General features: G+C 40.1%; 1 protein-coding gene across 1 annotated transcript; it reads right to left on the reverse strand.

The window, feature by feature from the left end:
* Positions 1–19650: 19650 nt before the first annotated feature.
* On the reverse strand, positions 19651–44195 carry slc7a11 (solute carrier family 7 member 11). The gene is made up of 12 exons (XM_084718582.1): positions 43904–44195; positions 39632–39758; positions 34524–34639; positions 32809–32934; positions 29702–29801; positions 29181–29225; positions 28740–28863; positions 23130–23233; positions 22873–22969; positions 21571–21720; positions 21003–21180; positions 19651–19797 (listed from the first exon to the last, which is right to left on the reverse strand). Exons 1-12 carry the CDS (start codon positions 44166–44168, stop codon positions 19742–19744), a joined length of 1488 nt encoding a protein of 495 aa, XP_084574708.1. The 5' UTR covers positions 44169–44195; the 3' UTR covers positions 19651–19741.
* Positions 44196–72089: the final 27894 nt, after the last annotated feature.

Below are 72089 nucleotides of genomic sequence, written 5' to 3' on the forward strand. Positions count from 1 at the left end.
AGCCTCCAAATGATTAAGTATCGGCTACATTTGTGTGTGTGTGTGTGTGTGTGTGTGTGTGTGTGTGTGTGTGTGTGTGTGTGTGTGTGTGTGTGTGTGTGTGTGTGTGTGTGTGCGCGCGCGTGTGGACACAGTATATTCAAGTTGGATCTGTTTGGTGTTGGCTAGACTGTGTGTGCCTGTATGTGTGTGTTTCTTCTATCAGTATTTCCTTCCCCTCTGCTGCTCCCATGATGCAGCTGATAATAAAGATGGAGGTTACCAGGGTTAGTGCCATGCCCCCCTCCCACCGCCGTGATCTATTGGGCCCACCGCACCAAATGAGATAGTACTGTCCCCATGCCCTGTGTGTGTGTGTGTGTGTGTGTGTGTGTGTGTGTGTGTGTGTGTGCGCGCGCGCGCGCGTGTGTGTGTGTGTGTGTGTGTGTGTGTGTGTGTGTGTGTGTGTGTGTGTGTGTGTGTGTGTGAAGGCGGAGGTTATCCCTCGCTGCGCATGGCGGTGATTTGTTTGCATGTATTCCGTGTCAGGTTTGATGTATGTTATTATAGCAGGGCTCCTGCAGTCGACGAGGCCATTATGAAATAGAAGGCACACACACAGACACACACATATGCAGCAGATAAGCGAGATTCACAGTGACACACACACACACACACACACACACACACACACACACACACACACACACACACACACACACTTCATCCCTCCTGGCAATTCAAAGTTGACACAGCTGATAGGTTGTGCAGTAGGAAAACTAATATAAACTAATGTATTTGCAGTTCCTGGAGCAGCTCTGACCTGTGCTGCCTCCTTCTCTCTCTCTTCTAATCCCACTATGTCTCAGTGTCTCTCACTCTTTTCTATTGTGCTCTACCACTCTGTCAGTCTGGCCTGCCTTACCACTCCATAAGAGTGCTGGTGGCTTAGTCTTTTTGCACGTCTTTGTCTGTAAATCTGCATTCATTGATTTCTTTTGGTCGCCTGGGCAGCCTGTTAACAAACAGATGCTTTTTTACACATCCAGCAGACACAGAGCAACATGTTCAGTCATTCTGAGTCATGTTTGTGTCCACTTGATGAATCCAAGTCCACGTTTGACTCTCCCATAAGCTCTGTTTTGGTCTCCACCAGCTCCTGAGTGAAATATCTGGCTCTGTAGCAGCTAAATGCTCCACTATTTTCACCAGCTAGTCTCTAACTGTGTCTGTCAGCTGTTTGATAAATCAACTGTTCCCTAAATGCCCAGCACCAATGAGTTTTTAATAAAAAGTAAAATAAAACTATATGAAGAGCAGTAGAAGTTTTGGTCCATAAAACCAAAGCTGAGTTAAAAGATGTTAAAATGTTCTCTAAAGCTGACAGGAGCTGCAGAGAAGATGATAATTCTTTGTGGGTTCATGTGACCTCTGTCATGTTACAGATATTATTTTGATTCACTTAGTTTGAGGCCTCAGTTTGTATCAAACACTGACTGTACGTTAAGCTGGATGCTGCAGCTCCTCCTCCTCCCACTGTATGAAATGAGGCCAAAATATCTCGAATACGAGCACAGCCATCTTGTGCCCGAGAGTTAAGAGTTAATGCTCTTAATGGAGGATGGAAACACTTTTTTCCAATAAGTTCTGACATGACAAACATTAAACTCACATGACTGATCAGCTGTTTCCACTCAGAGAGGTCTTCAGGAATTTTCAGGACATATCTGTTTCTTCTTCTTCTTCTAAGTGGTTTATTGGAGGTTGGCAAACAGCCGGTTTTGTTTCCAATTTGTGACCTGTACTTCTTCGACTTGTAACGTAGCCTTTACTGCCAACTTCTGACAAAACTTTGTTTATTTCCTCCAAACCAGTTGATGGAAGGATCCCTTTTTTAAATTTTTTGTCCTTTTTACAGTTTGCTTACAAATTTTAATTACCAAAATTAATTTGTCCGCGATGTTAGCCCCATATATTGGTGTTTTCATAAAGCCCCACTGTACTGTAATTTTTTTTGTAATATTTATGTGAGAGACACTAAAAATACACTAGAAGATACTCAAAATGAGGAGAAAATTTCAGTTTGACTTGAATGTGGTTTTAATGGTTTTTTGTATGATTATTACTTGAATAAATGTGGCTGCTTCTAAGGTTCCACATGAGTCAAACACTTTCTGATCTGTGTTTTGTCAGTTTTATTCAGAGACGTTCTTTCTTTTGGAGTGTTTTCACACCGACTATGACTGTGCATAATATACGCATCAGTCTCTCATTGAGTGTGTGTGTGTGTGTGTGTGTGTGTGTGTGTGTGTGTGTGTGCTGAGGCAGAGCTCTGGGTGGCTCAGCGGGGATCTTCACCTCGCTTGAGGGTGGATGATCCTCGCAATCCAGCTCTTCCTCTGTGGATCAGACCCAAAGCTCCCACTCAAAGGACCAAATATCCTCTTGGCTCCTGCTTAGCCAAGTCCAGCGCAGCAAAAACGTCGCAACTGTACGGCCTCGGCCCCTCTGGGTGATCACGAGGGAGGATTCACAAGTTATCATAAAATTGTTAAATATTATCACTCGCCATCAAATCTTCCAAAAACCCTCTTGACCAGTGACTGATGACTGACAACACTGATCAGTGACAGTCTCTCTTGTAAAAGAGATTTTTAATCTGACTAAGACTTTTACCAGGTTAAATAAAGGTTTGTAGGATATACATGTGTATATAAAAAAAAAATTAAAGGACCTGTATGTAAGAATTGGCCACTTGATGAAGTTGGATGGAATGCTCAAGTAAAGTACAAGTACCTGAAATGAATGCAGTACTTTGTATGTAAGTTTTCTTAGTAACAATCTGCAAATGATTAAAACTCTGGACTAATGTAAGATGGAAATTAATGGCTCGACATTGACTGATGATTGATTGATTTACCAAATATTGAATTTAAAATCAATTAACTGACTAATTACCAGATAACAGAGCCAAAGCTTACTGTCATGTTTTAGTATTTTATAGATAAATATTCTTTTACATCGTCTAAAAGTTCAGCAATGTCAGAGCGCATAATTTCCTGGTAAAAAGGTGGTAATTACTAAGTAATATATTTGAAATTTCTTACAAATTACCCATAAATTTTACAGTTCATTATGTGATAATTAGCAAGTACTGCTGTCATGTAGTGTGTGGTAATCACCAAGTTACATATTTTAAATTTCTTTTTTTTTTTTTTAAATCTATTTACGATATGATATACTTTATTGTCCCCGTGGGGAAATTTGTCTTGGACTTGAACTGCTGCGCACAAACATGCCTTCACAGTTGCGCAAACACAAACAACATAATAAATTGCACGTAACCAACATTACTCATTACAAAATACTGCACATACATGACACATAACACATATTGCACATAATTCGTGGTAAAAACACCATGAAACTATTGCAACAGTTGTTTATTTATTTTTGCCAAAAGACCTGTGATGTCTCGCCAAAGCAAAGAAATTTTATTGTAAAGATCACGACATGAAATCATGGATCTACACCATCCACGTGAATGACGTATTCTGATTCAAAACATACATTTTTAGGCATGAAGAGAGAAGAGCATAACATGTTCATTCAGTTACAGTAAATGTAAGTTGTTACTTCCTCCGTTGTGACAGTTTTCTTGTTCCGACTACACTTCTCTGATGGTTCATCCGTATTTGTAACAGACTTGCAAACTTTTAAAGCCATGCATCATCATAAAGTGTGGAGTCAGTTGCCCTCAAGCTGACAGGCTCTTGAGAGTTCCCACTCAACATCCATCTTTTGATTGCACTTCAATAAAAAAAAAAGAATGTCAGAAAAGAAAAATTGTAGAGTGAAGTAATGTGGGGTGATGATTCTCAAATGTCATCCAGACGCCTCTTGACTTTCCCGCTTTTGTTTTTTATGTAAATCAGCAGTTGTGATGATATTCTTGTCCTCTGATGTTAGCAGGACATCTTGTCTTTAGCCTCGGGTAAGCGAAGACACGATGATGTATGGCCTCTTCCTGGTTCAGCCTCATCAACTCTCCCACTGCCTTGTGGGAATTGGTGTCCAAACAACACTTATCACTGTCATGTGTGAGTTATACTGTATGGATGAGTGATGTGCCGGAGACACACTTGTTTGTGTGTGATCTGTACTGTAAGGCATGACTGCAGCGTGTTGTAAGTCATTAGTTACAATAACAGATGGATGTAATGTACAGTGAGAGTATTATGGAGGCCTTCATTAATCACAAAAAGCAGATTAATGCCACTGTGCTGGTAGGCCTAATGAACAGTGGGTGGAGAGGCGTTCAAATCCTGAAACAACAAGATTCAGCCCGAGGAGCTCGAATGAATTAACAAAGGCAGCAAGAGAGAAGGATGCCAAAGAATCCTATCAGCCGCCCTCGCTCATTTCCCCCGAAAAACATCATTCAAGGAACGGCGGCCTCCTCCTATTCCTCAGCCAAAAAGTCTGAAACAATTACAAGCCCAGGATCAGAGGCAGAGCGTTCCTCGAAGCTGCTTTTTTTTTCCCAACTCGTCCCATTCTCAGCGCCGGCTTTGATTTTTGAACCAATTAAATTGAGACAAGAGCGAGAGCTTTCGCCGAGCGCCGTTCGGGGGGGAGGACGGCAGTCATTGGGCAAATATTGAAATCGGCGGATCACATCAAAACTTGATCAAACTCGTCTGATGTCTCGGCGGCCGCGCATTAGTCACCGGGGGAATCCAATCAGCCAAACAAAATGAGCCTGGTGTGTTTCGTCTCGAGTTGGATTGCCGCCGCGCAGCAGACTTGTTCTACAAGCGGCACCCACACAGTGAAAGTGATACAGAGTGAGAAAACATCTGCACATTGTTCATCGGAACACTGCAAATTCCCCACGCAATATGTTGAAAGCAGAGCGAGCCCTATTCCCTCCTGCTCGCTCGAATCATTGTCTCCCATTTCCGCCTGCTGTTGCCATGGCAATGCAAATTTACTTTTATGAGGACAGAAATATCAGACGATTTGATGAGTTTAGCTTTTAGAAGTTAAAGTGTGTGTTGTTGTTGTCTTCAGCTGTTTAAAGTCTTGTTGTCTCAGATGCAGTGTAATTGAATATTCCTCCTGCACAGTGAATGCTAATGAAGCCTCCACAGGGACAGTTGCTACATTACTGAGCGCAGTGTAACTGTGATTAAGGTCTAATTCAGGTTAATGTGTTCATCTCAACCTTTGGTAGCCTGTGATTGAGTCTCCCTGAATTAGACCTCCCCTCGTCCTCCCATAACAACTATGTAACTATGTAAGCAGATGCCTTTTTCATGTTTATGCAGAATTCAGAACTTTGGTGGCTTCATCTGTGTGATAAAGTGATGGCTTTTCATCATTCAGGCATAGGTGTCTTTTATGTTCATGGTCATTACAGCTTCATTCAAACATTCACAGGAAGAACAAAAAGGCTCACGACATCTGTAAAGTTGGGAGAATTACTTTAAAAATAGTGTAGTGCTTGGTCCATGTAGCTAAAGTTAGCTATTGATGGACTATGTAGCTAATGTTAGTGGTTGATCTGTGTAGCAGACAGTAGCAGTTGGTGGTCTGAGTTGCTAACATTAGCATTTGGATTGTGTAGCTAACATTAGCGACTGTGGTCTGTGTAGCAAATATTAGCAATTGGTTGTTTGTATGAGTAACATTAGCCTTTTTTTAAACCAGGAAAAGACACAGGGGTCCTTACACTTTTTTAACTTCACAAAAATCCAGAACACAACTGTAAAGGTCCAACATTTTCATTAAAACTGAACTTTAAAACAAAAAATATTACAATAGCACATTTTTCTACCATTGTTATCAGTGAGTATTGTTAGTTTTAGATTTTTAAAGACATTTTTTTTTATTTATCAAAAATGGGGTTTAATTTCACAAAAGTCTTATAGGTTATAATATAAAAACGTATGAATTACACCTATGAAGCCCATATGTATAAGGATGCGCAACATGCAGTTTTGAGTTTGTTTTAGCAAATATTTGAAAGTAAAATTATCTTAAAGTCTTACTGGTTTACCATTATATAGAGGGAAAAGTGGAAATTTGTTTTAGAAGGCTAGAGTACTTGGTCAAAAGGAAGGTGACACCAATACAGCTATAATATATAGCTAGTACAGTTTTAAATACATTTACATTCAAGAAAATTCCATATTTCATTATCATCTGAAAAAGCCTTGTCATTCTCGCCTGAAAAATAATAACCATACCTTATATATAGCAGCATTTATGATATAACAGTACATGCATATGTTATACTGCAGTGTCATGTGTTTATCTTTAAAATTATATTGATCATATATATATGAAAATGCCATTTTTGCTGTTTGACCTATCCTATATATATGTATGCATTTTGGTATCTCAGGCAAACAGGAATATTAGAACTCCATAGACTATCTATGCTAATTCTTTGGCATCTTCACATGTTTGTGTTGACATAAAATTCAATCATTAGTCTTTGTAAGTGTAAATGTGAAGTGACAGACTGCTCCTCTTCCATAGTCACAGCTTTAATATGAGAATAAACTGATCATTTGAAGCATGTTTGACATCATCAAACAAGCAGCGTGACTCATTCAGGAAGCTTCCATGTTGTTATAAACCAGGTCAGAGCAGTAACTGGGTTAACAGGGGAGTTGTGTGTGTATGGAAATCTGTAGTAGTGACTCAGAATGTTTGCCTGTTAGCCTGTTGGTCACTGTAGTAAATAAAGAGGATGTGGTGGAGCCTCTGGCACGGCTGTGTGATACTCTACCTGCAGGCTACAGTCCAGCTGGTCAACTTCACATGCTGAAGGGTCAAATTATTCTTCCTCTTTCTCTCTCTCTCTCTCTCTCCCTCTGTGTGTGTGTGTGTGTGTGTGTGTGTGTGTGTGTGTGTGTGTGTGTGTGTGTGTGTGTGTGTGTATGTGTGTGTTTACACCAAAACAGGATTGGGACTGCAGAGGCCCAGAGTGTTGCTGTATATGATGAGAAAAGTCATTTTTACTATCATGACAAGCTTTATTATAAGCACAGCACACTGCAGAACACCAGTCATTTACATCAGGATAATGCAGGAAGCTAATTATTTACATTTCTGCATATTTCACAAACACTGATGATACAAACCTGCAGTTCCTGACTTGAGCTGAAGTGAATTCACTGCCTCTGGTTAAAGGAGCAGATCAACATTTTGGGAAATGCATCTATTTGCTTTTGACATCAATCTAGGGTGCAGTTAGCTTAGCCTAGCATAAAGACTAGAAATAAGGAGAAACAGCGAGCACAGCTCTGTCCCAAATGAGAAAATACATCTACCAACTCCTCCAAAGCTTATTAATTATCACACAGTTTAGTTTGTTAAATCTGAAGAAAAACATCTTTCTGTAAATGACAATTTGTGACTTTGATATTATCAGGGAACTTCCAACTTGTAACTCACCATAAATAGTGGTATTATGTGGTATTATTGCTTTTACTTATCACTGCAGGTCACAGAATCTGATGAGTCACCAAACATGGTGTAACACCGTCACTAGTCCTACGACTTATTTTGCTGAGTCACCAGGTAACACGGTCGCTCATTAAACTGGAACACCAGTGGGTCTCGTTTCATTACGTGGTTGGTTTTATTTCCCCTGTAACTGACAATAATCTATGTTAAAATGTGATAATTAGCCTCAGCAAAATGATTCTGAACTGTAACATTAACATTGTAAGTTAATACAGAATTCACTGACGCTAACATTAGCTGACATGCTAACAAGCTGGCACACTTTTCATGGTTTCCAGGGTTGTATTTTGCACTTTTAGTTTATCTCCTTTCTCTCATTCTGTCATGTCCAATTTTTCCCCAATTACAGATTTCCTTTTCTTCCCAGAATGCCTTTGACTGCAAGAAATGAATTATAATCAACAAGGCAACAAATATGCCGCCTCTCAGTGATGATGTTCAATCCAGGCTAATCAATACACCACTTTCTTTTGATTATCATTATTCAAGCTTTGAGAAACACTCTGAGAAAAAGACATTTATGAAACTTTGAAAAGGTTCAGTCTCTTTGATTGCAGCGTGGACAGAAATGTTGCCTCTCTCTTTCCATCTCCATATCCGTCTTTTGATCCGTCTCTTTGTCCCCTCTTGTTCCTCTCCTCTGTCACTCGCATCCCATCTCGTCTGCATCAATGGAGCAACACTATGGCAACATCGAGTCCCATTGTGGGACGCGTACAGCCAATGGAGAGGCTGGTCACTTTTGCCAGGCAACAAGCAGCTACTGTGTATTTGAGAATGAAAACACCTGAAAGAGTGTGTGCAGCAGTTAACTGGCTGATGCTGAGTGGTGATATCCCACACCACCATCACAGTCTGTAACACGTTGATAACAACAGACAGCAGTTTGATCTGTAAAGGAATAATTAACTAATAATGATTGATAAGTGACTGTCAAAATGACATCTTATTTTATTCCAACATCAAATCATTAAATGTTCAAACCTCATCTTGCTGAAGACAATCAATGTGTGTAACTAGTTTGTTAGTTAAATTTGATATTATTAATGTTAAAATAACATGTTTATAATCTTATAAAATACATTTAACTTTTTCTCTCTCTGAGAAATTCTAGATTAATCTAAAATTTGAATCAGATCATGATGATGGTTATTATCCTACAGCAAAGTACTGCTGCGAATATATGCAATCATTATGTCTACTATACACGATAGCATGCATATTGATAAATATATAAATATACACTTTTACAAAGTGGCCACATGCACTGAATAGTGGAGATTATTGCTGTTTGCTGTTGCTGTGCATGGCTTCTGTCTTGAGAATGCTTAATATGCTGTTGCTGTTGCTTTTAGGCATCACCTCATTGGTTTTGAAATATCTCACCAAAGGCCTGCAGTTGGAAATTTAGCCAGCTGGCTAAAACTGGCACATGTACAGAGGTGTTGATTAATGTGTGCTGGAAATAAATGAAATGAAAATAAATGAAATGCTTCTAGATTTCCCACCAGCACTTTTTCACACAAATTTTGAATCTTTTTTTTTTCACTGTTTTAAAATCTGTCTCCTTTTTTTAAAAATGAAAGATGATATTAAATATTCTTAACATCAAAAACAAAACTAATAATCTACGTACAGTTCTTCCTGTTTGAAGACGAAAACAAACAAACATACCGACTTCTTGTGTGTTATTTTTAAGTGGATATTTTTGTAATTTCCAGTTTGTGTGTGTGTGTGTGTGTGTGTGTGTGTGTGTGTGTGTGTGTGTGTGTGTTTATCAAGTAGTAATGATGGTCGTCTCTCTGGAGCCGAGCTGTGGTCACTTTGAATTAGTGGCTTTGTCTCATCAGCCGTCCTCACTACCTACCTCCTGCATGGAGAATTGCTCGCTAGACCTGAGTCACACACACTCACACACACAACACAGTGCTGTTAGTTGCTGTGCGTACATGCACGTGTGTGTGTGTGTGTGTCAGTCAGCGCCTCTGACAGCTGCAGCCTCGGGCCTCTCAGCCTCATCTCCTGCACATTTACATGCAGAAACAAACAGCTTCCAAAGTTCCTCAGAACGAGCATCCATTCATCCGTCTCTGCTCTGAAGAAGGTAACAGCACACACACACACACACACACACACACACACACACACACACACACACACACACACACACACATGCACACACAGTCTTGTCACATCCATTTGGGCCATGAGTAACCCTGTGGGTAGACCTTTCTTACCTGGGGGGTTCTGCTACTTCCTGTTAATGGGACGACCCTGAATCCTCAAGGTCCACCACACACATGCATGCACGCACACACACACACATACATGCCCCATTAGTCATAGTTTGCCAGAGGAATCCCCCCCACCACCTTCCTCTCCCTGAGTTGAGTCACAGCTCCAGTATAGCAAAGTCACACACACACACACACACACTCATGAAAACAATCATTCTTTATAGTTTTGACCTCCTCACTAACCTTTGACTAACATTCTGTTAGAGGTGACCTTTGACCCCACCCTCAGGCATTCCTTGACAATGAATACACTCACCCTGAGCATTAGGTTAGCTCCAGGTTTCCTTCCTCCTTCTTTGCTGGTGGTTCCTTCCCATAGGAGGACACACACATATGCATTCTCACTCCAGAAAGTGGATTGCATACAGGAAAAAAAAAATCTTGTTCTGTACTGATAAAATCAGATACTGTGATGGTAGACTTCAAAATATTATGATGATGTATGAGGTGGGGGTAAAGGCTAATTTATGCCTCTGTTACATATAAAAATAAATACTTGCTCCCATCTTAGTGTCCTTTATGTTGGAGTCGATGTTAAGCAAGACATCCATAACAGGGCGCCGCTCTCTTTCAAAAGTTCCCACACAAGAAATAGAGTCAAAAGTTTCTTACAACAAACATGGTAATGCTTCAAGAGGCTGTAATAATGCACAAAAGCGGAGGCAGTGTTGTCGACAGCAACGGTCTGTGAGGTCATTAAACGCATTGTGACTAACTAACTGACAATGAACATTAACTGTAATACTTTAGGCATTTTTTTAGGTTGAATTATTGGCTGCACTGCCCCCACGACTGTTGCCGGTGATGCTCCGTCTCATCCGTATCCGTTAACTTTCAGAAAAGTTGAGTTTTATTTGCAACATGAACAAAAACACTTAAACCTCATGAATCTTTGTTATTTTACATTTTGTGTAAGTCAGTAAGAAGCCTCCTAAAAGAACAACAGTTGAGAGTGGCATACTCTTTGTCAACATACCACGCCTCTTTTTACTGGTATGTGACAATACAACAAATGCTGCCTGCAAGGGGATTATAACAGAGCGGTCACACAGTTCAAATTAATGGTGTGTCAAAGAAAAACAGTAAAGAAAACTCTATAAAACTGTAGAACTCCTCTCTTTCACTCTAATTCTCAGAGAAAATGAAGACATGGCCTCTGTGTCCTCAGTCCTGGCTGAAACAGCATGATAAAGAGTTTATTTTTATTGTCAAACTGTCAACCTGCCAAAAGCTACTTAAAGGTGCTATATGTGATATTTCCCCCAGAGGTCGCTGAAGAGCACCAGCATTTCCCTCCAAAACAAATGCACGCTTTGTTTTTTCAGTAAATTTGAGGATAAACGCCTCATCTGAACTCACACTGCTCGCAAAACTCTGATCAAACTGTCAAACTAGGCAGTGCTGATCAAATATGGATCGAGATTATGTTAGCACGTCGCCTATTTGTTACCAGGCGGCTGCCATTCTGGCACCCGCATCTAGAGGGGAGCAAGAGTGATAATTTTAACCCAAACTATCATGTTTCCTGAATGATAACCGGGTGTTTTCTGTCTATAAACCTACCCAGATCTTAAACAAAGTTTTGTCACATTAGAAAACATGATTAGTTTGTTTCGCGTGGGGTGTGACATCATTCCCTGCTCAGGAAACCATTACTCCACTGTGGCTTTACATTGCAAATAGTTGTCCTCTGAAATCTTATGAGGCTTCACCTTCAAAACTAAGTAAAATGGGAAAAAATTAATAAATAATAATAGATTAGATTATAATAATAATAATAAAGCAGTGAATACCTGAGCTAGTAAAGATTCCGTCTATTCTTTTCTTTACTGTGATGATGACAAAAGCAACCGACTGCGACCAAGACTTGGATGAAATGCTGTTGGAGAGACACGAGGAGAATAAGGACATAAGATAAAGATACAACATGAATATCTCTTTCGGTCTTTCTCTCCCTCTCTAGCTGTCTCTCTGTGTTATCATCCTTGAATTGAAAAGAATCCACCTCTTCAACATTTACTAACCTTGGTTTGCTGGAAGCATGAGAGCCATTTATGACCTGCTCTATTGAATCTTTAAAACATTCCTCTGTTGTCTGATGGAGCGAGGCTTCCTGCCAGCACCGCGACTGCTTCAAACATATTTATAAAAGTGCTGCAGGTCACAGTCTGACTTCCAGTGAGGAGCAAATTCTCATTGTTACAGCAGATGTGTTTTTCATTCTATTGCTAATTTGATAATTCATTTTTGCGAGGTTTCAGTGTGCAAAAGTCAATTTGTAGATGTAAGTGTAATTTTCTCATTCCTTTCTCCTCATTGTTACATTCAAATTAAAGCCTGGCTCCTCTAAATCATTTACTATAACTCAATAATATCTCCTCTCCGTGCGTTCGTGTGTTATTGGAGGTGTTTGAGTGAGTTTGTGGTGCTGTTTCTCATTGTTTAGTCCTTCCTGGGCTTTAAATAGTCATTTAAATAGGAAACGTCCAGCAGCGTTATGAAGCACTGCAGCAACCCCATGTGTCTGTCCACAGAACTGCAGCTCAACTGTGTGTGGACGTGTAGAGAACCTGTGTCTGAGAGACAGGAAGAGAAGAGAAGAGAAGAGAAGAGAAGAGAAGAGAAGAGAAGAGAAGAGAAGAGAAGAGTCCTCTGGTTGGTCTTTGCTTTCACACCGCAAATGAACCGGACTGAGAGGCATCTTCTCCACATAAAGCCTGCAGGTTCTATTGTATGCAAATGTTCTACACACAGTCCAATTTCATAGAACATACACATCAGATACAACATTTTTTTTTAGTCTAGCTGAGACTCCTCATTTTCTCACACTGCAGAAAATAGGCAACATTTGTTTTTCTAGCACTTTACAATATGGCATGCAAAAGTCAGTTACCAAGAATGATAATTAAAGGAGAAATCTGTAATATATTTCCTGTAACAAATCAGAATATGACCATGATGTGTCATCAGAGATCAAGGAAACATGTTAAGTTATTTCACTTGACATGAGCGCCGCAGCCTCGGTTTCCCCCTCTGAAATTTCCATTCCAGACCAAAATAACTGTTTTGTGCATCTGTTTCACATTAATCAGAGTTCAGATTAATGCCGAATGTTCACCCAGTGAGTAAGTGTCTGTTCATGAGTTGCAAGAAATCATTAATCATCTTGTAGAATGAGTAGGTGTTCATAACAGTTAAACTGAGCAAAATGTTAATGGAGTTTGGCTGCAGTGAGACATGCAGCCACTTAACTCACCGTACAGAGTGCATTATTTCAGAGCAGTGGGCTTTTGTTTTCAGGATAACAGGCTCAACTTTACATTGACAGACAATTGACAGTTATAAACAGCTGATCAGATTACAGCAGAGGACTCGTCACCGCTCCTTAATGTCAGTTTACGAGGTTGGGCGCATCCTGTGCTCCTGCAGCCTGCCTGTCTCTGCTGTGTCAGGGAGGGGAAGGAGTGGCAGGAAACAACTCGCTTATATTTAACAGGATTACAACCTACTTAATATACAGTCTGTGTCTGCAACTCATTATTTAGACTGCTGTGCTCATTTTTGCATGTGCAGTGGCTACATATTGCTCCTTTCACGGAGTGTTAATGGGTAAGTCCTGAATAACTGAATCAAGCATTATATAGTAGATAATGATGACATACTAGAGAACAGAGTTGATGTTGATGAATAATTAGGCAATGCTTAATTCATGAATATCTGTAAATCAATATACTGACCACTTTCTCCATGAGTCGCTTCCTGATTAAGTAGTCCCTCATCATAAAGTAATGACGTACTTTGTAACTACTCAGTATGATGTATCACTGTACTTGAGATGGTACAAAAAGAGTAACTGATGATTAAGTAATTAGTAATTAATTAGTCATCACTAGTTTGTGCCACTCAGGTTCCTTCAGAGCTCATCCACAGTGACTCATGCATAAAGTAGTCAGTATGTTCATTGTGGATTAGTGTTTTAAAGCCTTGAGTTTGGCATTATGGGGGTCACTGCTGCTCCCATTTTTGTGTGGCAGTAGTATAGTAGTTATTTAGACCCAATCCAGATTTATTTATAGTGACGTTACCACATTCTCAGATCTCTACAAGTTGATATTACATCCCAGATAACAGCCAGAATGACGAAAATAAGCTCAAAGTTGCATGAAAGCATAATTATCCTTTAAACTGTTTATTGGATATGTGATCAAATGCTGTTTTTGCTGCTCTTCTGATGCTATGTGATGAACACATTATCAACTGTGTGTGTGTGTGTGTGTGTGCTGTCTCAGTTGGATCCCTCAGACACACCACACACTGTAAACTGGCTGACTTTCACTGTGAATGCAGGTTGGTGTGTTTCCTCAGATGCCTGCTCAGAATGCAATCCAGCTCTTTTTTTCTTTTTTTCTTCTTCTTCTTCTTTCTCACTCTGCCTCTCTCGGCCTGCAGCCAGGACTCTGGCACACTATTCACTCACTTGTGAATGTTTGTGTGCAAGTGTGTGTGTGTGAAAGAGAGCCTCTGTGTTTGGTACTGAGCCAACTCCTGGCATTTTCTCTGTATCAGTGCTGGTGTGTGTGTATGTTTGTGTGTTTTTTATCTCTTAGCCAGCAGCGTGAATGTTCCTTGAGCTGACACTGTGCTAATAAAGCCATTTCATCACACACACCTACATGAGAAAACACATGGTGACACCTATGTCAAATCCTCGGATAGATTGTGTTTTATTCACATCTTGCACCTTGAACCAAACTTCCTCAGTGTGTTAATTATCTCCTTCACGTTGCGCGGAGGTAAAATGAAAAGGTCGCACCTCTCGACACAGAATCAGGCAAAAACATCAAAGTGTTCATTTACAGATTTCCCTGTTTCTTTAGTGTTTTATTAAAAACACAAGTTGTTCCGGTGTAAAAATAGAGTGTTGAACCTCTTATTTGTTGTCTTTAATGAGCAGCTCAGTTATGGTGATGTGTGGTTGGGAAATGTAGTGTGATGTTGCCTGTTAGTCCACTGGGAGCTTTCTTCTTCTTCTTTTTTTTTTTTTTACAGTGCAGACTTCTTTTTGTAGTTGTTTTTAGAGGACGGGATGCATCGCTGTGGGTTCCCCTCAGGATTCGGCTGAAGGTGGTTTTACAGTGCCAACTGCTACAAGAACAGAAATATGTCAACTTTGAGCTTTTAGGGGGCCGGGGGGACTGAGTGGCCCACTGTAGCTCTCACTTTGATTGGAGTTTGAAGCCTGTTCCTCAGACTGTTAAAGCTGATGAAGCTATGCTAAACTCTGACAGGCTGAGTCTAGTGCCAGTTCTGTAGGTTGTAGCTCCAGTAGACAATGTTTACTGCATAAATTGAGACAACAGCTTTTGGAAATCAGAGATGGCAAAACTCCACACATTTTCCTCTCAAGTATAGAAGCACAATTACTTGTGTATACTGAGTGATTCTGTACAAAGTTAACTGAACCTCATCTTTTCTCTGGTTGAGCCTCCTTATCTTGTCTGTTTCATCGTTACATCGTTTTACATCTTAAGTAATTTTTTATCTTGTGTCATTTTTGTCTTGTTACATATTTTTTGTCTTGTTGCATTGTTTTCTTCTTGTTGTGTTGTTTTCGTCATGTTGCATCTTTTTTCCCTGCTGCATTGTTTTCAACTAGTTGCATAGTTTTTGTCTTGTGTCTTTTTTGCCTTGTTGCATCGTTCTCATCTTGTTGATATACACTGATGGATACACTGAGGACATGTCTTTTCTATGTGTTACTGTCCCGTCCATTTCGGTTGAAATTTATTTCGATGTTGGGAAGGCGGTGCATGCTGACGCAAAATAAAGATAGTGGTTACCATCAAATGCATTAAAACTAAAGCCTGTTTTGAAAATATGAGGAGTATAAAATACAGATATTTGTGTTCAAATGTAGGAAATAAAAGTAAATAAGTGTAAAAAAGGTGAAAAAAAATACTCAGTTAAAATTACTTCCCACCTCTGTATGATATAAATTCAAAAATATTGTGGCCAAAAGATGGGACAGTAAATGAACATGATGTGAGGGACAGTTCAAACTAATTCAATTCAGTTTTATTTGTATAGCATCAAATCATAACAGAGCAGGTCTAGACCGTACTGTTTATACAGTTTGCCCGAAAATCAAAACTACACATGTTTCCCCCGGCCTGTAGTGCCGTTTATCCATCTAGTTTTTTTGGTGTGAGTTTTGGAGACGAGATGTCTGGCTTCTCTCCAGTATAAGTGGACTAAATGGCGCTCGGCTTGTGGTGCTCAAAGCACAGTTAAAATACCAACAATAAAATTCAAAACCAGTTTCTCTTTCCAAAAATCATGACCCGCTTCCTTAAGATAATCCTCAGACTGTGTTTCATGTAGGAATTACTTTCTTTCCAGAAAAAAGAAAATAGTTCCTTCATTTTCTACTCCAATAATATTATGCATCTCTAATAACTGTTATATAAAAAGGTTTATGGGACACCAGTATTGTTGTAAACAATTATAAGGACAAGTTCAAGTGTTAATTCATGCAGAGTATTTATCAACAATAAAGACTTCTTCAGTAAAGACATATTTTATATGGTTACAGTTGTGTTTTATGTGTTGCCAGAGACATTTGCAGAGACAGAATACCACAGAGCAACATATAGCGGACTGTGGAGCGGTCTATTTAAAGCATTATGAACTAGAGTTGCCCTTCATGTGTTAATTAAGGCTCATGTGAAGTAATTTAAATAAATGTTAATGTAAAACTCCAACCTTAGCAGTGGCAGCCAATGAAGCAGCAGTAGGGTGGTAAAAGGTCCATCCATGCCTGCAGTGTGGGCACAGCTAGCCCCACTCACACAAAGGCTAATGCTAGCTGACTCTAAGCCAGCTTTTTTATGGCTCAACGCTAAAGTGGAAGCTCCCGGGCATTTTGTCTCCATCCTGCCATCCTCTCATCAGCAGTAAAAGCCCTCCATTTACAGGACACAGAGCTGAGAGGGAATGCAGCGTGCCACAGGGCAGCGGTTACACAGACAGATTACCTGCAAATCCCACCCAGGGGGAATGGAGAGCAGCCACATCAGCAGACTGCACGCTGCACACACACACACACACACACACACACACACACCCCGCAGAGTAAGACTGTAACCACACCAGGGCACACAGGGCCAAGCCACTTCATTGGTGATGCAGGAGGGAAACGGGCGGTGCTGATGCAGTCTGACTGGATAATGTGAAATGTGAGTGGACTACCAGGGGAGCACAGAGTCCACATCAGGTCAGCGAGGTGATGGAAAGTTATAATAATGGTTGAATCAAATGGCAAAGGTCCCAACGTTAGGGCTGGATCATCTGCATGCTAAAAACCTGGCTGGAAGAGGGATGCAACAATCTGATACAAAACATGAGTTCTGCTACATGTTTAATCTACCTCAGGAGCAACCAAGAGGGTACTTGCTGCATTTTTTTGATCACTGGTTCACCGGGGGGTGCAGTGCCCTTGCCCCCCATCACTGAGCCCTGGGATTTATTATCTCCACCGGGTGTAAACTTAAAATTTGTTAAGCATGTTTATGACTATATTTTAAAAGACTCCTCGTGGTTGCGGTGATTCACAAGTTTTCAAAACCTTGAAAACCTTTTTAATTTACTGCTCTGTTTTAACTGTGACTCCTCAGTCCTCTTAACCAGTCAGTATGGGGCTGCAAGTCATCAAAAACTGCTAGGCTAAAAACAAGGCTTACCTCGTCTGTTGCAGGTCACATTTAGTTCTTTCTTGTGGCTCGAAAACTGATATGCATAGATGGGTTTTGTTCCATCTTTAACTGCTGCATCTGCAGATTAATTCCATCCCATTCAATATGTCATGATCAACATATTGTTCCAAATAAATAACAATGTTTACATTGAGATATATCGTCCTGTTTCTTGTTTGAGTATTAAGTTTATACACTTTGGTGAGTTCAGGATGCTTGATCATAATACCATTTCATTATTTTACGAGCTTTAAAGAAAACTGAGACGATGCTATACAAAAAAACACTTTATTAAAAACTGCAGACATCTAGATAAGAAAATTTAAACTATACAATACTATACTACACAAAAACCTTTATTCAAAACTTTGCAAATCTTTGCTGGTTGTATCTAGCAGTTGCGCTGTCATTGCAGCAGGTGCTTCACCATCTGTTGTCTGGTGGACAAATGCAGGACTTTTATCCAATAGATTAGAGTCCCATGTGAAACCAAAATTCAAAACTGACTTGTGCATCTACTTGTGAGTTTCTACATCATAAACAACTGAACACTCCTTGCCTCACCCTCCCCTTCCAAGCGTGTGGAAGAACCTTCACTGGCTGCATTTGGTTTGTCTGTTCCGGGCAACTGTAGAAACATGGCGGTGCAACATGGTGTCCTCTGGGTAAGAGGACCTGCTCCCTCTTTAGTACAGCGTGACACAGGGGTGTAATTTCACTCCTGTTCCATCACACCTCCACAAAACTTCCTTTCCATAAAACTGACTCCTGTCTCATCTCATTCCTGTCAATCCACAGTTCACATACATTATGCACTGGTCAAGTGCCTGCAAAAAACTGGCCCATTGTTATCTTGATTCGCGCTCCTGCCTAAACCCGCTGACTTTTTTTCCCCACTCCTGTGATAAATAGTGAAATCAAATCCTAACCCACAGGAATCCAGTGTCCGGTGAGACTCCTGAAAAAATGTCAGCCTTTACTCTAAAGGAATCACTTTTAAGTAACAAAAACACAAGGATTCTTATTCTCAGGTGATTCTACACTAAAGAAAGCATAATTATGAATATTACATTTCATTTCTGCCATATTCTGCTAGTCAATAGCCTCTAAACCTTCCACACTGAACCTTTAAGTTATGTCGCAGATTTGAGTTGCATGTGACAAATGTCACTTATGTAACATAATGTAGCGTAACATGACGTGACATAACACAGCTCATAACACAGCACAGCAGAGTACAATGTGCTGTGTACCACAATCTTTTCCTCAGTCTATATTTTAACCACACTGACCACATTAAGTACATCAGGTGTACTTGAGGCCATTGATGCCATATTCTCACAACACAAACCAAACCAAGTAGTTTTGACACCTATCTAAACTGTTAAATTTGTCATTGTTAACCACAATGATCACGCTGTGCAAGTCAGGTATGAATATTATGTTCCATTTCTGCCGTATTCTCACAATAGATGACCCCAAGTTATGTTGCGTATGGCTCATGTCACTTATGTAACGTAACATAATGTAATGCGGTGCGATGTTTTAGCACCTAAACCTAACTAAACTGTTATTCTTATTTTCAGGTGATTCTACACAAATGAAAACAACAAAACCGCAGATGCCCCTGGTTACTGGTACTCCAGGGGTCTTACATGTTGTTTTGGGAGTCATTAGCCTTTTTAGTCATTTCGGTATGAGGATGTACTGAGAGACACCCTTTGGCTCAGTCACTGATCATGTCGAATGTTATTTGAATTTCAAAATATGATCGTCAGTTCACAATGTTTTATATCAGAACTACCCAGAAATGACTGGGTTACAGGAGCCAAACATTAAAGAGTGGTGGCCCCCGGCTGACGACCCTGCAGCTGACCACACGGTGCCACCCAATCAGTCCGTGGTTGCTTAAGACTTCAAGAAAACAGTGATAAACGTCTGTGCAAACAATCAGATACATACAATAAAATCTCATCAGTCCAGTCCAGCATCATGTGACACAGTCAGTGTCTGTACACCTCATATAAAATCACATTCGGCATATCAGAGACACTTATAACCTTCGGTCTTAATACTACATCAGTATTTTGGAGAGTATACAACACCAGTTTGATTTTAAGAGGTTAAGTTCAATTATATTCAGTATGTGTGATCTGGTGCAGCGTTTCTGCGCTGTTATTGGTCGGCAGGGACGACCATCAGGATGATCTGCAGGGTTCTGTTGAAGGAGTCTGAGGACACAAAGAAAACAATACAAACACATCATCTCTCATGTTAAGTACAAAATTAAAACTGAAAAAGGTGATATGATCCACAGAACTTGTACTTTCTTGTAGGAAGTACTTTCTTTCTAGTAGAAAGGAGAGTTCTGGTAGATTCTACTGCAGTAAAACAAAGTGGTTCCTACATGTAACTTCTCACAACAAGGTTTCTAGATTATTTTGAGTGATCGGGTCATCATTTTTTGGAAAGAGACACTGGTTTTGAATTTAACAAACGTATTTTTTTGGATACATAGCACTACAGGCCAGGAGAAAAATATATATTTTGGATTTTGGGGTGAACTGTCCCTTTAAGCTAATGAGACTAGTTGGTGGAAAACATTTGCATTTATAAGGCTGTAACAAACTGGAAATGTGCACATTACTAAGCTCATACAACAGAAATGAGATGCTATTAGCAAAAATGTGCAATTAGCACATTAGCAAGAGCTTATTAGCATTGCAAAACGAACATGCTGTGTCGGGGATATTGCCGCTACCTGAGGGTTCGCCTCACTTCCTTTTCCATGATTATCTTTGAGTTCTGAGGAAGCGTAAATGGAACTATTTAACAATTAACAATCAAATAAGATAACATTAAGAATAATTTGTTTTTCAAGTGAATTCACACTATTAAAAAGACGAGTTCCAAAAGGGTTCTCCGCATGTGGAGTGCTACTTTAAACCTTTGACTTCTGGGAAAACCTCTTTCATTTAATGAACCTTTGGAAATGCTGTTCTAAAAGGCAAACATGATGAACCTTAAAGAACCAGTTTTGCGAGAAGCCTTTTTTTAAAAAAAAAATCTGAAATGTTACTGCTTATCAAATCACTATGTGGCTCTCTTTTGACTTCCCACTGTGTCATGAATATTTTCCTTCACCTCAATTACAGTTACACACTTTGAACTTGTCATAATGATGTCATTACTTTGTGGGCATGTGATAGGTCTCATGTCATGGTTATAAAGGTGTCACAAGCCCCAAATATTCAGTTTACAATTATATAAAGCAGAAAAAAGCACATAATATATTTGAGAAGCAAAAATCATAAAATATTTCTTTGATATTTCTCTGTCAGTGGAAGAATAACTGCCCATCCATATATTCTCATGCAATATGTGCAGTTGAATGTAAATTTAAATTGGACCTTTCTAACTGTTAGTTCTGACCTACCTAAAGCCCTCTGAAGCCACTTTGGTCTGCGGTTGCAGTAGATGAAGATGTAGTAGGCGGGGATGCCGGTGAGGGAAATGGCAAATCCAATCCCTGTGTTGACCGGGTCCGAGTACAGAGACAGGAAGACCATGAAGAAACAAGTGAGGCAGAACACCACCGGGATGAAGAGCGGGACCTGTGGACAAGTCAGCGGGGGACATGTGTTAGTACTTTTTACTGTCTGTAAGCAGAGACAAAGATACACGTTTAACTGCACTAGAATTAACAAATTCTGAAAAGGTGTAGTACAGATACATGTGTAAAAAGTATAAGTGAAAAAGTACAGGCTCTGAAATATAAAAATCACCTTCTTGTTAAGTACTGTTAAATACAGTATTTAAGTATTTGTACTTATTTACTTCCTAACTCTGAGATTTTCTCAGCAGAATCAAACATGACTGAAAGAACACGGTGAGATATGTGGAATACAGAGAGGGTGGGTGATCTGTGCTTTGGTTTGCACTGTGGTACAGATAAGATCCGGCTCAGTGCAGCTGCAGCTGTATACAGGTGTGGAAACACTCACCTTGAAGGGGCGGGGCAGGTCAGGTTTTGTGTATCGGAGGTAGATCAAACCCAGGACCACGATGCCGATGAACAGCCACCGCAGGAAGCTCATGAAGTTTAACAGGCCGTAGATGTCTCCCACAAACAGCTGGAGCATCGTCATAGGGTACTGCACACACACACACGCACACACACACACACACACACACACACACACACACACACACACACACACACACACACATTTTTTCAGAAGTTTTTATTTGTAGCCAACAGAACATATTACATATTCTTGTTTCAAACTGACTGGCAGGAAATCTAAAGTCTGACGAAAATCTGTCATCAGAACATTTGTTAAACCATGTGTCAGCATGTTGGGTAGATGCCAACACGTTTTCCCTCCCAGCTCGTACGGCAGCTCAGAAAGTGGCCCCACGACCCCACGACACCCTACGTACACCTCTGGTGTCAGTTTGCACATGCACGGCTCCACGGTCAACTTAGCAATATCAAATATGCAACATCTGGCTAGACTTTTAAAATAAAGGCACAAAAACTACTCAGGTAAGATCATCGCAAAAGATCACGTTTTGGATTAAAATAAACAAGTTACTTATGTAAGTTCACATATGTGATGTCATGTTAGAGGCACAACAGGGAACCTTCATATTTTGTTGATTTTGGAGCCCCCTGTGGACAAAAGCAGCAGTGTTTCCTTCACAAAAACAACCAAATATGACGTCAAAAGTAAAATTATCCACCTCTTTTTCTTTTCCACTAACATAAGACTCACTGTAACTTTGCCTGGGAAAATGTAAACAGACTTGTTCCATCTGATTTCAGAGAGAATCTGATCTGATAGCAGCCATTAAGATTAACTGTATAAAAACAGCTGAGATTAAGATTGAGACTGTTTCATAACTTGTTAAAAACTCCTTGCAGCTTGAGTAAGTAACATACATACGTTATCTAACTTCTGTACATTGTGCAATGCATAACTTATGTAGGTTATACATTACATACGTTACTGGATGTACATGCAGGTAACCACAGCTACAGTGTTATATTTGGCGGCACATTACCTGAGAGATGACTTGGCTCACAGAGCAGACGATAATCAACATGGAACATGATGAGTAATATTTATTTCAACTTTGGTTTCCACAGGAAGTTGTCATTACATTTTTTGGTTGAATGCTAATTGCTGTTGTTGTTGTCAGTGGTTGTTATTTGAAATGTGCACAGTAGTGACAGTGTTGTCACTGTTGTCTAATGAACCGTTATGAATGTGTCATGATTGTTGTTGTTGCAGTAAACTGACCAGTATGAGGACAGCGGCCAGTGGAGTGTGTCTGCGGACATGGATCATAGACAGAACCTCAGGGAGCTGTCCTTCACGTGACGCCACGTAGAACATTCTGGAGAACACACGCACACGGACACACAGAGATTGACAATACACTTAAAAGTGTACAAAAAATACATCCTCTTGCCTACATGAAACTCCTCACACCAACACTTGTTATTTGAATGTGCTTAGGTTTGAGACGAGGGCCAGGAAAGAGTTATCATCTGTACCTTGACAGGGCAAAGAGGCAGCCATTCATGGAGCCGAAGCAGGACAGGGCCACAAATATCGGCACCGCTATGGAAAAGTTCCCCATCAGCTTCTCTGCAAAAGTCTGTGACAGGTGGAACCAGAGAGAGACACAGGAGTTCAACACTTGAGAAACACGTTCATTTGCTGAAGTGTTAATTAGCTAGCTGGTTGCAAGTAGCCAGTTGGTCAAGAAAAAGCTCAAACATGAAAACAAAGATATTTTTATGGCATGTTTATTATTGAGTTTTAGAGGTGTTGGTGGGCAGTGTTGTGCATGAATGTGCAAAAAGAGCAGTGTTCTTTGAATGTGCTCATATTTTTGGTGGTGGTGGTAAATTGAACAAATCAGTTTGCAGTAAATGAACGTGAACGTGAGCATCGTTCACTCCTGAGAGGAATAACGCCGCTCACATCATCAGCTCAATTAAATAAAGCGTGATCTCAGCAGAGAGAGAAAGCGTGAATATGGACAGAGGTGTCGATATAAAAACTTTCTTGATCACAAAGCCTCATGTTTCTCTATAATTCATCAGTCATTATTTTGACAGAGTAAGTCATTATTACTTTAAGAGAGTTTCTCACTATTTTGAGAGACTAAATCAATATTCTAAGAGAGGGGAGACCAGGGGCAACTGCAACGTTTTTTTAAATTTTCCTTTGTAACTTACAGATTATACAAGATATCTTTTGGTATGAGAAACATATATATGTGCACTAATGAGTAAGAGTACTACAAGACTGTAATAATTTAATTTCATGCAAGAAGTCAGAGTGTTACTGTCACCCCCTTGGTGGGGACAGTTGTTACAGTGGTTCAGTTGAAACACTGAAAAAAATAGGTTATATCAACCCACTGTGTCTCAAATACAAGAACATCTCAAAGTAACAACATTACTGGTAGTACTGTAGTATTGATAATAGTACTTGCTTTTTTGTGTGTGTATGATTCATATTCTTTCAGATGTCAGGAATTGTCTGCATTCAAAGCAAAAGTCTGCCTACTTTTGCAGAAGACTGGGCTGTTATTTTAATTATTTGAATTGAGTTAAATGCAATTTTACATTTACCAATAAAATAAATATAAAAACATGAATATTGTGCACCATTTAATATAAGGACATGATGCAAGATTTTAGTATCCCTGATAGGAGGAATTTTGAATTTAATAAAATAAAACTGGGACTGTAAATGTGGACTATCATGAGCTAGTTCATTTTAGTCTGTGAAATGAACTTTCTGATTGCTCGTTTTAAGTGTGAACTTGCACAACAGTGTTGGTAGGTGTGTTTCTGAACAGAGCTTGGCTAACGTTAACTGTTTCTCTCTGCTGTCCTGTCTTTATGCCAATAATGGCTAACAGTGCCATGACTCCAGCTCTGTACTCAACACTCAGACACTTTTAGACAAAAAGCAAACAAGTGTATTCCCAAAATTTCCTGGGTTCTGCTTTAAAAATGTCCCCAGCTATCAGTTTATTGAATTGTGGTTTGTCTTATTTTATTAACTGTAGCTAGTTAGATGGAATTAGAGCAGTTGACAGGGCTGCTGGCAGTAATTGTCATAAATGGGTCATGCAGAAGTGGGAGCAAAAGCTGCTTATTATTCATGAAGCCATTCAGTGCTGATTAGTCACAGTCCATGCCTGTACGGACAAGCACTGACTGTGAGGGAAAACTGGGAATTTATCTTGGACAAGTGAATTTGTGGTTTTATACAAATGGACACAGAGATGTTGTTATTTCAGTTCATTTCTAGGAAACAGCTTGATAATGAAGCAATGCAATTAGTATGTTTTAGTATGTTTAGTATGTTTACTTGGAAAAAATGACAATTTTAGGCAGAGCGGTGAGGTAGTGAAACCATTAAAGGGACAGTTTACCCCCAAAATCCAAAATATCTATTTTTCTTCTGGCCTGATCTAGATTTGTTCTGGTGTGAGTTGCAGATGTGGTGGGAATACTTCCTGTAGTGGAGGTGACTGTGTGTAGTGGGTGAACGCAGCCTTGGTCTGACTCCTCCCCTTGCTGATCCCCTAATCAGAGGAAGGCAATATAAGGCACCTGTTGGCCTTTGTTTGCCCCTTTTCTGCCTCCTGCTCTGTCTCTGTTCTTGGTGTTTGCCCCAGTTGTGTTGGCTGGCCATGTGCAGAATCTGGTTCTTCCTGCCCACCTGGATTCATTTTAAACCCCATGCCTGAGCTGGTTCACCTGCCCTTTTATCCACTGCTGTTTTGCCCTTTATTTGCCCATTTAGTTAACCTCAGTTTATCCTTTTGCTTAAGCATTCAGTTACTTATTACTTTATCTGTTTTGCCCTTTAACTGGTAGTTTACTCATTGATTTACCCATTATTTTGCCATAGTTCTCCCAATTTCTTGAATTATTTTGCATATCTGTTAAAACTAACTGGGTATTTGTTTGTGTATGATTATTTTGTGTAGCATACTTGTGTCCAAAATCTGACACCATTTTGCTACGAATATAAATGATCATGTAACATTTTCAGCCACTATAATGCTGTTAAAGTGAAGTCTAACTTATGCTAACATATTGTTGGGAGGCTAGGCACCCATGGTGAGGTCCCTTCACTTTTGCATGTGAGTAAATGTGCTGGGACACCATGTAGACTGCACCATTTTTGTTGTGAGGATTGTCGTGATGTTTGTTGTGTATCTGTGGTGAGTAGCTGTCGTACCCCTGGACATCCTCAGTGAAGTCTTATTTCCAACAAGTGGCCTCTGCTTAGTTTCCTTAGTTTCTTTAGTTTGTGTAGTTTGTTTAGGTCGGACTGAGTTTTAAATTTTTGTAATTCACTGTTTTGCACATTCATTTTCAGTTTTGTCCTTTGTCCATTAATTTAATTCCCAGCAGCTCCAGTCCCTGCTTGTTTATTGCTTAAATTATTATAAATAAATATGCTTTAGTTGTGTGCTTTACTATCTACTGTCTACACAGTATTCAAGGTTCTTTAAAGTATTTCCTGGGATGAAATTCCCCAGGTGGCGCTGTTCTCTATTCTCCCCTTACTGACGCCACCCCACCAACCAGTTTGTTGAAGAAAGAAAGTAGTTCTGGTAGAGTCTACAGCAGAAAAAAGTAGTTCCTGCATGAAACTGGAAGGAGACACTTGTTTTAAATTTTTCAAATGTATTTTTTGGTGCTTTGAGCACCACAAGCTGAGTGCCATTTAGTCCCATTATATTGGAAAACTCTGCAACTTACACCAAAACTCTGGATGAATTAATAGCATTAGAAACCAGGGTAAATATATGTATTTTTTGATTTTTGGGGTCTATATTTTTAATGCTTTGAGAAATGTTCTGCTCATTTTTCATTCAAAGTCTACAGTGTTCCTCAAACTTTGCCTAATGACTTGAGATACACACAAAATGACAATTGTCTGCACGCAGTTCTTCAAACTCTTCAGCCCTTTTCATCAGTCACACCTCCCACTCGTACATTATGTGAACATACTTGTAATTTATGCCGTCTAAAATTACTAATTGTGCCTTGAGGCCGGCCTCCGTGAGAAAAGTTCCAGACATGAGTTCAACTCTGTAATTAAGTTTTGAGATGTAAACTTTTGCCGGCTGTCTGAGGAAAAAGGAAGTGTGGGGCGTAATTCTTTTATCCCATCACAGCCTTCTAAGAACAGATAAATGCTCTTAACACCTTTCTTAAGGCGCTGCTATCACTCATCGTACACAGGGCAATAACGCTAACTGCATTAGAAAAGATCAGACATCTCTTAGTGAATGAGTCTTCCCCAGCTATAGGCTTACAGTAGCAGTGATAGCAGTCCACAGTCTAATAAGCGCTGGTGTCTGTTATTAGGGGGTATCTGTGATGTGATTAGCATTAACAGGGCTGGGCTGAAACAATCACATTAACAGCTGCTGGGAAGCCGAGCTGTCAGAGACACTTCACTAATAATGACATGTTAAGTGCAGGAAGGCAACCGCCGCGCTCACAGTAGGCGTAAACACCACTAACAGCACAGAGGTGAGATCCCAGCTACATGCTTTTAAGCAGCACACAACTTCCGCGCTGGAGGAAAGCCAAGATCGGCTCCGAATGTAAAGAACTCTGTGTCAAACATCTGTTGACCCTCTTCAATCTGTGCACGACTTTATCCTTTCAAAGTGTCTGCAGCGCAGGTGCCAATTTTTCATGCAGGTGATACACCAGCCCTTCCCACTGACTTAATTTCAGGTGATGTAGAAAAGCGTGAGAAAGGTTTGTGTTTAAAAAGTCAAGAAACCACCATGAAGTTTGGTGCCTCATCCAGCCTCATCACTCCTCACACATTATGTTTACATAGAGATATTGCGGAGTGATGAACAAATATCTTGGACACCCCGTCGGACCCTGCAGGTGGATGCTGGGGTGGTGGTGGGGCTGAATGAGCGGGCAAAGCAGCAATGGCCTGACGGGCGGAGGGAGAGACGGTTACAGTGGCTCAAACAGACCGTCAGATCAGAGGGGTGCGTTTGGTTTGTATTACAGAGTGTGAGGCGCGTCTCGTGTGATTGTGGTGCAGCTCGTGTTGACTGCCCGAGCTAGCTTGCAGGCGACATTACACTTTTGTCATCACACATTTGCATTTTAAGCTACTATTGAGGTTTTTGTAATATTTTATGACATTGTCACCCTAAAAAATTGGTTTAAATAGACCACTAAGCACCAAGAGAATGCAGTTAGCCTTGATAATATTTTATTTTTATTTATAAGCAGAATATTTTGTCACATAAAACATGCTGTGGAATTTGAAAAAATATATATCTGACTTTTTGAATATTTTTATTTTTTATTTTTGGAGTTTTTAATGCTCTGGAATTACAGAAAATGTTTGGATCACACGAGTCTGAAACAATCTTACACAGCCACCACTTAACCTAATTCACACAAATGATATAACAGGTGTAGCCTCATCTTTATCTGAAACTGTGCAGGAATACTGGGTGAAAAAAACAAAAAATCTGCTCCCCATTTGAACGTGGTATGAACTTGGGGCTCTATCAGACTCGGTACAGTGGGACTAGCATGGTCATTCTCCTTTTTGATGACATTTAGTTCTGACATTCTGCAAAGATTTTTCTTCTTGGTGTTAGCTCAAATCTAACCAAAACAAAACAAAAAACTAGAAGAAAAAGCTGCAGGAATAAAACTTTAAAGGCCCAGCATTTTCATAAAAAAATCTATTGTAAAACAAAGATTATTTGATTATTATAATAGCACATTTATCAGTAGGTATTGTTAGTTTTAGATGTTGAAGGCTTTTAACATATTTTTAAATTGTTTGAAGTTGACCCTTGTCTGGAACATCGGTGTTTTATGACACAGAACATTTAGAAATAAAAAGAAAAAAAAAATCAAAACTTTTCATAAATTACACACATTTCATATCTATAAATCCTTAAAGAATAAATAAAAAAAAAAAAAATGGAAGAGAATGGAATTATAGTGTTGGTATTAATATTTTTTTTTCCGCAGGACATGATTCGTCCCAGTTCTCAAAAATGTGTACTTTAATAATATTTTTAACGCTTTTCCATCTCAGATTAAAGCAGGGTAGTTAGTATTACTCACGACAGCGACTGCGTCAGAGGACAGGAGCTCCTCTGCTGACATCACAGTGTAGTACGCCACGTTGGTCAGCACATAGCAGGAAGTCACAATCGCCATGGAGATGCAGATAGCTAATGGCACAGTCCTGAGGGGGGAGAATAATAACAGGAGCAGAACAGCGTCATTCACTCGTGTGTGTGTGTGTGTGTGTGTGTGTGTGTGTGTGTGTGTGTGTGTGTGTGTGTGTGTGTGTGTGTGTGTGTGTGTGTGTGTGTCACTCTCCACAGACTCATTCAAAGATTTCTCCACTGACCCATCATTAATATAAAACTAATGATTATAGCTGCTTTAAGGATGTTTCTGAGTAATTGGGCTTCATTGACATTCATGCTGCTACTGAAGAAAATATTATCCTTTAGGTTTTAAAATCAGCAAATACAGATTACCAATAATAAAACTCACCGTTCAGGGTTATCAATCTCCTCTGCCACAAAGTTCAGATAGAACCTGCAAAAGGGAAAATGTCATTTATGTATTGTGATCGTTTTCATCTTTGTTTTGTTATTTTTGTCTGTTCATTTTTTTTGTATCATCATTACACTTATATTTTTCTCTTACCTTTTTCTTTCCAGTGCTTTGTTTTATTAGCAGCATTATTATAATTTTTATTACTTCTGTTATTATTACTGTTGCTATTATTGTTATATTATCATAGTTCTGCTATTATTATATACTGTTTCATGTATGCATTGAAACACTCAATGAACAAAACTGTGAAAAAATAGCAAACATATATTATATTACCTTCATTCATGAATAGTAAATCATGCAATGCATAACAATGTACATAGTGTGTGTGTGTGTGTGTGTGTGTGTGTGTGTGTGTGTGTGTGTGTGTGTGTGTGTGTGTGTGTGTGTGTGTGTGTGTGTGTGTGTGTGTGTGTGTGTGTGTGTGTGTGTGTGTGTGTGAGGACCATACCTACCATCCTGCGTATGCATACATCCCAGAGTAGAAGGCCAGTGGCATACCAGACAGCTTTACATTTGTCAGCTCAAATGCATTCTCAAAGTTCTTGGTCTCTCCTGCAAACACACACACACACACGCACACACACACACGCACACAAAGACACACATTTCTTCTTGTTGACTGTTTGAAGCACCATAATTGCTTGCAAATGAAGAGTGATTGTAGCTGCAATGGAATTATCTGTGCAGATAGTTATTACACAAGACCAGGAGCGATCATATCCATAATAATAACAATGATAATTATAATAAAAGCAGTTTTAACAATAAAACAGATGAATGGAGCTGCACTCTGCCTTATTAGCTTGGAGAAATTCATTCCTCTGCACAACAACAGGTATTTCAGACAGATTAAAGCACTCTCAAATATAATCAGTGTTCAGTTTAATGCAGCAGCTCACATTTATTAACAAAAACTGCGTATACGAACAGATAAAACAATCTAATAGGACAATAATGTTGCACTGAATTGTTGAAAGCCATGAATTGTTTGTACTGATCACTATGTGATAATGCGGAGTGGACTCACTGCCCAAACTGCTCTTATCACCAGAGTTTATATTTTTTTCAACATGTTCTCTTACCGAAACGTCAGAATAAATGGATTGGTGGTGTTTTCCAGAGCAACATATGACTGTTGGAGGGCATCAGTCACAGGTGTACTGATGTACTCAAGTCACGTCACGTCACGTCACATTAAGTCACACTTTAAACACATAGTTAAGATCCTGAAATGTCCCAGTTTTATGAGGTTCAGCACCAAAGGTTTAAGAAAAGCTAATGGATTGGGGTAGAATATATATGTTGCGTTGTGCTGCATAAGTCATATGACATTAAACCCATAGTTAACATTCTGAAATGTCATATTTTTATTAGGTTTAGGCAGCAAAATTACTCAGGTTCAGGATAAAGTCATGGTTTGGGTTAAAATAAAATCCCCTGCTGCTGAAGAACTGTGTGTTCTGTCCTGTACTCTACAGGCTCTGTGTGTCTGGGTCTACAGATATCTGGGCCTTTGATAAAGTCCTGGTGATGATGACCGAGACATTGCCTGAGAGATGTCCACATTATCTGGTGCCTTCCTGTGTGCACCAGATAATGTGTGAGACACACTGTATAAAACTGGTAATGTTACTGTTAAGCTTCAGAATGGACCGTGCCATACGTACTGTCCAAGATCTTATTTGACAGATAACATGTATTTTGTTAAACTCATATACTCAAGCGAGAACAACAGAGGCTCCTTTACTGACCAGGAGATTTCATCATATACGTAACATAACTACAGTCACCAACTTTATATACATAAACACTGATTTTTAACTTCCCCACAGACCTGAACCCTGGTCTCCTGGGTGAAAGTCCCGAGTTTGAGCCATCCATCTGCCCCAGTTTCTCTGTCACTGGTTTGTTGGAGATGTGGTTCATTAAAGATCTCATGGTTCCCTGGTGTCCTGTCTAAATTCCCAACTCAGCTCTCTCCATCCGGCCACCTAATCACCCCCCCGGTGTAACTGGATCTCTGTTTCCCTCCCTCTCCACCTCAAACTGATGTGTGGTGAGCGTTCTGGTGCAAAATGGCTGCCGTGCCTCACCCAGGTGGGGGGTGGTGAGTTTTTCTGCCCCACCTTGAAGCCCTATGAGTGTCTGATAAAGATCTGTATGAAAGTGATCCATAATTATAATTCATTTATCACAAACCAATGGACACAATGAATATGGAGCTTTCAGAGCACCTGTGGGTATTTTATTCTATTCTTTTCTATTCTATTCTGTTTGAAACCATTCTGTTCCACTATTTTCTATGCTATTACATTCTATTCCACATTATTCTACTCTCTTCTATTTTATTGCATTCTATTCCACTCTATTCTGCTCTCCTCTCTTCTATTCTTCTCTATCTATATTATTCTCCTCTATTCTTTTCTCATTTCTCCTCTTCCATTCTGTTCTACTCAATTCCACTTTATTCTATTCTATTCTATTCTATATTGCCCAGCACCCAACAGCAGGATAATCCAGAAGGCCTTATGAATATATTCTGTATATATGTATCTGTGTCTAAACATCTGAATGTAAAAGAGATCCAACTTGTTCTCGACTTGTGATCCTGTCTGGTCATAAAATCAAACTACATGCCAAGAAACCTCCAAATCCTCCCCATCTGGAGCTCCGTTCTGTCCTGGCCGTTTGTTTACTTTTAGATACAGAACTGATAAAAAACATTTTGCACTGTTATCCTTTGTTCTCTGGCAGGTCCCAGGTTGAGTAGCTGCAATCATGAGGAGAGTGTAAGATGTAAATGATAACAATGAGAGGTAAATTTTATGTACGAGCAGTTCCAGTTGATTGCAAAGCTGAAATGAGCATTCAGTAAGACTGCATGTATGCTGATGTTTTGTAGAGAAAGTGAAGCCCACAGCTGATGGAGGAGCCGTGGTTCAGGGTCTCTTATAATACACCACCTGCTGTGAGGACACTGTGAAATGCCTGAGTTGTCGCTTGCTGTGAGCAGCTGTGTGTCACCGCCTGCACGGCTTCAAGGTTATATTTACAGTGCATGTTGTTGTGTGAGAAGAAGGAAGCCATGCTAATGGTTGCAGCTGAGGACTCTGTGTGAAGTCTGAGAATGTTTCAAGGATCAAACACTACATGTCCTACAGGCTGGTTGGTTTGGTTACTTTGTTATGCAGCTGGACTCACAAGGTCACACAAGAATCCTTCTTGGCAGGTTTCAATTTATATCTGTTTGTGTCCACACCAAAAGTGGTGCAGCCAAACAGCATCTTAGGAGGGACTACTGGCAGCTACGGCCATGATTTTAGGTGTGATGACAGCGAGAAGTGCCCTTGAAACAACTTGTCTCAAGCAAACAATGGTGACTCCTGAAGAGTTTAGTGCAGAAAAGTAGAAAAGACAGATGGTTCATCCAATCACCTGCCGATTGTGTTTTGAAAGTGTCGACTTCCTGATAGTTCTGTGTAACTAACCATCTGGCATGTCAGGTTAGGTGGCTGGGGATGTAGTATAAATGCTTATAATGATGACGAAAGTGTCTTACCTTTGAAGAGCTGGTACATTCCCGGTACTATGATAATGGCGATGGCCAGCAGCTTGCTGCAGGTGAGGACGATCTGAATCCTCGCCGTCCAGGTCACACTCATGCTGTTCAGGTACATCACACAGGCTGCAGGGACACAGAAAGACACAGTCATGTAATGTACTGTCTGGTCCATGTGTCAACAGCTGTGGCTCGTTGTGTTTCCATATGTAGAGGGTGGCCAGCTCATTTCACTGCAGATTTTCATTTTATATCTTGCAAATGTTCTCCTTGGTAATTACTTTTAGATATCTTGTACCAACAATAGCACATGTAGTGGATGTGAGCATTGGCATGGTCCCCCAGCCCCACGAACGACACGTCTCCCTGTCCCTCACCCTCCTAAATGGTCAGTTACAAACATACCTTAAACCACTGTTTCCCTGCGGTCCGGGCCCACCTTAGGCGGGGGTCATCAAAATTAAAGTCTGCATGCAAAACTATTTAAAGAGAACCATTTTTGTCCTCACTGATAAGTAGCAGGCTACTTAGTCAGCCACACCTCTGTGACCTCTGCAGCTCTGTGATAATGAATCATTGTTATTCTATTGGAAAGAATGGGTGTGTATCAGCTACTCTGTTGGGTAGTTAAAGGAAAAAAATGTTGTGAAATGACATGTCACAAGAAAAAAGTATAGTTATAAAAATGAAAATGAGTTAAGACACACACCATTTGGTGAGATCAGGATTGTGAATTCTGTGACTTTTTTGGAACTAATTCACTTTCTGACATTGTGTCAGGAGACAGGTGAGTGTTAACTGTTTACTTGACCATGACCTCAGCAGGATGTAATCAGTTTGGCACCTATTTATGATCATAAACTAATCATTTGCCATGCTTGTCATCAGTTAGGCAGTGAAATAAAATTCCATCATGTTGTGATGTGTTAAATGGCTGCACAGACCAGCTCTGTTTTGCCTCTTTTCAAGAAGTACGTTATTGCAACCTCCTCCAGCATCACCATGTTTGTTGTTGTCAGAAACTTTTGACTCTTCTTCTTCAGGGTTGACTCTGAGCGCCGCCCTCTACTGGATGTATTGCTTAACATCCAATGTAAAGGATGCATAGACATATGTGAGCAGTGACAGTTTAAAACATTTAAAACATAGATATCTATTTTAAAGAGCCTTTAATACAGTGTGAGAATACTCTCCATATTTTCTTGAACTGAAGTTATACTGCACTTGGCCTAAATATAGGACAGGATGTGCACATACCTACAATTCTGCACCCTGTGACACTGAGACATACTGCATCATTATTCAACCAATTAAAATCTGAAAAATGACCCATGAATATGGCTTTATTATTGCTGCAGTGCAATATTGCCTACTTTGTTCCCTGACCTGAATTTTTCCCTCCCCATCCAACTCCAGCAGATTTGACTATACAGCAGGCTGCTTTACACAGTTTTGCACAGTTGCTGCTGAGTCTGTTTGTGTTGTGGTATGTGCTTGTATTTAATGGACAGGTTTGGTAGGATTAGGAAAGTCGTGGGACCGTCTGTCTGGTGGACAGCTAACATCATCCTCTTCTCTGGCATAATTTAATACCAGTTATCATACCAGTGTACATCTGCTGTCATTTACAGATCAGAACAGGTTAAGAAAATAGAGTCAGTGTGACATGTTATCACTCTGATGTATTAATGTAATGATAGTCTTGGTATACTTACTTATGCCGATGGCGGTGGCCAGTTTGACAGCAACAGGAGGGATATGACAGGGCATGAACAGAGGCTCTAGGATGTAATGACCAAAGGCCAGAGAGATGACTGCCATTCCTGCAGGCCTAGAAAAGAGAAACCAAACATTTGTCATGTTGAAGTTCCTGTAATCAAAGTGTTTATTTTAATACTGCAGCTCTATGGAGCATTTAGAATCTTTCAGCTCATTGTGTTGGTTTTATAGGCACAAGCTCTGATAGACCCACTGTACACTACCCGCTCAGCAGCAAACAGCAGACAGACACAGTTAGAGACTAGCACGGAGCTTTTAGCAGCTACAGAAACATATGTTTCTCAGAGGTTGGTGGAGACCAAAACAGATCTAAAAGAGAGGGAATATTGAGTTGCATTCATCAGGTGGACACAAACATGACATAAGCAAATGCTTGCTAACATTTTAGCAATATGTCAGTGCTGTGTGTCACTAAGTATGATTTGCAGTTCTATTGATTAATGCAACATCAGTGTATGCAGTAAATAAAATACACCATGCTGATACAATCTATTCAGTACAATTAACCAATTTATTTCAGCATTTATATATTTGAATCTTTACACTTTATATGCATACATAATTTTCTTTTTTGCACTGTATTAATTAAAGATGTACACAATACAAAAATGAGCCATACTGTAAACTGTCAGTCTATCCTGTGCATTTACTCAGAAATGCACAGGATAATAAAGAATAAGATTAAGTGATATTTGGGGGGATCAATTGGTTGGTTATTTTGGTGCACAAAAATGTTATTTTGGTGGAGGCAAAAAACAACTTTGGTCACAGTCTCTGGGCTTAGTCCCAGATCTCCTCAATGCCTAGATATGCCCCTGATCTAAACGTGCATTTGCACATAACCAAGGTCAAATAATGAATAAACTTAACAACAAACATAAGACATTATGTTAGGCTGAACAATTTCACCATATCGAGCGCTGAGCTAATCCAAAAGTAACAGAAAGTAATCAGGCTATACTGCTGTTATATACTACTACATTTTTAACAGGTAACTCTAAACTGTATCGGAAGACACTTTTAAAGAAACCTTCACAGTTCCTACTACTTCTACTGCTACAAGTAATTGGAACTGAAAAAGTAAACTGGTGCATCTCTAGATTTTCTGCAGACCTGCTGACAAACAGACTAACAGACAAACAAACAGCACCAAGACTATAAACTCCTTGGTGGAGGTAAAAAATGTAAAGAAAATATATCAGCACTACCTGCTTAATCCGTCAATAAATATTAACAAATATACTTATATAATATACATATAATAATAATAATATACATAATCCCACTGTTAATGGCCATTTCTGCTGTCATATATCTGTGTTCTGTATTTGTAGTGATTCAGCAGAGTTAGAGTGTGTGTGTGTGTGTGTGTGTGTGTGTGTGTGTGTGTGTGTGTGTGTGTGTGTGTGTGTGTGTGTGTGTGTGTGTGTGTGTGGTGGAAAGGGTCACAGAGGACAAGACTGACACGTAAACTAAAAAGTCCCACGTGTTTGTGTCAGCCATGCGCATGACTCCAAACACAAAGGCGTGTCTCTGTGTGCGTATGTGTGTGTGTGTGTGATATCTGATAGGCAGCAGCATCCTAGGCAAACTGTTCCCATGATCCCCTGCTCATGAGGTGGACAGCGTGCTGCCGTCTATAGGCTTGGCTTCAATAAGAATCAAATAAGGTTGGCCGCTCCCACAGGCTCATCTTATGGCTCATCAGTATTTCCCTCTTCATTTCCCACAGCAGCCACTGAGCTGCTGCAGCCGGGGAAATCTCTCTTTGTCTCCCCCCTTCTTGTTTTCATTCTCTGCCTCTGTCTCTGTTCATTTCCCATGGTTTCCATTCAGTCCCGCTAGCCCGAGGCCAGCATAAAATTGGGCGGCTCAGGATAGCCACTAGACTGTTTATACTGCTTCGCCTTGGCTGTGTACACACACAGCTGCACATGGAGCTTTTTCTCACCTCACTGCTCGAAACTAAACTCAGTGTCCCACCTCGCAAGGTCACAGAAGGACCTGCATTTGCCTGCTCCAACAAATCCTCTGAGACAGACATCATGTTTGGGAAGCAAATCATCTTCCATCATTAATTGTATTGCCTGTAAATTGCACGCATTGGATTGATTATCCTGCTGATGACAAAGCTATTACATTTCCATGTTGAGTATTGAACTATGTGGGTTTCAAAGGTGGGTCTGAAAAGCTTGAGGACAACAGCTGTGGTCAACTTGGATTCACAGTGTTTACAATGAGTTTCACTGAAGAACCAGACTGCATATTCTCATTCTTCCTTAGCCCAGGGCTAAGAAGGTTCTTAAGGACTTTTCACACTGGATATTCTGGGCTAAGAGTTGACCCAGGGATAATTTACAAGCTTTTCACACTGCATGCTCCTAGGACTTTCCTAAAATTAAGGTTAAGAAGGTCATAACAGGGCCAAGAGTTATTCCTGGGATAACTTGGCCCTTTCCACACAAATTTTGTTCTAATGTTTACAGTCTAGAATAACATATGACTACTCTTGAACAGCCTTTAGTCCTGTTTTACACTGATGGTCGATATTTGGGTGATAACCCCACAAACTCACGGCTAACCCTGCTCTGGAGTGGGGCCAGTAAGCCCTAGGGCTAAAGTTGGGGTCAGCCCACTTTGGACTGTGCCACGGTGAAAGCTTTGTTAGCCCGGAGCTAACAGCTCCTTTTTCCTAGGACTATGTGCAGTGTGAAAAGCCCTGTAAAGGCACAAGAACATGTCAAAATGTATCAAAAAGACAAACCATTCCTGCATCACAACCCACTTCTCTGTTGTTGAACTTGTACAAAAAATCAGTGGGAGATAATAAAATGTGTTACTTACAGCAGTGTTTCAGAGCTGTGAGGAGGCCAGAGTGTGACACAGAAGCCACACTTCCATCAAAATTACACATTTAAACCAATTATTGAGTAAATTGGCAGAAGACAGAAGGAAGATTATTAGTCGCTGGTCCATCGAGCTCTTAACTACATTACATTACGACCTGACATGACGTTACACATGTGGTTTATGTTGGGAAATGGTTTGGTTCAGGCACAAAAACCAGAGATGGAAAACGTACACACATGGTTTACTCACATAGAAATACGGATACTTATGTAAAAAATACAGGCCCTGAAATGTACAGTATAAAAGCAGAAAGTTGTCCTCTGAAGTATATTTCTAACAGCTGTTTCTGTGTAAAGTTACGTCTTGTTACGTCTTTTCTAACATTTTTGCTGTTTTGGCTTTTGCCTTCTTCATCTGGTTACATCTTTTACATTGTTTGTTTGTTGTTGTAGTAACATGGTTTTTTGCTTTTGTCTTGTTATGTCTTTTGCATCATTTTTATCTTGTTACAAGTTTCACGCAAAAGAGGCGACTTTGAAGAATCTAAAATTTGAAAGAGCAAAGATTTGCACACTCGTAGGTCAAAAGGTGCGTAAGAGAAGGCCGTGCATTGACAGTTGACAGACTTGTACGCTGCTCACTGCTGTTGCTCTCAAAGATTTAATAACATTGTTTTTATTGATTGCAAGAGCAGAAGACAGTGTGCGACTCTTTTTGCTTTTTAAGAATCAAAAGTATAAAATATATTTTGTGTATTTTGTTTTAAACTGTTTTCCTCACTACATAACTCCATATCATTCCATAATTCTTAGTTTTGACATCTACAGTAGGGATCTACAATGTCGGGGAAAAAAAAACAACAACTTTTGACTGGTACTGTATGTGTACCATCAACTTGTTGAGTGCACACCACGGTTTCATGGAGCAAAGTCATGTAAAACTGAATGATACGACGGCTAATATAACAGGCTCTTTCATTTTGGACTCTCAGGGTTTCTCTTCCCTCAAAGGTTACCACTGTCCAGACAGTTTGTAGTTTGGTAAAAAATCACAGGAAATTCCGCCATTTACCAAAGTTTAACTATATGGAGAAGCTTTCATCAACTCTTGCTCTGTCTCATTCAGCTCGTCACATGCCGTTGGTTTCTGTGGCTTATACGGACGGGGACGGTACCCATTCACGGCTGAAAGTGACACACCAGACTTTTCAAGTGGTTTCAGTGTAAACCCGTCTGTGGCTGTGGATGTAATATAAAGAGGGAGAAAGTCCACACATGAGGAAGTGAGGTGGACGGAGGGCTCAAACAAACTCAGGACTGTCACATGCAAAAATAAAACTTTATTAAAAGTTGTAAGGCACATAACATCATGTGCATCATGTGACTTTTGTGTTGCAAGTTGTCTCAGTGACACGTGACTTTGGCTGTGTGACTTTCAATTTGGGAGTCGCTTTAATGTCATCACGCAACGTACATAACGTAGCGTCCTTATTATGACCCCAAATGTGATCTTATCCAAAACCAAATAGTCTATTTGCCCGCTGATCAAGCCCTATTGTGAACCTGGAAATGTCAAATACCCCAAAGTTCTATATCATGTGTGTTAGCATCCGGTAGTTTCATAATGCTGGGGACCCATACTTTACATTTCTGACATGAAACTTTGGGGTTGATCAGCTGTTTATGGTAAAAGATGTTTATAGTGAATATAAACAGCTGCCTGTTTACACACCTATTAACATTCATTTGGAGCCCTGACAAATGTAAGACCAATATTCACTCTCTTTTAGCTCTGTTTTTGGTCTCAACCAAGTCTTTAGCTGCTAAATGCTGACTAGCTGGTCTCTCTGTGTGTCTGCCTGCTGTTTGCTGTTGAGCAGGTAGTGCACATTGAGATTCTCAGAGCTCTTTCACTGAAAACATCTGCCTGCTGCTGGAAAGAAGGTTTATGAAAGCAGTGAGAGTGAACCAAACCGTAAAATCTTAGGCCGTAAAAACAAAACAGTGAACTGAAAAGTGTTAAAATGCTCCGTAGAGCTGAGGGGAGCCACACAGTTGGCTGATAACTGTCGCTACAAGGAGGCTTTTCAAATGACACCATGATTTGACCCTTTGTTAATCTTAAAATATTGATTAATGCAGCTTGAAGCTTCAGGTTAGGGTCTGTAAACTTGAGTTAAGGAGGCAGACATTACCTTATAGCAATGAGATCAACCCATAGCCTTATAAAAGCCATCTGAGGTCCAAAGGCTTCCAGTATATATGTGTAATGTCCACCAGACTTCTTTATACACGTCCCCAGCTCAGCGTAGCACAGGGCTCCTGCAGGGACAGAAGTGACACATTAGCTCTGGCTCTGAAACAAGACGGTAGGCACAGAACAGGCTGTTAAACTGTCTCAGCCTCATCTATAGAAATGTACAGTCCCTCCGTAGGCCCCACGATCAGCCAAAATATATTACTGTGGGAGCCTTTCAGGGTCTCAGCCCATAACTTAAGAAAGAAAGATTTAGGTGGACTGATTTTAATTACAAGTTTAGGGAATGTGAATTAAGGAGAGCAGGAAAGGGGTTAAGGAAGGGGATTCGAGGATAATGTGCTTGGACCTTTCATTACAGCACAGAAACAGGGGGATTTAAGGATACTGCAACAATATACGCTATAATACAGACATGGCCACAATCAGACTTCAGCACTGCCTACAGAGGAGCAGCGGTATTTCAACCCAGACTCCAAGAAATCACAAATCTGTATTACTATAATGTTTTCCCAATGACATTGTGGTGACAAATACAATCACTGCCTGTAAGAGAGTTTTTCTGAATGAATGAAATCAGAACATTTATGTAGCAGAGCCAGAGGGAGGAGGGCGGGGTGGATGGAGGCTGTACAAAGACTCCAGAGACCAAGGACAAGGTAGATTTATTTATCGTTATACAACACAGGGTTTCACAAAATAATCAAGCTGTGGTTCCCTTTTTGTGACTCACAAAAAAACTATAAAAAGATAAATCACATTATAATAAAACAAATTTTTCATGGTGGAGTGTTGAGGATGAATGAAGCGGCCTCACAGACGGAGGAAAGGAGCTGCTCATCAGGCTGATGGTGGATACTTCTGTATCACTTGCCAGACAGCAGCAGGGTGAACAGGCAGTGACTGGGGTGGGTACTGAAGATATTGTCTAAATATATATAAATATATGTATTTCGGGAAAGACTGTGGTGACCTATTGTTATTAATATTATTGTGGTTGTTTTGTTGTTGTCGTAGTTATTATTAATAATATATTATTTAGAAGACAGTAATACTTCCTTGAACTCACATTTTAGGAAGTGTGATCACAAGGACATGGTTTTGTACTGTATATTTGTCTACTTAATGTGAGCATACACTTATGATTTTAGAAATGCTGTCGTTTAAAATTTGTGTGAAGCAACAATAAATGTGTTTTGAATTTGTCACACCACAGAAATGTGTTATTCACCATCCAGATAGACTTGAACAATTAAAAAATGGAAAACTAGACAAAATTAGGTCTGAAAATAAGAAAAAATTGAGCAGTTTTCTCTGCTCTGAAATGCTGGGGGAGTGTCCACTTCGCTGTCTCAGTGTCAAACACCATTAAACCTGAAAACAACCTGAAACATGGAAAGCCTAGCAGCTTTATTGGACATTTCCAGACATGTCACCAGAGCCAGAGGACAGTGACAGGATGTTTTTTATTTTTCTTCTGCGTCGGGTTGTTGGAACTGAAGTGAGCTGAAGTGAACTGCTGGGCTGATTTGAACTGAGAGAGTCACTGAAGATATGTTTGTAACCGACTGTTCAAGAGGGTGAGGACAGGGGGAGGTGGTGTTGTTCGTGTGTTGGTTCGTGGGGCTTGTATAGTGTTGGGGGACCATGGCTCTGGCATGTCACTGAGCCATGTTTCAGGTCCGCCCAAAAAATCCTGAACACAGAAATTGTTTTACAATTTTGTTTAACAGTTTTACAGTGTAACTCCACAATTCAGTACTGCATAGTTCTCAGTCTTTTCACATGTTTTCAGCAACTATGTTCAAATATGGATGGTGTGGACAGTTGTAGCTATTGACAACTCTCATTATAGATTTGTTTAAAAGCTCTGAGGCAGGTAGAGATTTGTTTGCTAGCAATAAAGCTAACAAGGTGTTTATGCCATTCTGTTCTGTGTGCCTAAACTTTTAAAAGAAAAAAGAGGCGTTTGCATATCATGACTTGTAAATGGCGAGGTAGACGAGGACAGTGTGGCTTGTCCATTTTACAGAGAGAAGTTAATTATGTGTTATTGTTCATGTTTTGTAACTTCAGGGAATCAACTCATGGCTCTGCTTCAACTGAGCGAGAGCAGTTCCTCCCCCCTGTACACTACGCGCCAAACAACGCTTGACGAAGCCAAGGGTCAGACTCTGAGATGAGTTGCACAGCTCAAAAGTTGGCTCAGAATTGGACTCAAGTCATCCAGTGTGTGAACAGCCTTATAGAACATGCATGCAAGTCGGAGCTTTATGCATTTTCTCATATTTGCAGCACCCTGTGTTTGTTTTACCCTGCTTTCTGCTCTGTCTGCAGCCTCAAGTGGATCAGGACTGGATTCAGTTCCTTGATCCCATTGCCAGGATTAACCTGTTTGAGGGCCCTGGGGCAAAAAAAGAATACTGTTGCATCCAAGTTCCCATCAAACACCTTCCACAGATCTTGATAAATGGTAGCGTAACAGTTCTTGTGAAATAACAAATGTATCAGCCATCTGTCACTTCTCATCACACTTTCCCCAATTAATCAATATTCATGTCATTGATTATAGTGTAGACCAACAGCAGCAGATCTACCAACTAACCCACCAGTGATTTTTCTTTTTGAAAGTCTGCAGTTTCATCCTGTGGTGGGAGGCAAGTTCAAACTAGGCCTGGTTTCACTGCTATTCATGAGCTAATTAGATTCATTCACACCTGCCACAAACTGCTGTGATTCAGTGAGGTCTGCAGGTAGATATCAGGCAGAAAATCAAACGGTGAAAATTAAAAGTATTCTTATTGTTAGGCTGCACATAAAAAGCTTTTTTTAAAAAAGTAATTTTAGTCTATTCTTAATCTTTTTTCAGATTTTTTTTTTTTTTTGTCAGAAGTTTCACAAATCAAGTATAACTTTTGTTTCTAGAAATAAAATGAATAAAATAAAATTTTGCCACATTGACTGAATTTGAACAGACAAGTTGAGGTAATTTTACCATTCAAAACAAATACATTTTTCTGTTTAGATAAACTTGATATTGATTCATTTACACTTCAGAAAATAACAATTATTCAATAAACTTCAGATATTAAGTTGAACTAAAAACTCCAAATTTAAAGTCAGTCCTTCATTTGACATAAAGAATTTACAGCTGCAGCTGCTCAGGACAGTTTATTTCTCAAACAATGCATGCTGGGAAGTCTGCTAACATGATTCTTTTGAAACTTAACTTGAGTAAACTCTGTACAGTACATTCATTCAACTCATTAAAAAAAGACTTCAAGTAATTCGATAAATACTAGAAATTTTAAGTTTAATTAACCTGAACAAATAAAATGTATATATTTGTGTTGGTGAGATTCATGTTAATGAGAAAAAATTTGTTGAAGTTTTGAAAAAGTTTTACCAACTAATGTTTTGTTGACACAATTTACTTTCTTTGTAAATAAACTATGATCTTGTGTGAGTTTCAGACACCCGAAAAATCTGAATTTTTAAAAATATCGAGTAAACCCATTGATGCAAGAGTGAATAATGATTAATAATTTAATATTCTCATTTGCAACCATTTAATTTTCAAGCACCCAAATAATGGCCAATCTGTCTAACAGCTCACTGTGAACAGTTTTTGAAACAGGGCTACACAATTAATTAATAAATTATATCATCACGATTTTAATCTTTTCTTTTTTTCAGTGAACATGAAAATTGTAATGCAAAACTGATCATTTCCACTAATCGTATCACATATCACCATCACAATTTCTGTACTATGTTGAAATGCAAATTTTGCAGGGTTTACCTAAAGAAGAAAAGTAAATTATCACAACAACTTTGTTCAGTTTTCTTAACTTTTTTTTTTACAGAGCATGATTTTTTACAGTGTTGTTTTGAAGTGAAGTCATACTATTTGCACTTAAGTCTCTCATAAAGAGAAGTATGACACTAGAGTTTAGAAATAAAATAAAAGGAACATGAGGAACACCGCAACTCTTCCCTTTTTGTAGGACTTTTTTTTTATATTTTCCTTTTCCTGTGAAGTTCACCCTCCTGGAAGAAGGAGAAGTGTGACACATTGCTACACTTCTGGACTTCTGTTTATTATTTTCTTATTCAATCTGTGTCCAGACAGAAAACTTGTTTTGACACTTCCACCTCCACCGGCAGCTTTCCCCTTCAAAGACATCTTCCCATCTACTGACACACTCACCGAAGAGTGACAGCACCCCGCAGGCGATCCACACAATCAGGGACATCCCTATACTGCCCGAGTGCTTCAGGATGCCCTTTGGAGAGATGAAGATCCCCGCTCCGATGATGGTGCCGATGATGATGGAGATCCCTCGGAGCAGGGTCACCTTCTTCCCCAGCTCCACCTTCCTGTTGTCCTCGTCCTGCGGTTTCCCACCGTTCTGGGAAGTTTTGTGTCCGTTCTCTGCCACTCGTCCATCTTTCTGAGCAGGTCTTTTGGTCATTTTTATAAACACTCTCACACACACACACATACAACACACTTTTGAATGGAAGTGTTTCACCTGGGTTGTGTCTCCCTAGTCTAGGCTGGTGTGACTGGTTCAGTCAAACTTAGATAACTGGTTGTAAAACTGAATTCGCAGGAGAACAGACCTCCTCACACAAACACACACACACACACACACACACACACACACACACACACTCCCTCCCTCTTCTTGTCATTCATGCCGCGCTCACTAATCTCTCACTGTACCGCCCTGCAGGGCTGCTCCACACCTCTCTGACTTCACCAAACTTTTCTTCCCTTGTTCCTCCTCCTCCGTTACTCTTGTCTGTCTCATCCTGTGTTTGGCTGTCTGTAGTCCCTCCCTCCCTCCCTCTCTCCTGCTCAAGCCCTGTATTTATCCCCTTGCATCTCTTCCAAAACCAGCTGTGGCTCAGTGAGGTGAGCTGCTGTGCTGCTTTGGTGCCCGGTCACCATGACACAGCAAATAGGGTTGATACCTTTTTATCTCACGCACATCCGGGTGTGTGTTCCCTCTCTGGTTTCTCTTTTGTCTCTTTCCCCGTGTGTCTCTGCTTTTTTGGTCCTGTAACGTAATAACAAAAGTTGTGTAACTGCATGGATCGTTTCCGTCCACGGCAACCAGAAAGAACAAGCTGGGGTTGAACAGCAGCCATCATGGTGGGGTCTGGTACAATGTGTTAGTGTGTTTCGCAGAATAGACACTCTCAAACCCTCCACAGTTGATTAACATAGTTGTGTGTTGGTTTTATATTTTATTAAACACTGTTGCAGCTGTTGGTGAGAATTACCAAATGGTGTGGTTGCCATGGGGGAAGAATTCTTTCGGGGAAAGTTTCCCATGGCAACCACAAAGAGATTTGAAGTGTGTGTGTGTGTGTGTGTGTGTGTGTGTGTGTGTGTGTGTGTGCTCAAGTACACATGAGGACGTTTCTATCAAACATGTACCTGCACTGAATTTCATACATTAACCAAAGTCTCACCCTTTCAATTCCAATAAGCAGTGAAAATTATTGTTGTGAAATCTTTTTCTCTTCATTTTTTATCTCACCTTGACCACGTCTGCGTGAGCTGTTTTGTATCATCCTATCTGTTCTGTTACCAGGCTTGGGGAGTTTTCATGTAACAGGATTACATAATTAGGACACAAAAAAGGTAACTGTATTCTATTATAGCTGCAGAAAAAAAGACACAATCAGATTGCAGTTACATTTAGTAAAAACGAGGATTATTTGTAGGATTGCTATGTATTAAATTTAAAAAAAACAAAAGTAGTACCAGGCACAGTTTGCACAGATTACAACACTTCACAAGTCTTACAACACCACTCTGGCCTGAATGAATCTAACAGCTGCCAATTCATTACTGTCCTCCAGGGAAAAATGATTCACTGGGCGGAAATTTCAACATTTTGTTTCATTTCAACAATTTTTCATCTTGTAATCAGAAAACAGGAACAACATCACAGTACAATGATTGTTCTGCCTTTAGCTGTGAAAATTATGTCATTATTCAAGAACTCAACATCTGAGCTTCAGGTCCTATTAGGCTCAGCTTTTAGTGTTTTGGCTGATTAGTGTGTATTCCTGCATCTTTAACTAGTACTGGGGTTGAGTACCTGCTTAAGTATTCAAAAGTACAAATTACAAAGTACATTTTCTAATATCAGTACACTGCTGTATTGTTTTCATGATGCATTTACAGAACCCTGTGACTCTCTGAAACCACCTGATGATGCACTGACTTGCTTGTAGAACCACTCTGCTACACAAAACCTCTAGAAACACCTAAAAAAAAACTTTGGCATAGAAATGCAATCACAAACAAAAAGCTGTTGTCATTTTCTGACGAAACTGTATTAAAATCACTGCATAAAATTAGATTGAAGCCAACTGTAAGTCTCCAAGTCTGTTAAATAACTGAGATTTCTTTCTGTCTTCAGGGGCGGTTTATACATGAATTATGTGGTATTTTTCACCCTAATAAAAACAATCAAACATTAAAAGCCTACCTGGAATTATTTCTCTTTTTCTAATTATAATAACATCTTCCTCCTGCCTTGCGTTTTGTTTGAATGAAGGAGGGAGAGTTTGCTTGCTCTTGTTACAGAGCACCTGGATGACGTATTTCTGCTTTTACATCAATCCCACTGTGATTGGTTTCCTTCTGTGAGGAACAGCGTGTGACCAGTTGCATTTTAGAAAAGAAGCAACAGCTGACTTCAGCAACAGCCTAAAAGTAACGAGTAATGACAACCTTCCTAGAAATGTAGTGGAGTCAAACGTCCTTCACAGGAATTATCAGAATTTATGTGTTCAGATGCTCGCTGTGAACAAAGTCATAGAACCTTATAACAAAGAAAAAACTTGCAAATTTGTGCAGTGCAATGAAACAAATCAACAGCTCTGGTCTGATAAGATATGAATTTCTATTCATCGTTCCACACACATTGCTTGAGTCATGCGCATGCACGTCATTATTTACTCTCTAAGTCAATTTGCACTTGCACAATTTCAACATTTTTCCAATTGCTGACATTTCCTATGAGCCTGGCACAAGAAACGTGCTGGACGATTAGACATACTGTAACCAAGCCAAAGGTTTACTCAGTGAGATTACCTGAAAGGCCTGTAATAACATATCATTGTACCGGAAAACTCTGTGTGTACAGTTACATCATGTACACCCACTGCACAGGAAAACTGAGTGAGCACAGTTACAGCAAGTACAGTCAATGAAAACCAAGGCAGGAACTGGGTGTGTAAACTGTGATGGATGGTTAGAGTTTTTTTACTGTTTGCCTTTGACCTGGATGTTTGTTTACAACTCATCTGATCATTGGACTGAGGAACGAGGTGTACTTTAAGGTCACAGGAGACAAGTGGGAGGAACAGAGGCCCACAGTTCATTTACCACGCAGGTTAATCTTGCCCTATGACCAAACACAGGCAGTAGACAAGACACAAGAACCAGTCTATGAGGCTGCCAGTCATCCATCAGCACTTCTTAGTTGAATCTGAATATCATGTTCCAGTTATGAGTAACTTTATAGCAGGGCTGAGGATCGCGGCTGGGAGAAGAGCGATAAGTCCAAAGTCTTCCATCAGAGTTCCCAAATATTTTATTGATCCCTGGGGGAAACTGGTCATTCTGAAAGTTTTGAGAGTTTAAAAGTTAGTCATATAACCTGCACCTGAACAAACAATGAGTCGTTCTAAAACACAGAGAAAAATCCAGGAAACATGTTCATTTATTTATCATTAGACAAACAGTGTTGCACAACAAAATGAAAGTTGCTTTTTACTATCAGTCATGGCTAAACGCATGTAGAACATACAGCCTACTTAAAAGAACAGGATAAATAATGAAATAAACCAATATACACTTATTTATAATACTTTTATAATACAATTTTTAGATTTGTGTGTGTGAGCATTAACCGGCCCATCAGGTGCATCAGTTTGATCCGGGATGCTGTGGTGGAGCAGGTCTCTGAAACTCCTTGATTCAACTTGGCACGTCTCCACCAGCAGCGTTCCAGATGCTGCATCCGCCAGATCATGTTGACTTGCGCAGATTTTGTTGATGTGGTCACTTTTCCTTGATTTTGTGCTTCTACCATGGGTATGTAGGTTAGTTAAATAGTTCTTTTGGGATTTTTGTTTTGTCCTTTTTCCTTTACGTACTAAATTCTCAAACTGTTGCACATTTACCTCTGATGGTGTGCAAGCTTCTTCTATGGTACAAGGAGAAATTTCACAAATATGTCAGATATTAAAGTGAAATAAATTATATAATACTATCAAAATACGGCAAAATTTTGAATGAAAACAAAATATGAGATAACTAAAATGTAACTTAAAATAATGTTTATCTTTATTTTTATTTTTGTAGCAACCTGCTACATAGTCCTGATCATGCAGGGAGCAGCTGAATTGAATGTGAGAATATGATTCATGATTACCAGTAGTAGTAAACTGTGATGTCAAGTAAATGAGAGGTAAAATGAAGAGACTGAAAAGAAACGCTTGAAAAACACACACAGCACCTGCTACCACCAGACGGCACAAAAATATAAGGTGGAACTTGGAGAGCTCAACATTTTCTGAGGTGGTACACGGTATTAAAAGTTGCTTGACGGGGCAGCAGATGCGCTGCAGCACGTCTAGTAGAATCACAGGCGTTGTGTCGAGAGGCCGCAATCGGTGCTGGTGACTGTGGCACAGCCAGGCAAACAGACGGTGAAGCACCTACTGCATGGCAACCACGACTGCCAGACGCAACGAGTGGAGACTTGCAAAGTTCCACCAACATTAACATGACCCTCACACATGTCCTGAGCTGAAACAAAATGTCAAATCGAAGCAGTTGTTGATCACCTGTGGTCCCGAGTGGCCGTTTAGGAAGAGGGAGAAGTCAGCTGTCAGTGGTCGTATAAAACAAAGCAGTCAAAAAATAAAATTACTTACTACAGTTTATATCCATGTCAGTCCAGACTCATATAATGTCTGTAGTGAAGACTTTGAATGAATTTATTATGGAACTTACCACTATATTGACCTGTAACTTGGAAGGAATTTAATAAATTATATTAAGTGAATGATTTCCAGTGAGAAACATGAGACACTTCAATTTCACATCAATTATTAGCTAGCTAGCTTTCCAGTGTTCCAATCCCTCCTTTCTTAACCTTTTTTTTTTTTACAAAAACATGATTTAATCAGGCATAACAATCTGATGGAGCTGACAGAAATCTGGGACACAACTTTAAAGGGCAAATATTTTTGTAAAAAAAAAAAAAATAGATACAGAGTTGACATGTTTGAGACGCATCTGATACCAATATTATTAAAGAAGAAGAAGAAGAAAGTTTACCAGTGCTTGATCAGTATCTCTTCCTTTTTTAAACCAGGAAGTGAGACAGGGGTGCTGAGGGTAAAGCTGACCCTTTTTATGCAATATGGAGTTGAGGGGCACCTGGGACATTCAAGGGCCAACATTATCACTAAACAAATCAATTTTAGGACAAAGATGTTTGTAATAGCATATTTCTGTTCTGTATCAGATTTTGAAGGCTCTGAACACACATTTAAATTATTTTAAGTTGTGAATTCTTGTCTAGGACAAGAGTGCAAGTTTAGACATGGGGAAAAAAAGGACATGATTTGTCCCACTTATCAAGAATGGGTGCTCTACAAGAGAGATGATGAGTGCAAATGACCTATATAGGCCACAATGGCCACGTTTATGCAAAATACACCAGAATTGTCTTTTAATGCATCTTTAAGTACTATTTCAGCTTATAAACCTAGTTTACAATTTCCCAAGAGATTTTTTGTTTTTTTGGAACTGGAAATCTATTATTCATGTTCCCAGGCTCCCAGGAACCTCAGTTATGTTCCTTGTGTTATTATAGATATGTAAATGGGGGTCAGGTAATGCTGCATACACTGAGGGGCAAGCACATACAGGATCAGCCTCTGCACATTCCTCCTGCTTCTCCCTCCCAGCAGACAGCCGTGGCAGCGGTGTAACAGAAATGCAACAGTCTGCTGCTCAGGTGAAAACAGGTCATATAGTTTTCTGAAGCAAGTTTGAGATAAAGACCCAACAGGGAATTCAAGGCCAAAGTCATACGTCTCTGTGTAAAGACACACAGGGGACTCCAGGACAACCTCACGGTGAAAAACACTGATTTCATTACACAGCAGAGCACTCAGCAATCTGCAGGAAAATGCTGCAGCATGGGGGAGTTACATCGCAAAATACTGCTGTGTAATTATTTGTTCTACATTTTGTCAAAGTTTGTCTGCTGCAAAAAGGTGCAACGATAAGGGTGATGAATGTTTCTGCACAGTTTCCCCCTGTGTGTTGTGCATTCACATTCAATTTTTCAGTTTTCTTTGATATGCCATATCTCTCTTATCACTGACATTTAGCCACAGCAGCAGAAACTGCTCTTAGAATCAGCTGGGTTCGCTTATCTCCCAGTGCACGATGGGAGACACAAATGACTGGAATCAGACTCTAGCATTTACTCAAATTTATTCACACACACACACACACACACACACACACACACACACACACACACACAATGTACAGTATGTAGTGTGGAGTTTTGACAAGCCAGATTGACCAGTTATCATTTCATGAAACCATGTTCTTTCATTTTACTTTTAGGTAAATTACCCATCCCCAGACTGCTCTGTAGAAATGTCATGGTGCTCCATACCAGCTTTTACAATCCTTTCAGCAGTCATTCTCACGCTAAAAAGGTTGAACACATACACCAGCCTGCACCAACATCACCTACCTGGGCAATTACAGCTCAGATGTGAGAGCTGTGTGGGCATTCACAGCTGCTATCTGCATCCATTTACAAAATCAGGGCCCAAATATATACCTGATATCACTGAAAATAGATCCCAAAGTTGTGTTTCTATTTATTCAACTTGATGTTGGACTTAGCAAAGTCCATGTCCCAAAAAATTCCAAAGGGACACACCCAGGATGGACCTTGATCAGATGCCCAAACCACTTCAACTGGCTCCTTTCACATGAGAAGCAACAGCTCTGCACCGAGCTGCCTCGGAGCTCTCTGCACAGTCTCTAATGGTTTGTTCAGACTACCAGTAACAAAGCGTCAGACTACACGTCACTGTCAATTGAAGCCAGCAACCTGAAGCCAGAAAGAGACGTGTCAGGCATGACATGCTACAAATCAAAGTTGAGCTGGACTCAGGTTTTCTCAGCGCTCGGAGACAAGGTAGCATACATCATATTCATTTAACTTTGTTTTTCTCTATATTTCTCTGGTGGTCATTCACACCCCCCATTACAGCTTTGATTGAGGAGGGAAAATGCATTTGGTATCGTTCGGTATAAGCAAAATTTTAGTTTTTTGAAAATAATGATTAATTGATTCATTGATTGTTAATGTTACCAATGAGGCCACGTGCTTGGGTTACCAAGGGATCCAAAATAATTGAAGCTTGCGTCAACACAGCCACAACTTTGTCTTTTTTCACCAAAAGAATTCAAAGGAGGTATTGTTATGTTGCATAGTTCTCCAGCAGGTAGTACATCTATTACAAAGCTGAAGTATTTTACTGACTGTGTGTGTGTGTTGGTGCATGTGTGTGTCGTAGCCTTCAAGGTACAACTGCAGCTGGTGACAAACAAGAGAAAAAGGACAGAATAAAAAAAAGGGTGAGATAAAGGGGATTTTCTGTCTTTTGTTCATTCTGTGTGGGATGAAAAATCTCTTTGCAGATTTGATACGCTCCCCCCTCCAGCTAAATACTCTTGTCAGGACAAGTGTTTAAAAGCAGGAGGGAGAGAAACAAAAGAGGGAAAAAAGAGAGGCAGACACACAGACAGACTTGGATCCCTTTAGAGTTTGACAGCCTCCCCGCAACCCGTCCTGAATGAGGAGGCAGAGCGAGCCAAGGACACACAGTCACCTCTCACAGAGTCTTTCATGTCCTGTGAGCAGCCCCCTTCTCCACAAACTGCCCAACACAAACATGCATCACCCCTCCATCCCCAGCTTAGGAATCCATGAAGGGCCCCATCCACTCAGACTCTTCAGAGTTCACACACAGTGTGAATGCACGGCTCAATCACCTGCAGGCGCTGACAGGCTGGGTGTTTCATCACAGTGGATCACAGTGGCAATAATGCTGAATAAAGGTGACAAAAGCTAAATTCCTACAACTGAAGTTAAAATCACCTCATGCAGAAGCTGAAATTCTAGTCCCAAGCCTTACCAACACCAGACAGGAAAGTTGAAATAGCCAATGACTCCACAAACAATATGACCGCTGGTGCTAGCAACAGGTATACCGGACCTTCAGTACATTAGTCACACATTCAACAAAATGACAGAAACCCTGGGCAAAACTTTCTAGAACAAAGAGTTGCTCCTTTAGTGATAACCTTCTCAGAATTTTCTTAGAATTATGACATTTTCTGTGAATTTCCCCCTAAAGTTAAGACTCAATCCTCGGGGGAAAAAAGTTATTCACAATGCATCTTAGCCCTTACGAGAGCTGCTAGGGTGAAAAACTTCTAAGAGTAGTGAGGAGGCCAAGGAGAAAATGTCAAAAAGACAATTGCTGAATGACAGTGAGTTAATGCAATGATATAGCTTAGAGATAATGCATGAAACTGACCCTTCTCTAAGCCCCGCCCTCCTTAGTTACTGTTGCTACGCCTGCCAAATTTTCCATTCTTGCACCACATTTATGCAGCGGAAACAAAAGCGGCTTCTCATTTCTAGCTGACGGCTGTGGATTTTGTCGGCTAAAATTGTGTCTCACAAGCAGATTTCAGTGTTGCTGGTTCATGTAAGCTAACGCTAGTGCTAACTTGACTTGAGTCAGCTAGGAAGTCTCCAGCTGACATTTTAATGTTTACATCTGACACATTTTAAAAGAAGAACCCTATGAAAGTGTAAATGTAAAGTTGCTTAGCAGCTGCATTCATGATAGAACGTTAATGCTAAATGACTGAGGCTAAAGCTAGCTTACACCTCAGCAAACATTGGTCGGATGGTGAAATATAACGTGGGAAAAGTAGTAAAAGTACAGGGACTCGATTAGTGCAGCAGGCCTTGAGATGGGTCAGCCAGCCAGATCACGATCATGAAAGAGAACTGGAATAAGAGCTAAGCTAACCGGCTTAGACCTGAGACAGTGAGCCAGAGGGAGATGCATCGTCGCCGACCCACTTTGATTCTGCATCAGCCCACGTCCTCCTCCTCAAACCCCTACAGAACAGATACAGATGCAGTGGTTTCTAACAATCAGCTGGTGAGTTAGTGTTAGTTAGCCAGATATGCTAACGTTTACAGTTTATGTTAGAGCAGATGAAGAGTTTAATCCACTCCCCACATGTGTGCTCTTGTGTTTCTTTGTTGTTTTTGAGAGACTACAAAAAAGACGCCACCGTCCAGACTCATGAAACGCCGAGGATCTGTCTTTTCTGAGCCTCCTGCACACCGCGTCAACATGGAGAGAAAGCTTGACAGCTCAAAGATATGATTGGGCAGTTGCTGTTTTGGATGCTGTTCATTATGCGCTCACATAATAAAAAATAATAATAATGAAAAGTTATGTATTCCTTTTTTTAAAACAACATTACAAAGTGTTAACAAAAGAAAATAAAACCAGGCAATTAAGGCAGATAAAACTCACACATAAGAAATACCCCGTACACCCAGGTGCTCTGATGCTTTAACTGATTGGTCGAAGTTAGCACATGTTGGCCATGATAGTCACATGGTTCATCCAATCACCTGCCAAGTGTTTTTTTTTTAAAGTGCTTGCCCTATTCCAAACAGTTAAACTTCCCATTTGCTTCTGTGTAACAAACCATTTGGTGTGTCAGGTTAGAGTAATGCAGGTTAAACCAAGCAAGCAGAATATATGGAACTGAAAATACAAGATCTCTTTTCTTCAACTGCCCGTCATGAATCTGACAATGTTATAGGAGCGCAGAGCTAAATCGATGGAGTATTTTAAAGTCAGATTGGGATTCTCATCACCGATACATTTTCTCGTCAGCCTTGACACGAACAAAGTTGTAGAAACAGCAGCTTTACAATCGTTTCCCTGCTCTTATACGTGTATCAAGGTCAGCATTCTGACATTTTGACAGCAATACATGAAGGTGGTAAAGATCCAAAGCTCCTCCACCGAAGCTACTTGCTGAGTAAAATAAAACTTTAATTTCCGTATTGATTCCTGTTGGCTTTGCCAGTGTTGTGGTAGGCATGATGATGATTAAACCGGTGACGCATTATCACTCGCTTTTTGTTATCTCTTTTAATTTTCCCACGACATAATAACAAATAAGGATTTATGAGATACGTTTGATTGAATAAAAATAATGTGTAACAGGACCTGCTGCAGCGATTTAAAGATGTTTTTTTCTGCCGTGTCACATGAGGACAGGCAGGTCATTGGAGATGTTAGAAGTGAAAAAGCTTTGTTAAGTGAAAACCTCTTCAGAGAGAAAAAATCTGCAAAGAATACAAACGTCAGCCAGCTGTTCAGGGTGTATGTATAACTCAGCACTTGTTATGAGAGATATTAGTATGGAATGTGGAGTAAAGCAGCAGCAATGAAAACAATGTCATAAGCAGTTAACTGGCACCACGATGCATGTTTGCACACAGTTTTTTTTTCTCCTACATTTTCTCTCACACTCTGTAATGCTGTGTTCTTGTGATACACAAATGTACAAGAATTACACACACACAAAGACTGAATATTGCATTAGCCGAGATCTCTCTGTGGGCATGCAGCATTCAGTCAGTGTCTCTCTGCACAGGTTGTTATAAATCCGTTTTTCAGCTCACTTCAGTTCCAACAACCCGACACAGAAGGAAAAAAAGCGTCCATGTCTCAGGTCGTTTTCAGGCTGTAGTCGTGTTTGACGCTGAGACAGCAGAGTGGACACGACCCCAGCATTTCAGAGCAGAGAAAACTGCTCACTTTGATTTTAAACCCTAATTTTATATAGTTAGTGTTTGTTGTAATCATTCTAATTTGGCTGGGTGGTTGTTTCTGTTTCTGTGGTGTGATAAACTCAGATCGTTGCTTTACACAAACTTTTATAAATGATGAGCAAACTTGATTTTAGTGTTTTGATTTTAGAGATAAATTCTACATCAGACTTATTCAAATGGCAGCATGTGGGCCGAATCCAGCACTTTAATTACCTCAGTCCAGCCCTTTGATCATTTACAAATATGAAAAAAGTATATCATTGTGATTTTATTCAAATAACCTACAAACACTCTAAGTTTGTGGGTGTTTACATTATTTATTAAGATCATCATTTTATTAGTAACTAGACAAAACAAACAGACAAGGAGATTCAACCGTGGAGAAAAGGTGAGGTTTACTTCGCTTTGCACAGAAACAGTCAGTAGAAATGTTCTTTAGAGGATGACTTTTTACTTTTCAGTACATTTCAGATCCTGTACTTTCTCACCTTTACTGGAGTAAACAAGTTCTACTTTTACCAGTGTATTTTTTACACAAATATCTGTACTTCCACTTGAGTATGTGGACTTTTGCCACCTCTGTTTGCCACCCCATCTCCTCCACCTTTGCATCCATCCATCTGGACATTTTCTGCATCTTCTTCTCTGTCTCAGCGTCGCAGGGGAGCTGGAGTCTATCCCAGCATTCATTAGGCTGTGTTTTATTTCTCGTGGCTGTTTTCCTGCTAACCTCAGCTAGTTGATAAATTTATAGGAACAAGCCCCAAGTGCTAAATTTAATTAACAAAAGAGAAAATGATGGCCCAAAGTGTGTGCAACAAGCAATTAAACACAGCTTTACAACGCTATTGATTAAAGCAGGCAGCTTTTCCAATGGAAGCTTTTCCGCACATCCTGTGGTCTGCAGCCTGTACAAACATGCTGTCACTCCTCACGAGGATTCAATATGAGATTCTAAATCATTTATCGCGCCTGAAAGCTCATGTGGAATGCAAATGGTGACAGTTCAAAAAGTGAACCCCTGGAGGTTGGAGACTTTTTCCAAATGTAACATGTAAATGAAGCATTCTGGTGTATTTTGACATGAAAATAAAGTAAAAACACCATACTTTATGTTGTTCAGTTTAATCAGAGCTGCTGTTGGCACCTTAAATAAGGTTAAAAGAACATGACAGTGGCATCAAACAACAACTGCAAACAACATGAGTCATTCAGTTTAACTGCATTATATCGAGCATCAATAAATAAATTAAAGGTTTCAATTATAAAGCAGAAGTGACAGAAGAGACTTTGTTTAATTTGATTAATCAATTAGTTGTTTGGTCCATAAAATGTCTCAGAATGATGAAAAATGTGTTTCTCAAATGCCTTGTTTTGTCCACAACTCAAAGATATTCAGTTTACTGTCACAGAGGAGTAAAGAAACCAGAAAATATTCACATTTAAGAGGCTGAAATGAGAGATTTTTGGCTTTTTACTTATAAAAATGTTTCAAACCAATTAACTGGTCATGACAATACTTGGCAATTAATGTTTTAGTAGATTAATAATTGATGAATCGCTGCAGCTCTACACCGCAACAGAATTTTTATGTTGAATACTTTTAATATTTTGCTTTTAATTCTCTGGAAAGAACACAGAAATATCTATCCTGGCGTGACTTTGCAGGCTAAATGCACAGAATAAATCTGCATGGTTACTGATGTGTCACTGCTTTCAGGAAACTGAGTTGAGGCTAAATTCAGTGAGGATAACTGGAAAATCCGGGCTTAATCCACTATCTTGGTTTTGTTAGATCGCCCTCTGGACTCAAAAATATTGCCACTGGATACAACCTCCTTGCATCTCTCTCTCATGTCCTTGCTGGGTGGAGCTAAGGTGCGAGGAGAGGAAGTGAGTGGAGGAGACAAGGAGACAAATTTACCGAATGAAAAGTACCCCGAGACAGCGGAGCGGACACGTCCCCAGTGTTTCAGGGCATTTTTTCATGATTTTGAGACTTAATTTTATATACCGAGCAATTTTGCCTCATGTGATCTTTAAATACTTCTGAATCTGGGTTGTGTCTGTCCTCTCTACATTGCCTCTCATAAAGAATTAAGCTCCTCCATTATTTGTGGGGTGAAGCACAGCGAGTGACTGATATGAGATTTGTAATTACAGGCTGGTCCAGTACATGTCCTGGTTTAACCCAGCTCCACATCCACAGTCTCAGAGACATACCAAGAAGACATCACATGCTGCTGAGGTCAGCCATGTATTTTTGATGCCCTAATCAGTGGGGATTCATAATCTATTAACCTGCTGTTTCAGCAAACTGAAGGGAAGAGAAAGGGAGCGAGACAAAGACTGTGAGAATGTTGTCGAGTTTGCAGCCTTTTGGCTGCCTGCTTCAGGCTCCTTTTTTTGTATTATTAGCTATTAATCCAACATTCTGTGTGAGAGCGTGGTTAGTCCTGCGGTGAGGCCTGCTGGCAAAACCACACTTTCACCTATTCATGGAGAGGGACTATGAAATATAGATTACTGCTGTGGGCTTCACACAGAGGCCTGGCTTCTGCGGCTGCATGGCCAAGCAGGGAGGAAGACAATGGCTGTGATTTGGAAAGAAGAAACGCAGCGTTCAGCCAACACAGTCTCACAATTTGGTGAAATGGGCACAAACTCTGAAAGACAAATGAATGAACATTATGTTCCTTCAGAATGAAACAGGCGACAGACATTTTCACACATTTTCACATTTTTTATTTTTATTTTCTAACAGTTAACTTTGGCCAAGAAAAAAGAAACTGTCAAATGTGTCAGACACAATGAAGATCTGTGGCTGCCAATGTTAAAATCATTTTTAAATCAAACTGAAATTTTATTTTGGGCAGGATGAAATGATTGGATGGCCTTATTACAGGCCTGTGACACATAGACACTGAACATTTTTCTTTTTTCTGTCAGAGCATTTGATTTAGTTGACTTAATTAAGAGAACTTCAATAAATTGAACAAAAATACTTCTAAAATACTTTGCTAAGCTACTTTGGCGAGCTAGCTAGCCAATATTTGAAGATCAAAAACATCTTTTTCATGGACCTTCAGAGCCATTCTCAAGAAATACTCTCCAATTCAAGTTTGTTCGAGAGGAGTTCCTTCAATGGAAACTTCTCACCCATAGTCCCTCTTAGGACGCTGATTGGCTGCACCACTTTTGGTGCAGTCACAAACAAACAACTTTGCGTGATCTTGCGTATCCAGCTGCCCTCGCAATGTGAACAGTAAGGCTCACAGAGACCAGAATGAAACACACTGATTACTGCAAAGGACTGGTTGTGTCTTCCACTTTAAACTAAAAAAGGCTGAATTTTGTTGCTGCATTTGGAGGAGCATTTGAAGAGGACGTCCTTATTGGCCCATTAGGACATAATCATGGTCTGAATGCTGACTTTGAAGAAATCATTAACCAAAACTAGAGAACAGCCTGTGTTCAAATAATGGCAGAGGCAGGTTCTCACAAGAACATGAAGTAAATCTCAGCTGCTTCTCTTTTTTTTGCATTTCACAAGCTTAAACACAAATTCAGAATAAAAAATCCAAACGGTTGGCACTAAAACAGCACAGATACTTTAGAAAGCAGCAGTTTTCAGCCGCTGCTGTCGACTAGAGTGTCACTACGAAGACTCAGTGAGAAAAGGTAAGAAAGAAGGTAAATATGTGTGAAAGATAAACAGAGAGACAGAACAATCTGAATGTGCAATCACAGTGAGACAGCATGGCGAGTCCTCAGTGACAGAGGAGTAGAGGACTAATCCTGTGGAAGGCTGACTGACATGGCTTTCCTGATCCCACTTTAATTGAAGCTGCTACTTTTATTTATTTAATATGTCTCCCTCTCGCTCCCTGTTCTTTGTCTTTCATCTGAATAGGACCAGCGGGTTCTGTTGTTGCTTCAGCACAGTGGACGTTAGATTTGACAGCAATGTACTGCTGATTTAAAAATGTGGGTGACCACAACAAGATGACAGACACAACTCACAGTATGCTTTTGGCATGACTGAAAAATGTTTAGTATACCTTTTCTTTCATTGATTGATGCCAGTGATCGGAGGTGGGCAGTATTTCAACTACATATATGTTAATTACTTTTGAGTATTTTGTCATTCATATTTTCTGGGGTAAAACAAAATACATCAAGAGCTTGTGCTTGTGTGGAGAAACGGATTACATGTAACGTACATGTTATGTAATCTGCAAACAAAAAAGGTAACTGTATTCCATTACAGTTACAGATAAAACAGCTGTAATCAGATTACAGATGCATTTAATGAAAATGGGGATTATTTGCAGAACGACATTAAAGAATAATATATTGCCATGCACAGCGCACAAAAAACTGCCAGTTCATTATCATGGCCTCTCATGAAAAAAATGCTTTACTGAGTGGAAATTTGACAATTTGTTTTGTCTTTAAATCAATACATCAATCAATCAATCAAGCAATCGGTAAATTGAGCACAACAAAGGAAGGAACAGCTGGACTAACTAATAACCAAATTACAAACATAAAACACTTAGAGCTGCAACAATTAATCTATTATAAATTGACAAATGAATTAAACAGTATCTACAAAAAAAGTCCAAATTCAGGATGTTTTTTTTTTCATTCTTCTGTGTCTCATTGTTGGAACTGAAGTGAGCTGAAGTAAACTGATGGGCTGATATTCGTGGGGCTTATATAGCATTGGGGGACCATGACTCCAGCATGTCACTGGAGCCCAAAAAAATCCTGAATACTGAAATGGTGAACAACATTTTAACAGTCTAACTCCACAATTCAGTGCTACAGGTCTCAGTCTTTTCACGTTTCCAGCAATTATTCCCTAACATGTATATTGTGTTTAGAAGAAAAACTCCCTTTTTCCTTTCCATAAACTTTAACAACATCTTAGCCTGTAAGTTAACAGTAACTGGTGGGTTTCTGTGTTGTGTTGGTCAGACAGGAAAGAAGTCTCTGGGATCTCTTCATGGTTGACCTCAGATGTTACTGTTTTATGCTATTTTACTTGTAAATTTGGAGATCTCGCTTTTGAAAAGGGCATCTACTAAATCATGAGGAGAGGAGGAGACAGGAGAGGCAAGGAGTGGGAGAGGCGCAAGAGAATGGTCAGGCATTAGTCAGTGCCCACCCCCTATGGCCTGAATGGGGGTTATGCCAGGGTCAGCACTGGGTGCCAGGAGCCAAACCCAGCAAAAAAAAACAACTTTTTACTCTTATATTTAAGAGCCTGTACTTTTACTCAAGTAAAGAAGTTGAGTCAGTGGTTCTGTTCTTACCACAGTGGCCAGTTAGTGGTTTTTATGCTTAGGTTAGGTTAGGCTTCTGGCACCCCGAGGCTGAGCCAGCTTATACGATGGCTCCTCAGCTAACTGAGCTAACAAGCTCATGACATTTACAGTTAGCGGCAGTGGTTAGCCTAATTTAGCAAAAAGTAAAGTAGCTAACCGCTATCTGCCAATCAGGTAACTCTGTAAGTCACCTCAGTACTGGACTCCAAAAATATACCACTACAGGTGATACAAGGCAAAATATTAAGGAATCACTTATCGTGGCGTTATAACAGCAAATGTCAAAATCAACCACATATGACAGTGTAATGTAATGCTAACAGATAAAGCTAAACAGTTTAAGTTTGATAATGTAGAGTTGTCATAACGAAGATATACTCATCTTGGTTAATGTCAAGTTGTCATAACGAAGGCATCTCAAACATTGTGAGCTTTGCATTAATAATGACACAATTGGCCAGATGACAAATGGGGGAAATGCTAAGGAATAATTCAAATTATAAATATATTAAATTAAAACAAGTAAGCCTAATGATGACAGACATCAACTCTCTGCATAAAGTCCATGTCAATCCATCCAATCGTCTTTGAGATATTACAGCTTTTGGACCATGTGTTGGACTGACTGACCAACCGACTCATCTCTAGAGGCACGCTGCTAGCATTGCTAAAAACATTGTTAAGATGACAAGGTTTTAGTGTGTGTTTAAGATGTGTGTGAAGTGCTGGGTGGTTGGAAGGTGTTCAGCAGTCGGACGAGACAAGATTGAACGTCTGGCGATGCTTGTGGCCCCCAGCTCTAAATCCTGTTTCTCTCACTTCGTCGTGCTCTCAAGAACCTGTGTAGGATTGATAATCCATGTGAGCATTAATAAGAAGGGAGCAGACAGAGAGAAACAGATATTTAAGAGACAACGTTAGTGTCCACAGGGAAGGTGCACTTATTAAAGTCAGAGAACAGAGTGAGAGAGAGATAGAGAGAGAGGGGGGAGATAATAAAGTGATGTAGCAGGACAGCTCTCCACATATACACTTACTCAGTGTGAGGAGGAATGGGATTAGATCAAATCTTACCTGTGAACAGTTCACCTCTTATTGGAATGTGCTTTCAACCTTGTAATGGACAGACTGATGTCGTTCCTAGAGTTCAGAGAGGAGGACTGAAGACCCAGAGGTGGCCTGTTGAATGTGGGGAGGAAATGTACTGTAACTCCTCCTGTGCCTCAACAACTCCTGTGAGTGTTTTTCTGATCTGCCATTTCTATGGTAAAGACTGTGTGATGTTTAGAGAAAGACTGTGGTCATGGTCCTTACTTATTTTGCGCGGCAGCTTGATTCACAAGATCACATAAGAATCCATCTTGCCAGGCTTCAAGTTATCCATATTGTTTCTGTCAAGTTTCTAAAATTTTCGTATTTGTCATTGGAATCTGGTGAGGAGAGCAATATAACTGCATTTTAAACAAAAACATCTATTGCTGCAGCCATCCTTTGCTTAATGTTGTCAGATTCTTAAAAGAGAATCTGTGGGGCTTATATAGTGTGGGGGAGGGACCATGGCTGCAGCGCATCACAGAGCCATGTTTCAGGTCTGCCCAACAGAGAAATGGTGAACAACATGGTCTAACTCCACAATTCACGACTACGTAGTTCTTTTTTCACATATTTCCAGCAGCTATTTTCTACCATGTATATGTATTTAGAAGAAAATCTCCCTTTTTCTTTTACACAGATTTTAAGATTTAGGTGACTTTTTGACAGCAGCAATAGCAACGGGCCATTCATTTCCTGATCTTTGAGTCATCGGTCTTAAACGTTTGACTTAATGCATGCACTGCCAAAACACAGCTGACCTACCTAACTAAGTGGATAAAGTGCTCAAACATAACTAAATCTTAATTATAGTGTTGTCGCATCATAAAGATCTATTTTCTATGATTTGTTACAGTTTTCGAAAGCAGAGACAAATTATGGTTTCCTGCTGATTGGGGCATCAGATCAGAAAATGCTCTGATGCATTGTTCCAGCCCGCCCTCACCAGAAAAGCGCACATGTTGGATGAAAGCGCAAGCAGCTTATTCCAGCTGACATGTCCGTTTATTGTTAGGCAGCGCCCCCTTGTAGATATTGTAAACATGAGGAGCAAGAAGCACGAAAGTCCATAGTTGGAGGACGAGGTAGGCTGGATGCATGGCTCAAACAAACACAGGACTTTGACCCAAGAGACCAGGGTACCTATACCTAGCCTATATAAATATAAAAACTGCTAAACTGACCCTGTGCCTTCCAAGTATATAAACTGAAGATCAAATGAAAAGATTTAACATATCATTGTAACACTGACATTTCTCACAGTGATTGAGTGGTTCATATATACTGTGCAAAATTACAAACAGAGCTTTTTCAGGCTAAAATACTATAATTCTCTGTCAAATCTGCTGAAGTCCTGAGGCGTCTGACAGCATTTTCTTCCCCTCACAGAAGATTTCTCCTCACTCTGAGCATGACTCCAAGAGTCACAGAAGTAAAGGATTTCAATAAGCCAAGACAAGCCTCTCTGAAAATATCAAGATAATGAGAAATTCAAATAAACACAGTGAAGGAAAAAGTCAATACTCCGAGGATGTGCGGGAGTGGAAGTAGAGTCGCAGATGCATTAACACCAAGGTCATTTATTAAGCCCACGGCTCCGACTCTACCGCAACAGCATTCAGAGGGAAAGTGCAAATCTAATTTTCTGCGCATCTCATTAGCAGTGGAGCGACCACACTCACTTATCATTCTCTGTTGTGCTTTCTTCAAATGTTTTCATTCTTTCTCTGCTAGTTTCAGTAATTGCCACGGCCTCTGGCGTGGAGCGTATTAGGACATCATCTGGAGCCGTTGAGCACTGTAATCTAGCCGTATTCTCTTAACTGCCACCGCTGACGGATGCTTAGACGTATGCATGGTTAGAGGGCTGGGCTGGCCTTTGTGAGTAAGCTGGTTTACTGTGGAGTTCAAAAGATAAGAATTTTCAAAAACCCTGTGCTGGAATTCACCAACTTCAACTTTGAACACTGTCATGACAAGAAATAACGAGTAAATGAATCTTAGGACTGAATTTCGGTCTTGTCAGGAAGACAGATCAGAGAACCTCATGCATGGATGATTTCTTACTTTTATTTTTAAGTAAAGCAGTATGAGGAATATACCAAAATCCTTTGTGGGATTCATGAAACATGTACTGACGGCCAAGTCTGTTCCTACCCTCCTGAGTATTTTGATGAATCACATTTGATCTTAAATTGGATGTGTGTGCAAGGAAGTTTGCAATTAGCGTGTAGAAACACACAAATAAATCCATATAAGTACAGCAGACTGACGCAACAAGCTGCTGACATTTGACAGGTAACAATAAACTCAGAAAAAAGAAGAAAAGAAATTAAAAGGAAAGTAAATGACACTATGAGACAGCAACAAAAGGATAAACTTTTTAACAGACATAGAGAAGCAGTGAGGGATTTTGAGTGGTTTCTCTGTTGGGGTTGCAGCAGAATCAGCCAAGTTGTGCCCCCCACCCTCCCAGCCAATCTAGCACAGTGTTCAATTTCTGTGTATCATGTTATTTCAATGATTATTTAATGGATTTTTACATTTTGAGGAAGGATGACAGATGTGGAGATGGTGTCTGGATTAATCTGGTCTGCTGAGCAGCGGTTTGTAACACTGTGGTGTAAATTGGAGAACTTCAGGATGACTCACGTGTGTCTGCGGCTGTCTGTGTGCACAATTGTTTGTGAGTAATCCAGTTTTAATACCAGTTAAACAGTTGACCAGGACGTGTCAGACCTGTCACCACTCTCTCTTTGAAAGACCCAGGCACAGGTTTTGAAGAATCTGTCTTGGTAACCTGATGAATAAATAAATAACTGTTTTCTTCTGTGCTTTCATGACACAAATTAATTTTGCTTTGCTAGTGACTGGTTGAGAGCATTCATAAATTTTCTTCTTACCTGAGAACAAACAGGAAGTACGAAAATATTGACGAATGCCTATGAAGTTCTTAAATTGTGCGTGCAAACAGTTTAAGATCAAATCTGTTTGTAAGAACGATTCACTTCTACTATAAAGCGATAACCCCCAAGAGGCCGTAGTTGACAGAAATTATAGAAGAGGTAAGGGGCTGCTGTTAGACACATCATAGAGCGGACAATTTAGGAACATTTGTGGCATTCATGATACTTCCTGTTTGTTCTTAGGTAAGATTAGAATTTAAGAGTGCTCCAGACCACGTAGACCATGTTTGTGCTGGAATGTTGTACTGATAAAGTAATTTAGGACTACTTCTCGAAAAACACAGAAGAAAAAATTCTTCAAAACATGTGAGCCATTTAGATCAGAGAGAAAATGATCTAATCCATCTCACCTCCAAGTATTCACTGCTGCTGCTTTCTGGCCTTCCAACGGGAGTTTTGTGATTGGTCTGATATACTTCAAACAAACTTATCCAATTCACACCACAGTATCACCAACTTCTGTCCTTTGGAGGCGTTTCCTTTTCTTTTCCTTTACATCACCTGTCAAATGTGATTCACCAACACACTCGGGTGAATATAACAGACTTGGCTGTCAATGCATGTTTCATAAATGCCACATAGGATTTTTTTTTTATTTTCCTAAGAGACAAATAAGAATGTCCATGCATGAGGCCTATTGTGTTCTTCTTTCCAAAGCTTTATAGCTGCAACAAACCACTTTGCACTTAATCGATGCAACAAGATTTGCATTGTGAAAGTTCTGAAGGACTTCAGTAACAGGAAATCTCCATATTGACATCATCACACTGTAAGATGACATTAATATGAGGTATGTGCCAGAGTTTTTTTAAAATGATTAGAATTCATACAGTTTATTGGCAGATAATGGACACTGTTGTATCAGAGGAAGCTGATAAGTTTGCTTATCAATGCTAATGGCTCTGTTGGCCAGTCACTGAGATGTCTGGCTTTCAAAAGTGACTGTTTGACCCAGACTTCCCCACCAAAAGAGAAAAGCAAAGAAACATTTCTTTTTGTAATAGCATTTGATATTTTTCTATTCAAATTAAACTCAAATGTCGACAGATCTATGTTGAATTTTACTTCCTAATTTCCGTCTTGAGATGGGAAAACATCAAAATATTTTGTTGCATTGACAACAAAAGGACAAGAAGGCAATCAACAAGCTAATATTTGTTTTCCAATTCAGTGTTTTGCTATCTGGCCCAAAAAGGAAGTTTTTCATGAGGTGTTTTTAATCCCAATTTTTAGATCAAAATGCTTGATGCCTGTTTCATCTTCCATTGAGAAGCTCTCTCATTTTTTCAGCAGCATTGGCTGGCACAACAAAAGCAGCACACTGCCACACAAAATACTCTGAAAAATAAGGCCAGGTCTATGAATATCAAATTCTGAAATCAAAGATGGAGGGAAAAATACCGATCTCATTGGGAAAAAGAAGAAAATTAGAAAATATTGCTAAAAAAACAATGCTTGAATAAAACTAAATCTTTAAATGAGTCACTGTCTTGAAACCAACTCTTCTGGCTATTTAAGGACGACTGTCTTCAGAATTTGCAGGTTTGACAGACTTTTAAAGTGAAACTGACAAACCACAGGTTTCTCTGGGAAACATTTCACCAGCTGTTTGCAACTTTTTGGCATGTGTATAATTGCCTGTTGCTGTCAGAGAGCTGTGTGGAAACACCTGGGCAGGGAGCAGGAGAGGGAGCCTCAGTAGGTATGGATGTATTCACACCTCACTCTACTGCATAAATTTCCATCCCAATCCCACTGGCTGCACCTTCAACCAGCACAGGAAGCAAAATCTGAAGGCACAAGTTTTGTATTGAGTGGCACATCCTCACACATAGTGCGCACACCAACACTGTTTGGGAACACACATCCGCACAACCATCAGCCAGTCCCAGGTCCAAAATACATAATGACATTCAAACTGTGAGATGATCGAATAAATCACAAACTCAGCTCATTATAAAATGGTATTTCATTCAGCTTCTTTCATGATTAAAGTTTGCTACAGGTGATCTTTTTCACTCTTTTCATGTCATTTAATTTCAACTGTTTTTCAAAAGTATTTTGCTATAATAATTAATTTCAGCCACAGGTGGCTGAGGTGCAGCACTCTGCTAACAGAATAAATGTGTTTAAATTGCATGGAGAAATTAAAATTCACCTGGAAGAAAACGCAAATGTTTCTGGAGTAGTGGTGCACTTCAGCCTCTTGTGGCTGAAATGAGTATTACAATGACAAACACTTAAATGAAAAAAGTAACTTAGTTATGAACTATTATACCACGGTCTGCAGACCGAGGTTTACAGAACTACATACTGACTTTCTGTCCCCTTTTTAGCTGTCCAGCTGCATCTTTACTGTTTTTACTACACAAAAGTCAGAATCTATGGCAGAGAGGAAGGAGGACGAGTGGGACTGCTTCAGAGGTAGGTCAGAGACCAAGAAGAAGATCTCATAGTGGTGGCTTGAGGACTGGACAGAAAAGCAGAGCAGGCAGACGCTGGCCCAGATGCTGGCAGCGTAAGTAGCTCTAGGGGACAGGCATGAGGGCAGCCAAGAGGCTGGTGATATATGTAGGACCCTTTGAGAAGCCGGAGAAACTCTCCTGGAAGCTGCCGACTAGGCTGGAGCACAGGTCAGGCAGCTGGCACCAGAATATTTGCTGGCTACTGGAAAAGCATCTGGCATCTGGAGACAGCATACGAAATGCAGGACCAGAGACTAGAGGCAGGTGAGCCCTGCAGGTGAACCGGTGGAGCCAAGGGAACCAGAGGCTGCTGCAGCACATGAACTGAGGACCCTGCAGCTCGGGGTGAAGTGGAGATGACTGCAGCATGGGCGCTGAAGACTGCTGCAGCTCAGGACCAGGTGGTGCTGGGCAGCTGTGAGACCAAGAGCCATTCTTCCTTCTGAAAGGCTTCCCAGAAGGTGCCAAGACTGCCTGGTTCAGTGAAGCCAACTGGTCAACTGGATGGAGGCTAGCAGTCTGGGTGCTCTCTGGCTCAAGAGCAAGGTCTAACAGGAAGGAGACAAGAGAGCTGGACGATATGAAACAGGATGACAAGTAGCCTTGACATAGTCTGCAACCTTGCTTGCTGGTGGGGGCCATCTTGAAAGCTGGTCACGTTCCCCAAAAATGATGCTCCAGGGGATTGCTGCAGGAGGGATCAGGCAGGAAGCAAGCTGACGTGGTAACAGGGACTGGCTAATGGCTAGCAGGCTGGTGGCTAGTTGACTCAGGTGAAACAGGTAGTAGGCTAGCTGGCTCAGAACAGGAAGGCTGCAGGCTCACAAACTTGAACCTAACAAACTGAGACAAAGGCTGGATGCTCACAGGCTGAGATGAAGACTGGAGGAAGACACGGGAAGTCAAGACACGGAAACAAGAGGGAAGAACTTCAAAATAAAATAGGAAATGAGTAACACAAAAACCCAAACCATTACAATATCGACATATAAGGTAATGATAAGTCAGTACTTTTGAATTGTCTCAGGATGCAAACTCAAGTCCGCCGCATGAAAGTCATGAAAGTACTGTATGATTTGCTGTAAGACAACCTAAGCAATTTTTTTGAAAAAAAGAAGAGGTTGAGTTGGGTCGGATTTGCTAATAACAATTTGATATTATGATTTTAGCATCTTGCTCACATCTCTGCTGGGTGATTTAAACTTGACTACTTATTTACTGCAGTATTGTATGTTTGTATAATTTTACGGTTACTTTAAAAACTTGAACTGAGCTTTTCTCAGTTGTCACATTTTGCCTACAACACAGAGACTATATTTTTCTTTAATGAAATAATATGAAATGAAATGCAAGTCAAATATTTACGGGTTTATCACTGATGATGACCTGAGAGGCTCAAATACATGCCCTAAATGGACAGTTAAATGTACAGCACATATTTTTCATTTTCCCTTTAATGGTTTTGACTTATGCACACTGTTACCCATTATTTACATCATGTACCACCTGATGAAATTGTTCGCTTATTAAATTCACCAAACTCTTGATTGGACACAGCTGAATGCGCCTGAGACAGCCGTACTTACTGATCTGATATCAGTTCATTTCAGCTCCATGGGCAGTAAGAGAGGCACAGCTGTGCTGTTCAGACAAGATACTGTTGCGATGGATTCTCCAATACTGAACCTGCCCAGATTACTACACAGAGAATATTGAGCCAGTAATCACAGCTGAATGGAGCTGAAATGGTGAAGTCCATAGCCCCATCATTCTCAGCTGACCCCTGGCTTACCTCCAGCACACACACACACAACCATGCAGGGATCTTGGAAACACACACACACCCCCACTGGCACAGAGAACACAGCCAACAGATACATAAAGGCAATATTCAGCTGCACCAATGCAGAGGGAAAGAAAGGCACAGACAACAATTTTAGGAAAAAAAATGGCTGGTAGATGAGAGAGCTGTGGATCAGCAAACACGCCACCGGATCCTCACAAACAGCCAGAGCATGAGGTTTGTCTGGCGGAGTCGCTGTGTTAAAGTCTGTCGGGTGATGTACCAGTATCTATGGCCCCATAGGGGTGTGTGTCCTCCTGCTGCTCCCGATGATAAGAGAGGCCGACCTGTCACACACAAACACCTCAGCAGGAGACAAGATACTGTAGGTAGGATGACATACTGTGGGAAGTTAAAACCAAAGAGGATAGAGAGAGCAGCCACTACTTAGGTACAGATCTTGACTTTTTATTTAAAAATCCACCACTCTCTCAGTTGAGGACGGACAGTGGATTAGAACCAACACACCCTCACTGTTGTACCTTCATATATTGTACATGTATATTAATCTGGAACCTCTCAGTTCACTCCCATTTCCAAGGGGTATTATCAATGGGTGCAGACCAGAAGGCTTCTGGATTTAATTGGGTAGACCAATAACCAATCACAGCGAAGACACCTGTGATGTAGCAGAGTTGGTTAATTAAACTAGCAAAGCAAAGCAAAGCTTGTTGAAAGAATGACAAACATATCTTCCTTATCAACAAAAGCTCTAAGTGCAGTTTGTTCTTCTTTTAAGGAAAATATATACTGTTGTACTGACGTAATTGTGAATCGAGCGAAACAAGGTTACTGCTAGATGTTAATCCTAGATTTGCAAACTTTTATCACAGTTTGTATGTATTGTTTTTTAATTGTGCATGTTGTACAAACTAAGCATGTTTTATAATGTGATAACTCTGTCGTTAAGATATGTTTAAGTTAGGGAAACAGTGAACGCCATCTAGATTGTTTACAAAAATGTCATATGAGACAGACAGCCTGTCTCTCTTACCGTTTGTTTGACAACTTAATCTGAATCAAGTATATGATGCTGGATTACCACTGTCACTCTGGTCACGAATGACGTCACCAGCCGAAGATGGTAGCACTCGTATCTGGGATATTTTCTGTGGGAGGAGGTGGAGAGACGTCCTCCATCTTTATTTACATTTGTTCACACTCTAAAGTCTGACAATAAAAGACTCTCACCTTCTCTTACCAGCTCAGCCTTTATATGTTACCAAAGTAACCAGCCATATAAATGGAAACATTACAACTTTAAACACTTTAAAAAAAAGTCCATCAGCGCTGTGTGAGAATTAAAGTTGGCTTTAATCTGTGCAGTTCAGTTTTTCTATGAGGTTTGTCCACAAGAGTGTTCCAAGTCAGATTCACCAAACTCTCTTAAATGCACAAACATGTTGTAAATCACTCGTTTCAGCCTGATGAATGCCACCTGTTCACGAGCAGGTGCACATTCGTGAGAATTGATCATTAGCATAATTAGCGCTCCTAAGATTGCCTAATAAGGCTGCCTGTTCTGCTCCGTGTGTGAGCAGGTTTCATTCATTAAAGTGTAACCAAAGAATAAAAAGAAGAATTTCACACTGTGGAGTTTCAAGTCCTGCTGTCAGACATCTGCATACTAAAAGGGAACAAGTTCAGCTGTCTAATTAATAACATTAGAGGAACAGAGAAATTTTGGATATATTAATTTAGTAGATATTAGTAGGGCTTTCAACGAGATCAGAGCAGAGCAGAGCTGTACTGTGACAGGAAGTTAGATGCTAAAAAATGCCTTTCCAAAGTAAAGTCATCCATGACTGCCATGGACCTCTGTCACCAGACTGTCACTGTGGACATGACGATCAGAGAGATATTAGACAACAGAATTTCATAGCTTACAATTGGTGATGTTAGACTGTACAGTGCAAAAGATAAAATATTACTTGTTATTACTGGGCAGAGATCTGCAAAAAGTTGCCACTGTTTTTATTGCTGGGCTGGAAAATGCTGATAAAAATCATAAACTAAAATTAAAAAACTTTCAGTAAATTGGTAGCCATGATGATGATATGATGAACAGAATATTAATTTTGAATTAAGTTAGTTATAATGACATTTTTTACTTTAGTTAAAGGGCCCTGCAATGAATTGGCAACTTATCAACTGGGATAGACTCCAGCCCCTACGCAACCTGTCAGCGATTATGGACAATGAATAGCTGGACTTTGGTTAAAGGATCTGACACAGGACACCCTCAGAGGTCTGTGGAGTTTCATTTGAACAGACCAAAACAATCACACCAAGACTCTTGAGAGGAGGTGGTGTTGGTCTGGTCCCAAACAAACTTCTGAGGGGTCTGTTTGTGGTGGGAACATGATCCGGTGATGATCCGACCCATCTACCAGGCATTCTGCACAAGTTTGAGCTGAACAGCTCATCTGAAGGCTTCACAACCTCTTTGCAAAATCTGAAGCAGTTAAATGTTTTCAGGATTGTTCCTCAAAGTAGTTGTGAACTGGGTATTCCACTGGCATAGTCTTGCCTTGCATAATTACCACAGTTATGACCAAATGCCAACTCAGCATAGTGATTGTCGTCATGTGGTTTGTTTTGGTTCCCTTGGATTTTTCTGTGCCTAAAACTGATTCAGACACAAACAACTAAGCAGTAGGTATAAAAATGCCCTACAATTCACTGAAACTCCAGTTGCCAAATGCTTGCAAGTACGGTGGGAGATGTCACTTATCATGTTTCAGCTTTTCAGCAAGACAAATGAAAGAATCCCTCAATGCAAAATTGCATTTAGTAGTGCAGACTAATGAAATAAAGTTAGTCTGGATGTAGGACAGCAGTTCAGTACTCTGCTGCTGGCAGATAACAGGACAAATTCTACTTATAAAGTGCTTTTTTAAACACAAGAGAAACCACACTGTAATCACTGAATTTAACCATAATCCAGTGAAAGACACTAGCCAGATGAATTGTGGGAAAAGTGGTCTCGAATGTTTTTGAGGCTTGGCGCATTGCAGTGACTGAAAATCAGGCTCTTGGTCTCTGCCATTTTAATTTTGACCTTACCTGTTTTTATGCTGCCTCTCATAAGTCTCCCAACATTTTCTGCCACAAGTTAAACACTAAATCAATCCAGTAACACTTTAATTTCCTATTTTTAGTTGTGATTGTTTTTTTATATGATTTATAAAATGAGTTATGCTTGCTGCTAAATGTCATGCAGAGCATGTCCGCATTCGGCACACAACTCAATTCATTTACAGCATAATGAGCTGCTGTTGTAGCCACATTCATCTTAGTATTCCTGAATATTCCTCCTGTTAAAAACAGGACGCACATAATCCATCATTCAGTGTGTGCGGCGCCGGCTTTGGTGATGGACAGCCGGCTCTCAGTTGAATCCAAGCATCTAAAGACAGACATTAATGTGTACATGGCCACAGGTTTCTCCTTTCAGATAAACAAATGCAGTGTTGAGCTTGATGTGATGTGGGGCACAATGAGAGCTCCGCTGCTCCGCTGATAAGAACCTGACAGCCACGGCTCCAGCAGAGCAGCGGAGCTCTCATTGTGCCCCACATCACATCAGCTAACGACAGCTTCACTACAGGAGCGTCATGTAGAATGTATGTGACGCCATGTGTTTATAGACCACATGTCTGCGAACAGCTTGAGCTGAG

The sequence above is a fragment of the Lutjanus erythropterus genome, chromosome 5, assembly GCF_056507025.1.
Source record: "Lutjanus erythropterus isolate fLutEry1 chromosome 5, fLutEry1.hap2, whole genome shotgun sequence".
Taxonomy (NCBI): domain Eukaryota; kingdom Metazoa; phylum Chordata; class Actinopteri; order Lutjaniformes; family Lutjanidae; genus Lutjanus; species Lutjanus erythropterus.

What these genes read in the sequence shown, in the direction of transcription:
- slc7a11 (XM_084718582.1), bottom strand. Translation starts at nt 44,168, where the DNA reads ATGACCAAAAGACCTGCTCAGAAAGATGGACGAGTGGCAGAGAACGGA. An exon ending in GTTGATCTCATTGCTATAAG is followed by an intron (nt 34,640 to 39,631) that starts GTAATGTCTGCC and finishes TCTCTTTTCTAG; the next exon opens with GCCTGCAGGAATGGCAGTCA. An exon ending in GTGGCTTCAGAGGGCTTTAG is followed by an intron (nt 19,798 to 21,002) that starts GTAGGTCAGAAC and finishes TTGTGTCCTCAG; the next exon opens with ACTCCTTCAACAGAACCCTG.